Below are 72,089 nucleotides of genomic sequence, written 5' to 3' on the forward strand. Positions count from 1 at the left end.
CAACTTTATTCTACTTCTAAAAATTTGAGTTTGGCTTTTGCATTTTTTCTTCATTTTATATTTATGACATTAGGCACTATTAGATATACAGTGATTTGTCCTCATAATGTTACATTCTAGTGGAGGACACAGACTTTAAACAATAAAACACACATTTTACACATCAGTAAGTTCCATGAAGAAAATAAAACTGAGTAGCAAGACAGAGAATGCCTGGAGTGGTGCAACAGTTAGCTAAATAAGGTAGAGTGATTAGAGAAGGTCTTTGAGGAGGTGGCATTTGAGCAGGGAATGGATGAGGAGATGGAACCAACAGGTAAAGATCTGAGGGAAGAACATTTCTGTCAGAAGAAAGAATGCATGCAAAGGTCCTGAGGTAGGAGTGGGCTTGGTGATAGCAGAAGTAGAGTGATAAAGGGGAAGAGCAGTAGGAAATGAGATCACAGAAGAGGTCAGGAGCCAGGTCATGTGAGTAAGGTGGTAAGCTAATAGAGCAAGAGTAGACAGAGGGAGACAAGTTAAGAGATTATTGGAGTAGTGTAAATGAGAGACAATAATGGCAGACTAGGGAGTCTGGGGTGGAAATGGAGGTGATGAAAAGAGGCAGATCTGGAGTATATCTTAAAGGGTAGCTGATCGTGTCTGCTAAAGGACTGAGTATAGGAAAAAAATATGCAAATGTGGCAGACAGGCTTTTAGATGGCCCCCATAACCCACTGCCTCCTGGTGTTTGTGTCCTGTGTAATCCCCTCCCACCCTTGGGCACGGGTGGGACCTGCAGATAACTTCTAAGGAACAGAACATGGCAAAGGTAATGGGATGTTGTTACATTTGTGATTATTTTATGTAAGACTCCATCTTGCTGCCAGGCTCTTTCTTTCTCTGTTCTAGCTTTGAAAAAGCAAGCTGCCATTTTATCAGGGGCCCCATGGAGAGGACCATGTGACAAAGAGTTGTGGGTGGCTTCTAGTAGCTGACAGTGAGAGCTAGCAAGAAGCCTGCGCCCTCAGTTCTTCAACCACAGGAACTGAATGCTGCCAACAACCTCATGAGATTGGAAGTGGATCACCAGCCAGCTTTCAAGATAAGAACAAAATACTGGTCAACACCTTGATTGCAGCCTTGCAGAGCCTTGCAGAACTCCTGACCTGTGAAAACTATGAGATAATAAGTGTGTGTTGTTTTAAACTGCTGTGTGGTAATTTGTTATACACAACAGTAGACATGTGACACACATAGGATGTTTAATTGAACTATTCTAGTATTAGTGCCGCAAAGTGTTAAAACAGTAAGAAAGTCATGATTCTCACTGATTGCTTTACATATTGGGCCACAGAGAGTCAAGTGACTTGTCTGAGGCCTCATGGGTCACTAGCAGTTAGAACCCCTCCTCCTGCTTCCCCATCTGTAGCTCTTCCTGGACTATGCTGCATTCTAGGTGTTACACATGTTAAATTCTTTGTTTTTGTTTATTTTGTTGTTGCTTATTTGTTTTTTTTTTTTTCTGTTAGTCTGTTTTCTGTTAGCTGTGTGAAGCACTTTATTCTAGCTTATGGAGATTTAGTATTTTTCTCCTTTTGATCCATGAAGGTGTGAGTTAGAATCTGTATCTCAGATCAGAAAAAAGATGTCTTTATGTCATCTTGGGAGATCTGCCCCATGTGTGATTCACATGAATTCCTAACCTGTAACCTCTGGTAATTTCCACCATGAAAATGCACTGGCATGGGGTTAGGGAGAACTCTTTAGAGTCCCCCCCCCAGATGACTCATTTTAAAAATTCCCGTCCAATCACAGCAACTCTTCTCTATCCTGTAAGTCCTCTGGATCTCAGGAAACTCTTGTCCCTGTTTATGTGGCCTCTCCTGGGTAACATAATCACAGTACAGGTCACTGAGGATCCACTGGGTTGAAGTGATAGAAAGCAAGAAAAAAGAAAATATTTTAAAAACAGAAAGAAAGAAAGAAGGAAGGAAAATGAAAGAAAGAAAGAAAAGGAGAGGGAGGGAGGGAGGAAGGAAGAAAGGGAGAAAGAAAGAAAAAGAAAGAAAAGAAAAGAAAGAAAGAAAAGGGGAATAAGGGAGGAAGGAAGAGAAAGAGAAAAGAAAGAGAAAGAAAGAAAAGGGGAGTGAAGGATAAAGAGAGAGAGAAAGAGAGAAAGAGAGAAAGAGAGAAAGAAAGAAAGAAAGAAAGAAAGAAAGAAAGAAAGAAAGAAAGAAAGAAAGAAAGAAAGAAAAGAAAACCATGTGAAAACAACACAACCTAAAATGCCAGTAACCCTTGGTGCTCATGATTGAAAACATGGACCTTGAGTAGCCCTGAGATAAAAACATCTCTTACTAATTGCACAGCTGCTGTCATGGTGCATTCATCTTACACTGTTCCTGTGACCATTGTCAGAGGCAGAAACTGGAATTTTAGCTAATGTTACTTTGGAAGTTGTTCTTTATTCAGTTCATGGAGTATTGGAAGAATTTAGCAAGCAGCTTCATCATATTGGGACACTTTAATATGTTCATGGTAACTGTCTTCCTTTTTTCCTGCCCTTTTTTTCACATCATGTTCCTATAAAAATCACTATACTATAAATTACTATTTTCATTCTTTTAATATTGGGATGAGAAAGTTGAATTCTTTTCTTTTGTGTATGAACCAAGGAATAATCTGTGTCAAGGCTGATGGAGTGAAAGATGACAGATCAACATCCATGAGCAGTGGACAACCAAATATTTTTCTATAGAATAAAGTAACTCAGAGGTGACTCTGGATGAAATGAATCTTGTAAATAATTATGGCTTAAGTTATCAAACTGTAAGTTGGACTGCTATTCTGCTACTTGATACAAGCAAATACTAGCAGTCACATTTTATGTGGAAATGTTTCACCTGGTCTAAGTATATGTGAATATTTATAGCAATTCTGAAAATAATTTGAAGTTACTAAATTTCTCTCATCCCTTTTGCTTGGAACATTTCTGCTTCCCACTCCATTCCCTGCCATCCTGCAAGAAATACTATCTTTACTTGCCAAGATCCCGACATTAGAAAATTAAATACTTTATTCTTTGCTTGTTGTTTAGCTAAAATTTAAATAACTCAGGAATGATAATAAATGAAGTTTTGTCAGCTATTTATACATGGACGTGACTCTATCCCATCATTTCCTGGAGCAGGTTTAGCTAAGGGATGGGAGCGTTTGCTAGTGGGGGAAGTTAGTTATATAGGTCATATTTGGAGGGCATATTGGGGGAGATACACTTAAGGAAGGTCAGGCAGAGGGAAGAGGAGTTCTGAAGACCACCTGAGCCCAGCTGACAGTCAGCCTGGCCAGGCAGCAGACTGCCATAATCTCAGCCTGGCTTCTCTCCTGATCCTTATAAAAATGGCAGATGTCTGAATAAGCTGAAAAACCCAAATAACAATTATGGATGCCACTCAAGAGCGACACCTTCTTACACATCGTTTTGTAGCATAGATATTATTCTTCATAGTTCATGTATTCAAAGCTTTCAAAAGCACAGTATAGTTTTGGGTAACTCAAGCATGCCCTAAGGTACTACCTTCTTATCTGATGAAGGTTTTTACTGGTGATGTGTATATTTTGCTACATGTAGACAATGCATAAATGTAGTTATATTTTCTTAATTTCCATATTTCTGAGAAAATTTAATTTTCAATCTGGGCACTTTATGTTGTATTTGATAACATGGTCATGATTGAGTTGGTCAGTTGGTTCAATTAAACAAAAAATTTAGTAAAATATTATTTCAACTTGTGTACTTTTATTCCATTGCTTAAAAGAAAATATAGAGAAAATTAACCAAAACCAAAACAAAATCCCAAATACCAAGGCTGCCAGTTAACTGTCAAAAAAGTTGAGGCATTAAAAAGCAGATTATTGACAATAGCCATGTGAGTTTTTATGAATCTATGAAGAATTGAAGGAAACTTGATAATGATTAACTTGACTTTAAGAATTAGTTCCTCAGGGACTGGGTGGCTTAGTCAGTTAAGCATCCGATTTCAGCTCAGGTCATGATCTCACGGGTTCGTGTGTTTAAATCCCACATTGGTCTCTGTGCTGACAGCTCAGAGCCTGGAGCCTGCTTCGGATTCTGTGTGTGTGTCTCTCTCTGCCCCCTTCACGTTCTTTCTCCCTCTCAAAAATAAACATTAAAAAATTAAAAAAAGGGGCGCCTGGGTGGCGCAGTCGGTTAAGCGTCCGACTTCAGCCAGGTCACGATCTCGCGGTCCGTGAGTTCGAGCCCCGCGTCAGGCTCTGGGCTGATGGCTCGGAGCCTGGAGCCTGTTTCCGATTCTGTGTCTCCCTCTCTCTCTGCCCCTCCCCCGTTCATGCTCTGTCTCTCTCTGTCCCAAAAATAAAAAAAATAAAAAATAAAAAAAAAACGTTGAAAAAAAAAAATTAAAAAAAGAATTAGTTTCTCCAATATGTATTTATAAAGATTTCCCTCTGTGATAGGGAATAACTTGTACAGTTATGAAAGTTAAAATGTCACTTTATATTTTGTACAATACCAAGAATGAACCTTAATATAAACCATAGACTTTGGGTGATAATGATACATTAATGTAGGTTCAGTTTTAACGCACATGTACTACTCAGGTGGAGGATATTGATAATGGCAGAGACTAGCATGTGTGGTGCAGAGGGTATATGGAAAATCTCTACCTTCTGCTCAATTTTGCTGTGAACCTAAAACTGCTCTAAAAAGTAGTCTATTTAAAAAAGAAAGAAAGAAAATAAGCCTGGACTTAAGAATGTGGACTTTTCACTAAGGAGACAGTAATGATGAAAATGCCAAAAAAACAAAAAACAAACAAACAAAAAACACCCAAAAACCGGTATAGTGTATGAACGTAAACAGAAAAGTAATGATTCCAATTGACTAGGAAACCCTTAGAAATGTTTGGCTAAACTCTTTAGGTATCAAAGCTTAATTCATGAATTAAGTTCTCTTTCATTTACACAGAGATCAGTTTAATTCATGGACCAAATTGTTAGAGCCAGATGGCCACCCAAAAGAAAGAGAGGGGGATGTGTGTACATGGGTGTGTGCATGCATGGATATTTCAGATCCTACTTTTGACTATTTCTGCCTGGCCTCGCACATACCTATCAGCCAGGGGTGGGGAGAAAAGCCACTACTTCTATTATGGAGGCAGAAGACTCTGCCATTGGCTAACTTGTCAAGAGATGTGCCAGCTTTACTCCAGAACATGGGCCGTTTGTTTTTGTTTGCAAAGAAAGTTTGAAAACAACAAGCTATGATTTCTTGGTTTTGTAAAAATATGTGTGTGTGGTGGTGGTTAAGGTTGGGAGTCAGGGAGGCTTGAGAATGATATGTATGTATGGGACAGACCCTTGTTCTCAGGGGTGCAGTGTTTGCTGAATAGGATTCAACATGTAACACACAAAATAATACTGATAATCTTTGGAAGCTTAAAGATATTTTAACAAGTAAAATAAGTTAGTTTTTCACCCCAGGAGAGCCACGAATACTTACAGAACCCCAGAGCACTAGTGTGTTTTAGCCATAAGTAGATCAGCTTCTTAAAAAGCTATGAAGGGACAATACAACCAATATGTGTGTGTGTGTGTTTTTTGTGTGTATACACATATATATCTATCTATGTTCCATATATACATATTTACATGTACATTTGTATATATACACATTCTATGAGTTAAGTATTTTAAATAAATACTAGTTAAAAATGACAAAATCAAATGCATATTTGATTTTGTTTTAGATTTCCATTAGCTAACATAGTAAACATCTTTCAAGCAAGTACTCCTTTAGAGAGATAGTTTTGTTTATTAAAAATAACTTCACATATCACTGGGGTTCTTGCGTGGCTCAGTCGGTTAAGTGTCCAACTCTTGATTTCAGCTCAGGTCATGATCCCCAGTCGTGAGATGGAGCCCCACATCAGGCTCTGCGCTGGGCGTGGAGCCTGCTTTAGATTTTCTCTCTCTTCCTCTGCTTCCTCTGTACCTGTCTGCGCACATGCACACATGTGCATGCTCTCTCTCAAAAACACTTTTTACGTATCATTTTGTAAGTCTACTCTGCCCAAGGAATTTATGTTAAAATGTTTAATCTGTCATTCCTGTTTTGAACTATTCAGAATATTAAAAATACATAGTTATAGTAGAGACCTTTATGCATCAGTTTATTTTTCTTACATAACTTACCTTAGCGTTTAAGTCCATACTAAAATAACTTAAAACTATTTAATTCCCTTGGGAAAACTGAGATACATAATAGATTTTTTGGTCTTAATACTTTGGCACAGAGTACCCATAGTTATTATGACTGCAGAATTAAGCATACTTTCAGAAAACTGACAATGTATGATTGAAAAAATTCCAAAATTATCTGTTTAAGCATTGTTTGAGAGAATAAAACTAAAGCTCCCTCTAACACCAATTATCTAGTGTTCTTACTCTAAATAAATAACTAGGTTAATCACCCTCACCCTTAAATTAAATTTGGAGAGTTCTCATTTTTTACAAGAATATCTGGCTTTCATTAGCATCTTTTAATGAACTTACCTATGCTGAGCAAAAATATTTGAATCTAATAAACAGTTGGTCACAATGCATTCCCCTGCAATGGGATAGGATTCTTTTGTGTGTGGGTATTTAGTTTCATGTTTTAATCAGCAGCTTCGTCCTGGGCTGGTTAAGATCAGAGATCTGACCTACTGCTTTGACCTTAAGACTGCGCAATCCTATAATTATGATGCCCATATATATGCAGAAGCAAAGAGCTCATTATTGTATTTATTTTTAGAATATATATAATAATCAGGTTTATGAAGGTTGCAATGAATCACTGGCTACCTCTAGTTTCATTTATTAGTAAATAATAATTTATCATGATTAAATGGGATTGGATGTTTTTGTTTCCATTGTTTAAAAAAACAGTAAAGAAAGAAAAACAAAATAAAGATAAAATAAACTTTAATAAATATAAGTTACTCAAACAACATTTAAAATACAATTTTGTGTGGAGTTTAAAATTGCAAAATGCTTCATTATTTATACCTTTTGGGGGAATTTTCCCCAAAATAGCAAAATCATTTGTTGTATTTATTGTATCATTTATTGTATCATATGTATTATTGGAAATGTGTTACTATTTGGTAGTAATAAATATATAAATCAGATATTTGCCTTAAATGAAACTGTAATCAAAATGACTTTGTGAACAGATGGCTTAATAAAAGTAACAATAATTTGGACATTTTTCTCAGAGATTTTCCTGGTAGCATAATTATACCTAAAATTCACTCTACTTTCGTATCCCAACCTTTCATGACCATCACAGATGACAAATCTTCCTCAGGGCCTTTCCTAATTCTTTCTACTTCATGTAATTTCCTTCTTTGGACTTCCATTGGTTGTGTACTTAAAAAATACTTTTAGAGTCAGTTGGTTAAGCGTTTGGCTCTTGATTTTGTGTCAGAGCATGATCCCATGGTTTGTGAAATTGAGCCCCGCATCAGGCTCTGCACTGACAGCATGGAGTCTGCTTGGAATTCTCTCTTCCTCTCCCTCCCTCACTTGCTGTCTCTAAAAATAAATAAATAAACAGTAAAAACATTTAAAAATGTTTTTATTAATTCTTTGTCAGTTACAAAGGCTTTTCAGTTTTAAGCAACAGAGACTCTGACAGTGGCTTAAAAAGATAAAGTTTAACTTTTTTTCACATGACACAAAATCTGGGAGGAGGTAGCTCGTATATGTCAGCAGCTTAGTGTTATCAAGACCAGCATCATTGTGATTCTCTTGTTCTTTCCCATTTGATTTCAAGATGGCAGCTCTATCTGATCTTGCTAAGTTTCTCCTTATTGCTTCCCTCCTTTGGGAAGCCGGGAAAAAAGAAGCAATCATAAGAGGGGATGAAGCATCCATGTCTTTTTTTTTTTCCTGAGTAAGTGTATGTGTAACAAAAGTAAAATATTTTAATTCAGCAAAGTGCATTTTAATCCATTAATAATGAGCAGTATAAGAAAATATGCACTCCATTTGTAAATAAAAAATTTATTTTTTTATTTAAACCTATGAGGTGCACACTTATTAATTGGAAGTGCTTTCAAGTATTTGGATGATATGTGATATGTGAAGTTATTTTTAATAAACAAAACTATCTCTCTAAAGGAGTACTTGCTTGAAAGATGTTTACTATGTTAGCTAATGGAAATCTAAAACAAAATCAAAACCATACAAATGGTCTGTATTTTGGAATGATTTATCCTTTGGGGGGCTTTGTTAATTCTATTGTGTAAGATGAGAGAAAGAGGTTGATTTATAATTTTGTCAATTATACAATTTTCTACATTTTACAGCTGTTATGAAATGAAGATCTATATTTAGCCTTTTTAAAATTTCCAACAAAAGTCCCTTCCAACTTTTCCAACGCAAGTCTTCATGTTATATGCTTTAAATATCAGTGTTTTAGTTTCAAAATGATCATTGTTTTATGTTAAATACAGAGACTGGAAAACAATACTAATATACTTCTATGTAAAGGGACTTGTTAGACACAACCATTTCTTAAAACTATCATTGGCTCCTGCCTTCGTTGTTTTTGTCTTAGCATTTTTTTTCTCTTTTTGGCAGTGAAGATAGGTAGGTTTGCACCAGTTGTAGAACTGGACCACAGTGCACTAACAAATGGCCCTCAGAAGGATGTCTACAAATGCCTGAGGTCCTAGTAGCCAAGCCTGGCCTGGATTTAAGCAGCAGAAATGCAAGGGGTCCTTGAGGTGCCCTGTTGGTAGGCACCCCTGCCTTCTTTGGCGCTAGAAGAACTTAATGAGTGTCAGTGATTCCCGAGGACTCACGTTCCTTTCATGGAATGTGGCTGCTCCTTGGTGACTCTGGGCTACTTAAATCCCAGAGTTGACTTATGCCTCCAGCGCTGGTGATGATTCAGAGATTGTGGGTCTCTGGATAATGGCAAAAGATTTCTTCAGATTTATCTGAATCTGTCCACAGTGAACAGAGTAAAAGTCATATTGCCCTTGGGTGAAATAGTCTAAGGGCCTACTAAATTATTTCTTTTTAGCTGGTAGCCCATTCAATGTAAATATGTCATTAATTCTGAAAAATTTGAGAGACCAAAGAAAGCCTTTAAAAACTGTCATTACAGTGAAGCCATCTGGACTGAGTAAAAATAATAATTATAAATGAAAGCTATAGATATGTTTTCAGTCCTTAAAATGTGTTAAGGTTTTAGAAAAGTATTAGGAGTAATTTGCCATAATTGGAAGTGCTTTCAAGTATTTGGTTGAAAGGCACTTCGGTAAATATAAAGGATGAGCTCTTTAGTTAATAATAATGGTAATTACTTGGTACTTTTATATGAGGAGTTCAATGCACATAAGATACATTAAACATTCCACCAGGCAGCCTCTTTCCTAGATGACCAAATAGACAGGAACTGACTCATAAAAGTTCATAGGACAAGTTACCAACATAATTTGAATTTCAGTCTGTGACTTCTTCCCAATCCAGGTAGCTACCTATGGTTTAAACCTATGAGGTGCACACTTATTAATCAACATTTATCCAATAGAGACTATGTACCAAGCACTGTAATAAGTGCCATGTCTAAAGATGAATAATACCTAGTTCTGCTTACCAGAAGCTCATAGCCATTCTATGTTCACCTAATCATCCTGAAGCTTCCCACATGGTTATTCTGGAAGGGGCAGTAGCCTCTTGGGTTTTACCCTGCCTCCAGCCTGGGGATTTGTCATGAAATAAATATGAGAAATATGTTTTAGAAGTAGAGTTGCTTAAGCTGTTTTGTATCATACACTAAAAATACAATGTACATGGATATTTGGGGTGGGAACATGACTTTTTTGATGTGAATGTGTAGAAATGTCCTTTTTGGAAATTTTCAAATATTAAATTATTAACAAATAAAATATTATATCACTGTCCTTTTAAAGTTATCTTCTTCTTGAGGTGCCAGGTGGCTCCGTTGGTTAAGCATCTGACTTTGACTCAGGTCGTAATCTCACGGTTTGTGGGTTTGAGCCCCACATCGGGCTCTGTACTGACAGCTCAGAGCCTGAAGCCTGCTTCAGATTCTCTGTCTCCCTCTCTCTCTGCCCCTCCCCTACTCATGCTCTTTTTCTCTCTCTCTCTCTCAAAAATAAATAAATAAAGTTATTTTCTTCTTTTCAATGAAACAATAAATGTTACTCTGCTCTTGGGCCAGTTGGTTCTAAGCCAGTTGGTTCTTGCCACCTGGTATGCTCCCCACGTTGGTTTCCTGTCATAAATTTATTTTATGTTCATTTCTGACTTTGAAGATCAAAGGTTCTTAGAAAACTCTTCTTCCCTTCTCTATGTGATAGGTAATCCAGTGATCATCTGTTAACTTCCTTGTCTTTCAGACACAGATTCCTAAATGTTAGATAAGAAGAGACATATAAATGGATACTTCTCAACTTTCATATTCCTTCAGGCCCTAATTTATTCCTGGAGATGCATTATGACTCTTCAGTTTCCATCAACACTGGGCATAAACTCCTTGAAAGAATGAAATGGCTACCAACAGCAATCTGCTACCAACAACAATGGCTACCAACAAGAATTAAGTAATTCTTAATGTTCATCAACTTTTCATAATACATCTTGATACTATAGTATATCCATAGCCCAGTTAAATGGTTTTTAAAAAGATATTGGGAACAGACTGGTGGTTGCCAGAGGTGGGGCTTGGGCAGTGGGCAAAATTGATGAGAGGAGTCAAAAGGTACAAACTTCCAGTTATAAAATAAGTAAGTCACAGAGATGTAATATACAGCATGGTGACTATAGTTAATAATACTGTACTGCATATTTGAAAGTTGCTAAGAAAGTAGATGTTAAAAGTTCTCATCACAAGAAAGATAAATTCAGTAACTGTGTTTGGTGACAGGTTTTAACTAGACTTATGGTGGTGATCATTTCACAATATATATAAATATCAAAGCATTATGTTGTATGCCTAAAACTAAGGTATGTAAACTATACCTCAATAAAAAAATTTAAATGTGAAATGAAAAGGTGTCCAACCCCGCCCCCCCCCCCCCACACACACAGATATTTGGGGTTATTTTTACCACTGTTCCATTTTTTTTATTTTTTTTTTTTATTTTTTTTTTTTTCAAATTTTTTTTTTCAACGTTTTTTAATTTATTTTTGGGACAGAGAGAGACAGAGCATGAACGGGGGAGGGGCAGAGAGAGAAGGGAGAGACAGAATCGGAAACAGGCTCCAGGCTCCGAGCCATCAGCCCAGAGCCTGACGCGGGGCTCGAACTCATGGACCGCGAGATCGTGACCTGGCTGAAGTCGGACGCTCAACCGACTGCGCCATCCAGGCGCCCCTGTTCCATTTTTTTTTAATGTTTATTTATTTTTGACAGAGAGAGAGAGAGACAGAGCATGAGCGGGGGAGGGGCAGAGAGAGAGGGAGACACAGAATCCGAAGCAGGCTGCAGGCTCCGAGCTGTCAGCACAGAGCCTGATGTGGGCTCGAGCTCACAGACTGTGAGATCATGACCTGAGCCGAAGTTGGATGCTCAACCTCACCACTGTTCCCTTTTAACAGGGATAATTAAGAGACGATTGTATGGTTGCATGTGTCTCAGGAATGAGCGCAGATATCTTAATGTGGGTGTGTCATGCTAGAAATTTCCAATAATTCTCTTAAAACAATGAAGCTTTACCACAAAGCTGAGGCTCTAAAAGACAGAAGCTGCCCAACTTTCCATCTCCTGGGTTTGCTTATCTCTTTGCTCTCTAGCTCACGTTGGGAGTTGACCAGCATCTTCACTTGGTTTACAAAAACATCAGCCTAAGCGGAGAGGATTTCCTCCACTCTCATCCAGATGACTTGATATTGGTTTTTCCCTTCCATGTTTGTTAGGAAGGTTAATTAAAATTTTTACTCTAGGGGCGCCTGGGTGGTTCTGTCGGGTAAGCGTCTAACTCCTGGTTTTGGCTTGGGTCATGATCACACAGTTGTGGGTTCAAGCCTGGCATCAGGCTCTGCACTGATGGCATGGAACCCACTTGGGACTCTCTCTCTCCCTCTCTCTCTGCCCTTCCCTTGCTCATTTGCTCAAAATAAGTGAATAAACTTAAAAAAAATAAAATAAAGAGGTAAGCATTAATTTTTTTTTACTCTAAATAGAAGTAATAAAATCTTTTCCCTCTCACCTCTTGCTAGGCTCTAAGTGGACTGTTAAGGAAGCAGTTAAGCAGGAAGACAATATTGTAAGATACTGTACTGCTATCAATAATAGGAATGTACATTTATTCATATTCTTTAACTTGCCAAAAATTTGTTATATTTGAGTATTCTTCATATTTGACAGAGAATTATGCAATTACATTTTTTAAAAATATTTTTTATTGTTTATTCATTTTTGAGAGGTGGGGAAGGGCAGAGAGAGAGGGACACAGAATCCGAAGCAGGCTCCAGGCTCTGAGCTGTCAACACAGAGCCTGACATGGGGCTTGAACTCACGAACTGTGAGATCATGACCTGAGCTGAATGAAGTCGGACGTTTAACTGACTGAGCCACCCAGGGGCCCCTGCAATTGCATTTCTTTCCCTCAATATTGAATTTCTTCCAATGAAATTAGCCAATCAACAAATGGCATACTTAATCTGTTCAGAATGCAACTCCACTGGACGATTTCTCTTGTTTTCACTAAGCAAACTAAATGTTTCCCCTTTTTTTCTGCTCCTCAAAGTGTATGTCCTATGAGTTCAGAAAGGAGAACAATCTGCATTGTTTACTTTTCGGGTTCTCAACATCATTCGTTTTGAAGATAAGGGTCAGCCAGCCCCCCTGGAATGCATGCTATAATAATAGGTGCTGCTCAGGTGGAGGACCTTTTGTGACTTGAAGTTGTTGGCTTGTTTATAAAGAATTCTCATGGGTATAAGAAGTTGGAGTACTTGCCTAAAATAGCTCTTCATCCTTTCTTAAATTCTCTAAGCATTTTCTTTATTTAGGCAATGTTCAGGCTATTTATTTACACAATGTTCCCTTTAAGAGGTTAAGACAAACACTTTTATAGTGTCAAATAACTTCATGTCATGCAATAAATTCTTGGGGTGCCTGGATAGCTCAGTCGGTTAAGCCTCTGACTCTTGATTTTCGCTCAGGTCACACTCTCCCAGTTCATGAGATTGAGTCCTGCATCCAGGCTCTGTGCTGGCAGAATGGAGCCTGCTTGTGATTCTCTCTCTCCCTCTGTCTCTGCCCCTTCCCACCCCCAACACTCACTCTCTCTCTTTCTCTGTCTTTTTCAAAAATAAATAAGTAAACTCAAAAAAACACAATAAATTCTTAAATAATGAAACTGATTTTTGACAGTTTTAAAAATTATTAATCATGCATTCATTCTAAAAATATTTATTAAGTGTCTTCCACGTGCCCACACTGTCCCAATTTGCGGATTCTAAGTATTTCTATGATTGCAATTTTTATAGACCACTGATTATGTAGTCCATAATGTAGTCTGGTCTATTTAGGATCTGAAGCAGGGAGGACATCAGGATTTTTCAGCAGCTCTTCAAGTCTTATGTGTTAGATCCACAAGTCAGCAGGGTACAAGAAGATCCAGAGCCTTGTACAAAGTGAGCACTCAGTAGATGTCAGTTCTCTATCCACCCCTCCACAGCTTTTCTTCTCCTGTAGTATAAAGGAGTAATATGCCCAACCATGAGTTTGTCAAAGTGGATGTAAGCCTCACGGGGTGGACATCTTGTCTTTCTGTTCACTTGTGTGTTTCTGCTTTTTTGGCGAGTGCCTGCCACCTCGTAGGAGTGTCTAGAGGCAGCAAAGATGTGCCCTCTTCCAGCTCTGCTGAGACTCTGTGAAAGGCCCTTCTCTCCATACCCCCTTGGGGTAAGCACCACTTTCTCTCCTCTCTTCTCCCAGCCTCTCTGGTAATCTTGAAGTTAGTTAATGGGGGGCAGGAGGGAATTACTCTTTTTACAGAGATTGATAAGCCATACCTCATGTTTTTCCTCTGTTTACCTCTTATTTTGTTGCTCTCTAATTTGATTAATATATGTTCATTTCTTTAATATTGATAATATAACTGAATACTTGAGGCCTAATTCCATAGTCTTAACTCCTAAAAAGTCTTATTCTCAGCAGAATAAGAAAATTTAAATGTCTTGTTGGTCCAAGGTAAAAGGTAACCGTAGGGAATCGCCTGTGCCTATACTTTATTGGTGTTTATTTCAGTTCATCAATTGAAGATCTGGAGAATTATTAAAGAAAAGCAGACAACTCAAACTGAGGTTTTGGCCATACATTTTTAAGGATTATAGTGGTTCCAAGGAATGCATGAAGTCTCTTACCACACGGTGTGGGTAAGGTTTCATTACTTGCAGTCTGAATATCTAGTACTTGCAAAAGAAATTCACCCTTACAAAACTGCCAAATGGTTTTACAGTACAGCTTCTAGACCAGCAATGTAATAGTGTCCACACAAAATTGCAGCTAACCTGTACACCCAAAATATTCAAGCTGTTTCATACTATCTCTACAACTTGGAGAATCACTCAGCCATGATTGATCTGAGAAGATACAATAGATTTGTTTGGAATTCTTTACTGCTATCTTCATTCTCAAGAGGGAACTGAGCTGTGTACAGAGTTGCTGAGATAGTGCAGGTACTACCTTGTATGGTAACATGATTGATGAAGCTGTCTACCTTAAGCTGGGTATAAGAAGGTAGAGTACATTAGGGGATTACTACTGGTCGAGGTTTTTGTTTCTTAACTCTCAGATCTAGAGGCTCAGTAAAACACTTCCCCAGAGGTCTAATCCTTAATTTCTTTGTCTGTAAAATGGGCTTAATAGTTACACTTACTTCAAGGGTTTTCTGTGAGAATTAAATGAACACGTAAAGTGCTTAAAGCTATGTGAGGCACAGGGGTGCCTGGGTGGCTTAGTCGGTTGAGTGTCTGACTTTGGCTCAGGTCATGATCTCGCTGTTCGTGGGTTCAAGCCCCACATTGGGGTCTGTGCTGACAGCTCAGAGCCTGGAGCCTGTTTTGCATTCTGTGTCTCCCTCTCTCTCTGCCCCTCCCTCACTCTCTCTCTGTGTCTCAAAAATAAACTTTAAAAAAAATTAAAAAAAGGTATGTCAGGCACATAGCAAATACTCCATAAGTGTTAGCCATTATTTTTCTTTTAACTGTTACAGCTAGATTATATTTGCTAAAAGTAAAGGATCTGATTTATACTACTATTTTAATTTGCAGAGGGGCATATTCCTTTCTAGGGAAAAGAATACTCCCTAGCACTCCCTCTGTCCAGCACCATGTGGCCTGCAAAACTAAATGAATAAATACCAGATTACCTGGTGGAAATTAAATGGAAGAAAGTGAATTAGATGGCTTTAAAGGAGTTTTAAGTAAGTGTGGCAAAGCCAAATAAATGATCCTTCTGTTTACTATGAGTTTTCTAGGGCTACCTGTCAGGTAGTTCTGTTTTCCTTGGATGGTATTGACAACTTTCTCTCTGTCTCTGTTTCCCTCTTCCTTCCTCCCCTGGTTCCTCCCTCCTCAATAGGAACCATCTTTTTCCAAGGTTTAATCTTGCTAGAGAGGCTTAACATACCTTAAGACAGCCACAGGTATTTCTTGGCTCTGGGTCTAGATTTTAGAATATCACTACTTTGGGTCCTCTAGTTACCTGCCAAATGACCACATATTGTTCCATATTATATCCAAATCTTTAACTCAGAGGGCAGAAAAGAAAGTGTGAGATTGGCCCTTAATGACTTCATGAAAAGGGAAAGAAAAATACATAAATTACTTTTCAACCACTTCTTTTTTTTTTTTTTATTATTGAAGTTGAATCATACCTTTTTCATCTTAGATATAAGTCTCTAATGTTGTTTTTGCATATGAAAATGTTTAACTCTCTAATTGTAATGCTGAAATGTATTTACATTTTTGGATGTTATAAACTTTTCCTTACGTACACTCTGTATCAGTGTCACATAATGCTCTGCTTCTGCTATATCTGACATTAACATTAAGTATATATACCAGATAACCAAAATTTAATCGGTTTCCAAAGAATCTTTATTATAAAGTATTGCCTGTAAGGACAGTAGTGGAAATTAGAAGTTTGGTTTGCTTTAGCCATCACAACCACTTTGATTGTTTGATCCTGAAAAAAATCAATGCCTGGGAGGGGTCAAATGTTATTATTTTCTGATGAAAGAAGCTAAACTATGATTAATTATTAGTTTGTTAGGACTGCAGTAACAAAATACCACAAACTGGGTGGCTTAGAACAACAGCAATTCATTGTCCCACGGTTCTGGATGCTTGAAGTCCGAAATCAGTGTTGACCAGGTTGGTTCCTTCTGAAGGCTTTAAGGTCGAGTTTGTTCCAGGTTTTTCTCCTAGGTTCTGGTGTTTTGTTAGCAATATTTGGTGGTCCTTGACTTATAGGATCTCTACTTTCATCTTCACATGGCATTCTTCTTGGGTGTGTGTCCATGTCCATACTTACCTTTACCAGTCATATTGAAATAAAGGCCTATCCCGCTCCAACATTACCTCATCTTAATTAATTAATTAATTACGTCTCTAAGGATCCTATTGCAAATAAGGTCAGTTCTGTGGTCCTGGGGGTTAGGATTCAACATATGATTTTTAGGGCGGGGGGACACAATTCAGCCTATAGTAATTATAATCTTCAAATCCTATTTTTTAAATGCTCATGAGCCATGGGACCTATCCCTTGGGTTTGTATCTTACTTAAAATATATATAAATAGGGGCGCCTGGGTGGCTCGGTCGGTTAAGCGTCCGACTTCGGCTCAGGTCATGATCTCACAGTCGGTGAGTTCGAGCCCCGCGTGGGGCTCTGTGCTGACAGCTCAGAGCCTGGAGCCTGTTTCAGATTCTGTTTCTCCCTCTCTCTCTGCCCCTCCCCTGTTCATGCTCTGTCTCTCTCTGTCTCAAAAATAAATAAACGTTAAAAAAAATTAAAAAAAATATATATATATATATGAAATATTACAAAACAAAAACAAACAAATGAACCTCCCCCAGCCAACAACTCACTGCTGGCCAGAGATTTCATTGCTCAGTTGACCAGTTGATCAAGATAGGCTTCATTTCATAAGTACCCATTCAGAAATGATGTTCTCTTACATCCTCACAAGAATCTAACACCCAATAAATTATAATGTGGAAAATAAATTCTAAAAAATAAAAATAAAAAGTAAACAGATAAAATAGAAAATATCAAACTTGGAAATCTTCAGATTTTATATATAATCTACTTACTAAGAAACCGTAAGGCTGCCATCCCTTCTGCATTCTGTGGAATTGTTCCAATCTCACCAAGAAAATCTTATACCTCATTAACTTCACTTTCATATCTAATGCTTATTATTTACTAGAGTGATAAAACAAGTTATTGGTTGATGATGACTTATCACATTACCATCTCATTTTTGCCTGGAACATGCTGTAAAAAGTGTGGAAAACCTATCCATGGATAACTGAAGATATTTTTAGCAGTTACCTTTTACAGGATACAACATTTAAAAGGAAATAACTTTTATTTTTATTTTTATTTTTATTTTTTTAGAGAGAGAAAGAGAGAGAGGATCTTAAGCAGGGTTTGCACTGGGCACAGGGCTTGATCCCATGATCCTGGGATCATGATCTGACCTGAAATCAAAAGTCAGATATTCAACTGACTGAGCCACCGAGGCACCCCTAAAAGTAAACTTTTAATTTTACTGTATTAATTTTTAAAAGGTAGAGATGAGATAAGTGTTTTGGTTTGATAGCCAGGTTTACTCTGATAGGTCTTGTCTTTAGTAAAATATAAGTACAGATATGTTTGGAAGTTCATTTATAATGGGAAATGGAAAAATTGTGTTTTTATCTTTTTATCCAAATTATAGTCTTTAATAATCATTTAAAAATTACTGGAAATTGATGCTTTTTTTTGGAGGAGACATCTTACTATGATGTGGACAATTTTTAGTATTCTTGATATTTGGTGACTATCACCTAAAAAAGCATATCTAAAAAACTGTGCAAAGTTATTCTTACTAATAATAACAGTCTGGAGAATTTCCCAAAGCAGTGATACCCTATTAATTCATAGCCACCACACGAACTACTACTTCCTAAAACCTGTACTTCCTCATTTAAACTGAAAACAGTATTTTGAGACCAAGCTTGTGTTTTCATAAACAAGTAGTTTAACTAAATTAAATTTCAGAAGTTTGGTTTCAACTTTTTGGAAGGCTTCTGTGATATATAGACTAGATGTAGTATCTATGACTTCAATGACACTTGAAAGCAGTTTGAATTTTTCACTTTTTGATTCATGATTTTGTTCTTGTGAGTAGTAGGACAAACACAAACTCAAAGTATTCTTTCATTTTAATGTTTATTTATTTTTGAGAGAGGGAGAGAGAGAGAGAGAGAAAGTGAGTGGAGGCGGGGCAGAGAGAGAGGGAGACAGAGGGTCTGAAGCTGGCACCGTGCTGACAGCAAAGAGCCTGATGCGGAGCTCGAACCCATGAACTCTGAGAACATGATGTGAGCTTAAGTTGGACTCTTAACTGACTGAGCCATCCAGGTTCCCCAAACTCAAAATATACTTATAGCCACAATAAAATACATGTTTTCAAAAACAGTCCAGATCATAATCTATTTCTATTTGTTTGAATAGATTTTATTCTCTTTTTGAGGGTAAAACTTCATTCAAATACAGTTCTTCAAAAATTCTGGCAAAATCACAGGTACTAACACAAATTTAGAAGGATAATTAGTTCTTTTCCTTGAATTATATACCACATTTTTTAAAAGTTTATTTACTTTGAGAGAGAGAGAGAGAGAAAGGGGCAGAGAGAGAGAGAATCCTAAGCAGGCTCCACGAGCCTGACCTAGGACTCAGTCTCATGAACCATGAGATCATGACCTGGGCTGAAATCAAGAGTCTGATGCTTAACTAACTGAGCTACCCAGGCACACACCATTTTAATTAAACATTTCCTTAGTTCTGCATTCAACCTTAGCAGTGGTACCTAAGAGTACCAATGTTGTGTCTAGTTATAGTCAAGGAGTATCAACAGAACACTGACTTTTAGCAAGCTTCCATGCTATTCTAATAACATAATAAGTTTGAGGGTAGCAAAAACCATTCTTATCCTGTTCCTTCTTTCTTGCTAACAGAATCCCTATTTAGATATTCATTGGAGATATTATGATCTCAGGGAAAGTGGCTCCAGTTTTTGGCCTAAGAGCAAGCATGTGACCCAGTTCTGACCAATGAAGTGTAAGAGGAAATCCTCTTTGGATATCCTAGGGAATATTTTCCTTTCTGATAAGAGACAGGGTACTAAGAGCTCTTGGCCCTGTACCGCTAGCTATTTCTGTCTTTGAATACGGTTACAGAAGGGCATGGTGTGTGGGACTCCTGCAATGATCTTGAAACCCGGAAAAGTCCAAGAGACTTCTTTTTTTAATAAAGATTTTAATTCCAATGTAGTTAACATACATTGTTATATTACTTTCGGATATACAACATAGTGATTCAACAGTTCCATATATTACTCAGTGCTCATCAAGACAAGTGTATTCTTAATCCCTTTCACTTATTTCATCCATCTCCCACCTCGTAATCCTCCCCTCCTCTGGTAACCACCAGTTTGTTTTCTATAGTCTGTTTTAATTTGTCTGTTTCTTTTTTTCCTTTGTTTATTTCTTTTGTTTCTTAGATTCCACGAATGAGTGAAATCATATGGAATGATTTTCTCTGGCCTATTTCCCTTAGCATTCTACTCTCTAGATCCATCCATGTCGTTGCAAATGGCAAGATTTCATTCCTTGTTATGGGTGAATAATATTTCCATATATATCTGCCACTTTATCTGTTCATTTATTTATTTTTTATTTTATATATATATATATTTTTAATGTTTATTTATTTTTGAGACAGAGAGAGACAGGGCATGAACGGGGGAGGGTCAGAGAGAGAGGGAGACACAGAATCTGAAGCAGGCTCCAGGCTCTGAGCTGTCAGCACAGAGCCTGACGCAGGGCTCGAACTCACGGACTGTGAGATCATGACCTGAGCCGAAGTCGGATGCTTAACCGACTGAACCATCCAGGCGCCCCTATTTTTTAATATTTATTTATTTTTGAGAGAGGGAGAGAGAATGAGTGGGGGAGGGGCAGAGAGATAGGCAAGCAGAGGATCCAAAGCAAGCTCTGTGCTGACAGCAGAGAGCCTGATGAGGGGCTCAAACTCACAAACTGTGAGATCATGACCTGAGCCAAAGTTGGATGCTTAACCAAATGAGCCACCCAGGTGCCCCCCATTCATTTATTGATGACACTTGGGCTACTTCCATAATTTGGTTATTGTAAATAATGCTGCAATAAACATAGGGGTGCATATATCCCTTTGAATTAATGTTTTCATATTTTTGGGGTAAATACCTAGTAGTGCAATTACTGGATCACAGGTTAATTCTATTTTTAATTTTTTGAGGAGCCTCCATAGTGTCTTCCACAGTGGCTGTACTGGTTTGCATTCCCACCAACAGTACAAGAGGGTTCCTTTTTCTCCATGTCATCACCAACACTTCTTTCTTGTGTTTTTTATTTTAGCCATCTGACAGATATGAGGTAGTATCTCATTGTGGATTTGATTTACATTGCCCTGATGATGAATAATGTTGAAAATCTTTTCATGTGCCTGTTGACCATCTGTATGTCTTCCTTGGAGAATTGTCTGTTCGTGTCTTCTACCCATTTTTAATTGTATTATTTGTTTTTTTGGTGTCAAGTTATATATGTTCATTATAGATTTTGGATACTAACCTTTTATTGGATATGTTGCTTCCAAATATCTTCTCTCATTCAGTAGTTTGTCTTTTAGTTTTGTTTATTGTTTCCTTTGCTGTGCAGAAAGTTTTTATTTTGATGTAGTCCCAATAGTTTATTTTTTCTTTTGTTTCCCTTGACTTGGGGAACATATCTAGAAAGATGTTGCTATTGCCAATGTCAAGGAAATTACTGTCTGTGCTCTCTTCTAGGATTTTGTATGGTTTCAGGTCTCATATATATGTCCTTAATCCATTTTGAGTGTATTTTTGTGTATGGTGAGAGAAAGTGGTCCAGTTTCATTCTTTTGCATGTGGCTGCCCAGTTTTCCCAACACCATTTGTTGAAGAGACTTTTTCCCATTGCATATTTTTGCCTCCTTTCTGGAAGATTAATTGACCATATAATTATGGGTTTATTTATTTTATTTATTGTGGGCTTTCTATTCTGTTCTATTGATCTGTGTGTCTATTTTTGTGTTAGCGCCTTACTGTTTTGATTATTGCAGCTTTGTAATATAACTTGAAGCCTGGAATTGTGATGCCTCTGGTTTTGTTTATTTTTTCAAGATTGCTTTGGCTATCTGGGGTCTTTTGTGGTTCCATACAAATTTTAGGATTGCTGGTTCTAGTACTGTGAGAAATGCTGTTGGTATTTTGACAGGGATTGCATTAAATCTATAGATTTCTTTGGGTGTTATAAACATTTTAACAATATTTGTCCTTCTAATCCATTAGCATGGAATGTGTTTCCATTTCTTTGTGTCATCTTCAATTTATTTCATCATATTTTGTTTTATATTTTGTTTTATAGTTTTCAGAGTACGGGTCTTTCACCTTCTTGGTAAAGTTTATTCCTAAGTATTTAATTATTTTTAGTGCATTTGTAGATGGTATTGTTTTCTTAATTTCTCTTTCAGCCACTTAATTATTAGTGTATAGAAATGCAATGGACTTGTGTACATGATTTTGTATCCTGCGACTTACTGAATTCATGTATCATTTTCTAGTAGTTGTGTGTGTGTGTGTGTGTGTATGTGTGTGTGTGTGTGTGTGTGTGTGTTTAGTCTTTAGGGTTTTCTCTATATAGTATCATGTCATCTACAAATAGTGAAAATTTTACTTCTTCCTTACCAATTAGTAGGCCTTTTATTCCTTTTTGTTGTCTGATTGCTGTGGCCTAGACTTCCTGTACTATGTTGAATAAAAGTGGTGAGAATGGGCATCCTTATCTTATTCCTGATCTTAGGTAACAAAAAAAACTCAGTTTTTCATCATTGAATATGATGTTAGCTGTGGGTTTTTCATATAAGGCCTTTATTATTTAGAGGTATGTTCCCTGTAAACCTTCTTTGTTGAAGGCTTTTTATCATGAATGGATGTTGTCCTTTGTCAAATGCTTTTTCTGCATCCAAATGATCATGCAGTTGTTACCTTTTCTCTTATTGATGTGATGTATCATGATGATTGATTTATGAGCATTAAAGCACACTTGCATCATGGGAATAAAACCCACTCGTGGTGAATGTTTTTTTTAAATATATTGTTGGATTCAGTTTGCTAGTATTTTGTTGAGGATTTTTGCATTTATGATTTTCAGAGATATTGGCTTGTAGTTCTCCTTTTTTTGTTGTTGTTGTATCTTTATCTGGTTTTGGTATCAAAGCAATGCTGACCTTACAGAATGAATTTGGAACTTTTCCTCCCTCTTCTATTTTTTGGAAAAGTTTGAGAAGAATGGATATTAACTCTTCTTTAAATGTCTTCTTTAAGTAGGGGCATCTGGGTTAAGCGTCAGTCAGTTAAGCATCTGACTTCAGCTCAGGTCATGGTCTCATGGCTTGTGAGCCTGAGCCCTGTGTCAGGCTCTGTGCTGACAGCTCAGAGCCTGGAGCCTGCTTTGGATTCTGTGTCTCCCTCTCTCTCTCTGTCTCTGCCCCTCCCTTGCTCACACTTTGTCTCTCTCTCCCCAAAATAAATAAACATAAAAAAAAATGTCTTCTTTAAGTGATAGAATTCACCTATGAAGCCATCTGGTCCTGGACTTTTGTTTGTTGAGAGTTTTTTGGTTATTGATTCAATTTCATTGCTGGTAAATGCTGTTCAAATTTTCCTATTTCTTCCTGCTTCAGTTTTGCTATTTTATATGTTTCTAAGAATTTATCCATTTCTTCTAGGTTGTCCACTTTGTTGGCATATAGTTTTTCATGATATTCTCTGACAATCCTTTGCATTTCTGTGATGTCAATTGTTATTTATCCTCTTTCATTTCTGATTTTGTTTATTTGAGTCATCTCTCCTTTTTGTTTCATGAATATGCCTAGAAGTTTATCAATTTTGTTAACTTTTTCAGAGAACCAGCTCCTGGTTTCATTGATCGTTCTATTTTTTTTTTTTTGTTTCTATATCATTTATTTATGCTCTAATATTTATTATTTCTTTCCTTCTGCTGGTTTGGGTTTTGTTTGTTATGGGTTTTCTAGTTCTGATAGGTGTAAGGTTAGGTTGTTTATTTGAGATTTTTTTCTTGCTTCTTTCAGTATGCCTGTATTGCTATAAACTTCCCTCTTACAACAGATTTTGCTGCCTCTCAAAGATTTTGGACCACTGTGTTTTCATTTTCATTTGCCTCCATGCATTTTTTGATTTCTTCTTTGGTTTATTGGTTGCCCCATTCATCATGTAGTAGCATGTTATTTAACCTCCATGTATTTGTGCTCCTTCCAGGTTTTTTTCTTGTGGTTGATTTCTAGTTTCATAGTGTTATGGTCCGAAAAGATGCATGATATGATTTTGATCTTTTTTAATTTGTTGAGACTTGTTTTGTGACCTAATATGTGATCTGTTCTGGAGAATGTTACGTATGCACTTGAAAAGAATGTGCATTATGCTGTTTTAGGTTGGAATGTTCTGAATATATCTGTTAAATCCATCTGTTTAGTGTGTCATTCAAAGCTACTCTTTCCTTGTTGATTTTCTGTTTAGATTATCTGTCCATTCGTGTAAGTGAGGTGTTAAAGTTCCCTACTATTATTGTATTACTATATTATTTCCTTAATGTTGGTTATTAACTGTTTTGTGTATATAGGTATTGCCATGTTGGATGCATAAATACTTACAATTGTTAGATCTTCTTGTTGAATTGTCTTCTTCATGATTATATTGTGTCCTTTGTTGTCTCTTGTTACTACAAGAGACTAACTTCTTAACAGCAGAGCCAGCAAATAAAATTTAAGTTTAGAGAATCTAGACTAAATTGCAGGAGGATATTCTTCCACTTTTTAATTATAAAAAGGATTCCAGTAGATAAATTTTCTTTCCCTTGAAGAGGCAATTGTTATACGTGGATAATTTGAGTAATATTTACACAGTATTTACCTCCAGAGTTAACCTGGATATATATCAGAAAGATATTTTTACCAGTAGCCTTCTAAACACCTCAGAAATGCTTATCGACTCCTCTGTTGGTTGAGCCAACAGTTTATATACATGGATGGACTTTTAGGTTTAGTTGTGTAAGCTTAATCGTCTTTCTACAGACATGTTTGACAGAGAACTGAAAGCAGTTTGAACTGGAAATATCAAAACAACTGGAAGTTATTTTTTCTATATGATTTTTTCTACATTTTCTCTATTTTTTCTATAGTGTTGTTTGAGCTGGTCGACTGCTTTAAAAATAAGGCTTTTTTAGTAGACAGAAGAGATTCTTGTGACACAAATATGAATCTTTCCTAAACCATTTTATCATCAGCATTTGGCATTGGCTTCGAAGGCTCACCCTATGAAGAGCTGACACACAATCATTATTCTGCATCAGTCCACTTTACCTTAAAGGGCAACTGATTGCATATATAAAGAAAAACAAAATAGACCTGTCTAAAGTAATTGGTACTAAGAAGAAGCAACCAAACTCATTTAATGATACCCTACATCCACATAAACTGATAATTGTAGTCGAGGTGTTTTTCATTTGCAGTTTTAAATTAGTCAAAACATTTATGTTTTCTAATGTGACTTCCTAAGGATGGATTATTATTTTTTTCAAAGGATGGAACCATCTTAATGCTGACGAGAACACAAAGTAGATTATACAAAAAGTACACACCTTGTGACCACAAGAAACAGGAGGCTGTGCTTGCTACAGCACAGTAATTGGTTAGTACTCTAGCAGAAGGAAAGGGTGGGGATGGGCAAGGAAAGACTCACAGCCAGTACAGATGGAGGGTGAGGTAAATGTCAGGTAAACCTAAGTAAGCAACCCGAAGGCAGCCTAAGCTGGGCTTCCCAAATCAAATGAAACCTAGAAGTTGACGGACACATTCTCTGAGATTGGTAGCCTTGAAAATACTTTTGCCAATCAGTTCTAGCATCATAGCTTATGTATCTTTGGAAACTCTATAGAAATGTATTAAAAATCAATCTCACACGTAAAAAGGCAGTGTTCTTCAGGAAGCAAAGCTTCAAATATCCTTTGTTACATTTCGGATAACAGATGGACTGAACAATTCAATTCAAACAATTATTTAAGTACAGAAGCACCAAAATAGTTAGCAAACCAATGTCCTTTATTTGTTGATACTACTTTTTCAGGTTATGAATATTTGGATCCAGTAGACAGTCTAAAAATAAGCCAGGATTCTATGTTGCCTTAAAGAATAACTCAAAATTCCTTACAGGGGTAATAATGGAATAAATTCAAGTGCAAAATCAAGTATAGAACACAATCACCCATTCTCCTCTTAAAGGAAATAAAACCCATATATGTAGTAGAAATGTTTATTGAGATTTCTTTCAAAACTATTATTGCAACTCAAATTTTTAAAAAGTTTAGTTTACTTAGTATTTTAGGGATCCATGTTTTTTTAAGCTTATTTGTGGGGGCGGGACAGAGAGAGAGAGGGAGAGAGAGAATCTCTGGCAGGCTTTGCACTGTCTATGCACAGCCCTACATGGGGCTTGATTTCACAAACCATGTGATCATGACCTGAGCCGAAATCAAGAGTTGGCCACTTAACCAACTGAGCCACCCAGGTGCCCCTTAGGGATCCATGTTTTTGAAGAGAATTTGCAGTTAGCAAATACCAAGTCTCAGTCTTTTTATATGTACAATAGGCATAGTAACAGTATTATTTCACAGAGGTGTTGTGAAGATGAAATGAGATAATATCTTACAAGCACCTTGTGTAACATCTGCCACTTATATTGTGCTCCAAATATATAGTGCCACTTGTTACATACATGGCTCAATGCAGATAACAGTGTAACAAAACGTATCTGACAGACAGCCTTGGGAGGGACCTTCTTACTGTGTTTTTAACTATCCTTAAATGTTGAAACAATCACTCTAGTCAATAGTTTATAACTGCATCAGAGAGGAAGGCTTTGTCCAGGAAACATGATGAGGGGTCTTCTTTATTGTATTAGGATCTTCCTTATTACACTGTTAGTCTGTGTGAGTGCCAATTCAGGGACCCAGGATGAAGAATATCATCTAATCAGGATTTTATGGCTGTGAGACACAATTATCTTCCACTCTGCTGCACTTGTAATTGACATGTTAATTAGGCATTTTATAAGATATGAGGGACAAATCAGCAGTATGGAAATAATATTTCTAAAAACAAACAAAATAAAAGAGCAGACACAATGACCACATCACTAAGATGTTGGGGTCAGGAGGGAACTGGAAAACAGGGACTCTTGCACTGGACATGTGAACTGTGTCCCAAAGGGAACATTAAGGAACTCTGAAAGTTTTGCCAAGAGCCCAGAATGCAAACTTCATGCATAAGTGCATGTCCAACTTGGTGGGACTCAGCTTCAAGATGCTGCTTAGAAACAGGTATTCCGTGTGGGGTGTTTGAGACAGAAGATTGAGGCTATCAGAATGTATAACACAGGAGCTCTTTGCTTAGATGGGTGAGGCCCTCTGTGCTGTCTTCTGTGAGGGGTTCGCAGGCAAACGGTGCTACTGGAAAAAAGGGTGCCAAGAAGACCAACTAAAATAACTGAATGCTGAGAAAGCCATTCCTATTCATGTAGCCTGGGGAAGGTAAGGCCGAGAAAGCTGTTGAGAATGTGAATATTGTGATGATGTTGTGACCGTCTTCTGTTACTTTAGAATACAAGAGAGCGTATGTTACCTTGTAACATGAGAGAGTTAGGTTAGGCAGCAAAAGAAACTACCTGTGGCCAAAGTTGAGTGATTGAAACATTTATTAAATGAAATTTGTATGTGTTTTCTGGCTGCACATGGAGAAAACTAAGCAGTTAACTCAGTTCCATGTTTTATTTCCAGTATGATGGGCAAGGTGTCCATTTTCCTCCTTCCAAATTCTTTTTTAAGATCTTTTTTTTTTTTTTTTTTTTTTTTTCTCAACATTTTTTATTTATTTTTGGGACAGAGAGAGACAGAGCATGAACGGGGGAGGGGCAGAGAGAGAGGGAGACACAGAATCGGAAACAGGCTCCAGGCTCCGAGCCATCGGCCCAGAGCCTGACGCGGGGCTCGAACTCACAGACCGCGAGATCGTGACCTGGCTGAAGTCGGACGCTTAACCGACTGCGCCACCCAGGCGCCCCTCTTTTTTAAGATCTCTTAAGACAACATCTGGCTTACATTTATACCAATGGACACTATGACTGAAAAATGGCAAAATTCCCATATTAGAACAGATTTTGTGAGAGAGACAGAGAGAGAGAGCAAGTGAGTGAGGGGCAGAGAGAGAGGGGAGGAAGAGAGAGAGAGAGAGGGCAGCAGCAGCAGGGCTCACCCGATGTGGGGCTTGACCTCACCCAAAGTGGGGTCCTTGTTCACCTGATGCAGGGCACAAGCTCAGCAGCAGTGGGCACGAGCTCACCCGAGGTGGGGCTCAAACCACAAACCTTGAGATCACCTCCTGAGCCGAAATCAGATGCTTAACAACTGAGCCACTCAGATGCCCAAGAATAGATTTTTTTTTTTTTGAGGTAAACTTCACATAATGTACATTTCACCATTTTAACCATTTTAAAGTATACATTTCAGTGACTTTTAGTAAATTCACAATGTTGCACAACCATGATCATTGTCTTGTTTCAGAACATTTTCATCACCCCCAAAGGAAACCCTGTAACAGTAAGCAGTCCTTACCCATCCTTCCCTCCTCCCAGTCCCAGCCCGACAACATCTAACATGCTTTCTGTCTCTATGGATTTGCCTTAGTAGTGTATTTCTTTTGGGATCTTCTGAATTCTGCATTTACTTTTCCAACTAGAAACTGTAGACTACAGAGTGTATGTGTGTGTATGTGAGTGAGAGTGAGAGAGACAGAGAGAGAGAGAGGAACAAGAGTCAGCATTCATGAGAAGTTTTGCAAGGTCAAGTCTATTTAAAATAACTGAACAAAGTGAAAACCTGGGAGGATACTTATTTTTCATCTAGATGTCTGTAACTTAAATTACGTGTCTAAACTTAAATTTCCCAAGGGTTCAGGCAGTTCTAGGTTATAGAAACGTCAAACAGTTCTTGAAATATGTCTGTAACATTGAAAAAGCCTTTTGAATGGCAATGTGGCCTTAAAGCTCCTAAGTTAGGCTAAAAAGTTTCACACCCATCAGAAGCTCTGTTCTGGATCTGAGTTCTTCCTGTAATAGTTGATGATAACCCTATTACTTTTCTTTAGAGCAGTGTAGTGGTGACCATTCTTTATCCTGCATTTGTCTTGGGAAGCACATCAGATACAGCAGAGGAAACAGGATGCTGGCGGTAAGTGAAAAAGCAACTTAAAAATAATTAAACTCCTTTATTTACCCAAAATAAATACTTATCAATTTTAAATTAAAATGTACATTTTATTCTGGCTGGAATTGATTAGAAGTTAGTTAAACTATTCATAAGCTTAAAAACTTTGAAAATGAACTAGAAAATTGTTCTTAGGGCATCTTTTGTTTTGTAAACTGATTTAAAATTCGCATGACTTTCTTAGTTATGATTACTCATAAAGAAGTTATGTTTTCTGCGTTCTGGGGGAAAAAAGCCTATTTTTAAAAGAAATCTTAATTTTCAGCCAGTCAAATAATTCCTCGGAAGGAAGAATAGCCAGTTGGGTCTTGTGGTTTAAGCTGTGCCTTATAAACTCCAATGTCAATGTCAGGAGATCATTGTTATTTGCAGTTTGCACACATTTTGAGGATTTTCCTTCCATTTTTATTTTCAATTCCTTTTCATTTCATGAGCTCCAACTAATATATCTTGACTATTTCCATTAATAATTTCCTAATAATCCATTAGGATTCCCCTGCCAAAGCTCAAACACCTCACTGGTTTTGATGTTATGGATCTTACTTGTTTTCTTTCCAGAGGATCTTTCCTATGTGCTTCACTGTAGTCTCCCACCTTTTTGTTTTGTTTTGTTTTGTTCTCTCAGTTTTGGCTTCTGGGGACTCCTTGATGACAATGGGAAACAGTCTCCATGTCACATTTTGGGCTCTACACTGACTTACCTACTGTTCCCACAAACATTTTTCAGGCAATGTCAACCGGAAGTAATTTTTTTAAAAGCAACTGAACCGGGGCTGAGTGCCAACTTCGGCTCAGGCCGTGATCTCCCGGTTCCTGAGTTCCAGTCCCGTGTGGGGGGCTCTGTGCTGACAGCTCAGAGCCTGGAGCCTGCTTCGGATTCTGTCTCTCCCTCTCTCTCAAAAATAAGTAAACATAAAAAAAGAACAGAAACAATGTTTAAAAACAATAAAAGCAACTGAACCTCCTTTAAGCCACCTGGAAGTTGAAGACAAAACAGCACTTCTCATGGCATGTAAAAATTAACGTAATGCACTTGAAGGTCCTCGTTGCTGAGAAACCCTGTGGCAAAATGTGCAAAGTATCATTATCTTTTCTTTTCCTTGCTTGAGGATCTATCAACAAAATTCATCTCCAGTTAAGAGCTCTCCACAACGTGGAGGGTTTAATTGGCGAGTCCCCTTCTTCAGGTCCCTCATATTGTGTGTCTACATGAATTTACGCTCCAACTTAAGAAGATAAACGACTTCTCTTGAAGTTAAGTCAAAGGACTTGAAAGTACTGTGGGAAAGGGGCTTGAAAGGGGGAAAAAAGCAGTTAGCAGCAGTAGCTAAACTGCAAATCCCCTATCTCTGCCCTCCAGACCACATGCCAACGAATCCAGCTGTGCCCCACCCGCCAGTAGACCTGTGAGGCTCCTGATTGATAGTCCAGATACAGGGCATATATTTATCTGAGTCTCCCTTCACTGCTGGGTGTCAGTCTGGCCTGTGGTCAGGGTGTGGAATTTGGTTGGAGTTTCAGTATGTAGGATCCACTCCCGGGGTTTTGGCAAGATTGAGAAACGTAAGGTAACTCTCTGGCAGTAGGGGTTGGTATGCACCGGGGCTTCAGCCCAGAAGGGGAAAAAAGTGTAAAATTCATGGAAGCCTGGTGTTCTCTAGAGTCATTCATCTGCTACTTCAGGAGGCCACCGAATGGCTTTATCTGGACAGGTACAGACCCAGGGACGCAACTGGGATAACCGGTATTCCTGGTAACTGCTTGTCAGATACTGGGGCATTTGGAGGAGAGGTGGGGAAGGGACGGGGCGGGAGGGCGGGGGTTGGAGTGGGGGTTGGGAAGTGGTGATAAAGAAGAAGGAAGGATGGTGAAGGGAAACGGTTGGGCTGGTTCCTCCTTGCTGCATCTCCAGGAAGGATTTGGAGACCTAAGTTCTGGGCTGGGGATGGGTCCCTAACACGCTGCGGGTCTTGACCTTTACAAGCCTCCCTTTAGTCCTCTGGAGAGGGCTCAACTCTGGTCTTTGTGCCCTTTCCTGCCTTTTGATTCTTGTTCTTTGAGAGAAGCCCGGTTCCGTAGTCCCGGGAAGAAAAGGTACTCTCTGCCACAGGTGGGCCGGAATGGAAAGGCCAGGAAAGTGGCCTCCGTGGTATGAATTATGTTTATTTAGTTCCTATATTAAAAATGATTTTCTTTTTAAAAAGTAATGACCCCCCACTCCCAAGCCCGGGTTGGGGCTTTGCACAGGGAAGGTCCGGCGGCTTCCCTCTCCCCCAAACCACAGGCACCGGGTGCTTTCCTCCGGCACCGGCCGGCTCGCTTGGCGCTGGGCCGCTCTCCGTCGGCCCCGCGGGGTCCACGCTCCTCTTCCCTTTCGCCGCCGCCCTGCGGCCTTCCCGACCCCCTCCCGCGGCCTCCCGGACGGCGGACACCCCGGCCCGAGCAGTTCGCGGGGCGAGGGTCCTCGCAGGCCGCGCGGGTTGTTTGTGGCCAGGTGGCCACTCGCGCCCAGGGGTGGCGACTCCTCCTGGGAAGGGCGTGGAGGGCGGCACGGCGCGTGAGGGCGGCGGGCGCCTGGCCTCGCGCCGCGCCGCGCCGCGGGGACGCCCGGCTGGCCCTGAGCGAGAGGGGGCGGCCCCGAGCCTGCGGCCGAAGGGAGCTCCGCCCCGGCCCCGTATAAGTGTGCAGGGCTGCGCCGCGCGGGCTGTGGCGGCGGCGGCGGCGCGGGGTGCCGGATCCGGCTCGCACGGCCTGTGAAGCCTCCCACCCGCTTGCATAAGGCTTTGCCTTTCCAACTTCAGCTACAGTGTTAGCTAAGTTTGGAAAGAAGACTAAAAGAAGACCCCGGGGCCGTTTCTCTTTTGTTCTTTGCTCTAGTAGACGTCGGGGTCTTTTTGCGTAAGGCTGTGGTGTTTTTAGCGGTGCTCTCCTCGGTTCCTTGCACTCCTGTTAACAAGCACCTCATCGAGGGCAGCTGCAGCAGCAGAAGAGCAAGCGGGGGGCGCCTGGGGTCATGACCAAGGCAAGAGAGCAAAACCACCAGGGAGGATGCTGCGGTGAGTTGACCTAACGCGGGTGGTGGGCGGTGGAGGCCAGCAGCTCTGCGCAGTTTTGGAGGAATGTGGCTCAGCTGTTGATCGGAGTCCTCGGACTCCTTTTGGTGAGAGTCGAGGAAGAAGGGAATTGCAAGATGCGGGGAAAGGGCTTACACGCCGACAAGGAGGAGTAGACCTGGAAGTTTGGATTGTCTTGTTTAAAAAAAAAAAAAAAAAAGGCGGAGTTAAAGAATGTTGAAACAAGAGCTTTCTTAACCGTAGGTGAGGTTTTGCAGTTATTGACCAATAGGTCGTGGTGACTTGAAGCGAGTGGTATTAAGCAAACTGGACACATCGATTCCTCCGTGACTTGATAAAATGTATGTGGTTTGTCCCACAAATTAGTTTTTAATGATCGTGTTTATTAGGAGAAAACGGGCAAGTATTCCAACCTCAGCTCACTTAAGTGACCTAAATATGCTTTTTATCCACCGCCCCTCCTGTGTGTCTTTGCAGGATCCTTAGCAAACTACCTGACCTCGGCAAAATTCCTTCTCTACCTTGGTCATTCTCTGTCTACTTGGGTAAGTGACAATGTACAGTAATTCTTCGACATACTTGCATAATTTCTTGTTTCCTTTCATTTGGACCAATTTTATTAAGTCACCTTCCAGGTTTTCTGTGCAGCTAAATAAATCATCCGAACACACATGTTCTAACTAGAAAGTTATTTTCACCCAAGATATTTTCCCATAGGTGTTAGTAAAAGTTATTTAATTGTCATACTTTATGTAGATGAACAACTACCCAAAGATAGAAGGACAGGAATATTTATTTGCATTGCTTATAAATTGTATTTTGCGCTACTAGGCTTATGGTAATATTTGCTACTAAAAACGGATGAATGTCTCATGTATCTTCTATTTCACATTTAAGCTATTTCTCCCTTTTCCTCTTTTGTTAAAATGATAAATTCCAGCATACTGCACTATGAAAATACAGTAGAATAGTGGAGTGACTGATTCAGGCTAAAAATAGCATTCTGTGATTAATTTAAATATAAATTGGCATCCAAAACAAATATCTGAGTGATAAAAATTCTTGGCTTTAAAATGTTTTCTGCTGGGGGTACCTGGGTGGCTCAGTTGGTTAAGTGTCCAGTTTCGGCTCAGGTCGTGATCTCAGGGTTAGTAAGTTCAAGCCTCCCGTGGGACTTTCTGCTGTCAGCATAGAGCTTGCTTCAGATCCTCTGTCTTCCTCTCTCTCTGCCCCTCCCTCACTCTTGTGTGTGCACTCCCTCTCTCTGTCTCTCAAAAATAAATAAACTTAAAAAAAATGTTACCTGGGGTGCCCAGGTGGCTCAGTTGGTTGAGGTCAGGATCTCACAGTTTGTTGGGCTCTGTGCTGACAGCTCAGAGCCTGGAGCCTGTTTTGGATTCTGTGTCTCCCTCTCTCTGCCCCTTCCCTGCTCATGCTCTGTCTCTCCTTGTCTCTCAAAAATGAATAAATGTTAAAAAATTTTTAAAAAATGTTATCTGTTGGTAGATATTTGTTGAGCATCTCAGGCTGTCTTAAAAACCATCATCCATTGAAAATCAGCAAATGATTCATAATTCTCTCTCCAAATTCCTATGCGGTCCTAGAAGAGGGCCAGTGTTTCTGTTGGCTTGGCTAGCTTCATCAACATCCCAAAAAAGAATAATCCCAAAAGGATGCTGTATGTGTGTGTTTGATTAATGATTAGAATCTTTCGAATTAAACAATTCTTCTTACTGTTTAAAAGCAGTATTTGAGTAAATTCTATGTATGCCTCCTATGATTTTTAATTTTAAAAAATCAAAAGGAGAGAGAATTTTAAAGGTAAATTTTGTGAATAGCATTTTCTTTTTAAATTGGAAACTTCTGTTGGATCATCCTTAAGACATGAATGCAAACTATTGTATGAGGAAATCTGGACCCATGCCCTTGGGAAATTATTAAGCTAGGTTATCAGCTCTTTAAGAAATAGCAGTCCAAAGATGGCTTTTTAGAAAGGCTAGCTCCTATCTTCCCAGAGGCTTAGACAAGGATGACTCTGCAAATACATGTAAACAAAGTTGAATTGGTGTGAGTTTGTTTTGTTTTCAATAGCTGATGATTCTAAGTAGAAATCTAGTGAAACTACTCTTAATTATACCTAAACCTATAGTTTTCCTTCCATTTAATTCAGTACTTTTTAAAAATACTTTTAAGTATTTTAAATTTTTTTTAAATGTTTTCATTTTTGAGAGGACAGAGACAGAATGCGAGTGGGTTAGGGGCAGAGAGAGAGGGAGACACAGATACGAGGCAGGCTCTAGGCTCTGAGCTGTCAGCACAGAGCCCAACGCGGGGCTCAAACTCACCAGCTGTGAGATCATGACCTGAGCCGAAGTCGGACCCTGAACCGACTGAGCCACCCAGGTGCCCCTACTTTTAAGTATTTTAAAAACCAATAACAAGGAATAGAGGTAGCATCTGATAGTCCCATCCTGTGGTCTGGACCTGTCTCTTAGGAGAATGAGATATCTCACTTCTAAATACTCATTACCTTTAATGTTTATGTGACCTTTTGTTGTTAGGTTGTGAGGTCAGATTTGCCAAAAGGGTGTAACTATAGTTGTTCCAGGAGGATTTTTTTGTCATGTTAATTAAAAGTCCCATATGAAAAGTGGCAGACACTTACCCCAGTAAGTTGAGCTAAGGGAGTTCTTGTGGAAAGTTGGATTAAAACAAAACAAAAAAAATCCCCCCAAACCAGGATCTACAACCATATAAGGTTTAGTGGAGTTTTACTCCTTATTGCAAAAGAGTACAAAAGAGGAATGCTCAGTAACTCTAGTTAAGTCTGCCTTTGAGTTTTGTCTCCTGTTTGACACTGCCTAATTTTATTAGAACAAAATAAAAGTGTGTGTGTGTGTATACATTATATATGTATACACACACACACACACGCACACATCTATCCATTCCCCTGAAAACTCTGTGAAATCATGGTTTCCTGTACACTGTAAATAGAAGTATTAGGGTAGAAGGTTATATCTGTGTGGGGTTGGGTGCTTTTTATTTCTGGCTTTATTTCTATCTGCCAGTAGATCAGTACATTTTACTCTATGCTATCAGAATGCAAAGTACTGTAAGAAATGGGTCTTGTCAAGGAGCTTACAATTTGATTTAGTATGGGCTTTAAAAAATGTGTCTAGTCACAAAAAGGTAACCAACAGTGGAAAAGGGTGGCCAGTTGCTTATATCTTGTGTCATTATCCTCTGGATTGTCTTCATTCATATCCCAGATGTGTGTATGACTCCAGCCCTTACTTCCTTTAGGTCTCTGCTCAGAGAGGTCTCTGACTACTTAATGCAAAATGCCACCTTCCTGCTCATGCTGCTTTATTTTTCCTTGTAGCATTTATACCATTTGACCTGTTTTAGGTTTGTGTTTGGTCTCTGCTCACTGAGATGCAAGCTGTGGGAAAGTATGGACTTTGATTTTTGTGTACCGTGGAGTTTCTAGTGCCTGCCGTAGGATTGGGTTTATAGTAGCTTCCCAATAAGTAGTAAGTGGATTAATGACTGTGATCATTTATTCACAGATACTCAGTTGTCCCTCAGCTCTCAGCCCACTGGGGGTAGATGGACATGTAAACAAATCATCAAAGTACAGTGAGAGCACATGGGAGGGCAGGAAATGGATGTAAGGAAGGAATGGGTGGGCTCAAGATTGTACTACTTTGGGCTTCATGAGTGTGGAATCTGTTGCCGCTTAAAGCTTAAAGCCTTTAGAAATTGGGATAATCGGAGCAGTTTTATTCCTCTCCATCAGGGAGGCGTCATGGATACAAGGATAAGCAAGAAAGAAAATTTTCATTTGGTAGCACTTGTTTTGATGGCCTGCTGTAGAAGAGTCTAAAATTCTTTTGGGTAAAAAGTAGGAGTTTAAAAAAAAAAAAAAAAAGGAAAGAAAGAAGCCACAGTCATGGAGTATTATTTTTTATTCCTTATGGTAAGAAAAAGGAAATTCACTCCTGGAGGCCACCTATCATTTAGGGCATTTATGTATTTCTTGTCTTTTCCTTGGGAGCTATTCAGAGGGATGGAGAGGAAGATAAAGTGCCTCTCCTCACCCCCTCCCATTGTATGCTAATCCAATCTACACTTGCTTCTCCTGTTAAAGATTAAGGAAGCAGTTTGTTATTCTTATTGATCTCTTTATCTTAATATAAATTTGTCTTTTTATGGGTTTCAAACAAATTGTATGTGTATCATACAGTTTTAATCATTTAGTACATTGGTATTTGAAACTTAATTCCTACTTAATTTAAGTGGAAAAACTTTCCATTATCAATGCAAACAAAAGCTGTGTCAGACATGTGAATTATGGTACTGATTAATCCTCAAACTTTTGAACAGTCACGGAACAAATCTAATGTACCAGAACAATGTTATTGATAAATCAGTGTAGGTTTTTGCCACTTATTCTATATTGACTCATTCACAACTGGGATTCACTGCAGATCCACTCCTTTGTTGACTCCGTAGTTATTTGTTGTGTATGTAACCTGGGCCATGCAGTGGGCTGAGGTTTGAGAACACAGAATGTTCTAGAGCTCACATTCCAGACCATCAGGTTAGAATCAGTCTTGCAGACATAGTGCTTCCACTGTTTGTTTTAAGATTTACTTGACCATATTCACCCCATTCGACAAGGCCCTAATCTTATGTTAATTTTGAATTGCCTTCCTAAATTATGTTCACAGTCCTCTACTCCATGGTAGAGGTTTCTCTTAACTTGGCACTGGTGCCATCTTGGGCTGGATACTTTGTTGTAGGGGACGGCGCTATGCATTGTAGATGCCAGTAGTACTCCTACCCCTGCCCCAGAGTTGTGGCAATACAAAACAGTTCCAGACACTGCCAGGTGATCCCTGGAGGATAAAATCATTCCTGCAGAGAAATACTGGTCTACATGAAGTTTATTGTAAAGGATTGCTATTGTGTATGTGCATCAATTTAAAATTTTGTTTTTTTTGGGGGGGCGCCTGGGTGGCGCAGTCGGTTAAGCGTCCGACTTCAGCCAGGTCACGATCTCGAGGTCCGTGAGTTCGAGCCCCGCGTCAGGCTCTGGGCTGATGGCTCGGAGCCTGGAGCCTGTTTCCGATGCTGTGTCTCCCTCTCTCTCTGCCCCTCCCCCGTTCATGCTCTGTCTCTCTCTGTCCCAAAAATAAATAAAAAACGTTGAAAAAAAAATTAAAAAAAAATAAATAAATTTTTTTTTTTTTTAATTTTTTTTTTAACGTTTATTTATTTTTGAGACAGAGAGAGACAGAGCATGAACGGGGGAGGTTCAGAGAGAGGGAGACACAGAATCTGAAGCAGGCTCCAGGCTCTGAGCCGTCAGCACAGAGCCCAACGCGGGACTCGAACTCACGGACCGCGAGATCATGACCTGAGCCGAAGTCGGCCGCTCAACCGACTGAGCCACCCAGGCGCCCTGACTCAATTTAAAATTTTGAATGCATAGAATTGTTGTCTTGGCTTTATGAAATTAAAAAAAAATCATTTGATATACCAGGATAATACTTTGGTCCTAATACGTTGAATTTATCAAGCAGGTGTTAAGAAACTTTGGAAAGAATTAGGACTCTAGTACTTCCAGATAGTGTCAAATGCATAAGGAGCCTAGACTGGGAGTTTAGTTTCCTGTAGTGATTTCCAGGGATAGGTTATTATAAAACATTGTTGTCCTGTTTTATGTTAAGTCAGAGGTCAGAGGTCAGGGATGGAGCCAAAAATCTCATGATAAGGTCCATTATAGATTTCTTATGCATTAATTTACCTGACTCATTTAAAAAATTTTCATTATTCTATATTTTGCCATAATGAATTCATTTCCTGTATACTCTACAGTGAAAAAATAAGTAGTCTTTTCACCCTTTCCAAACCCATCCATATTAAAATGTTCAAATAAAAAGCTGCTTATGCATTTATTTCTGAAATTTTTGTAAATGTGGTACCAGAATTTGCCCATATTAATTTTTTCCCCATATTAATTTCATTTTTCTGAGCCTGCCTTTTTTTGACTTTGAAATTTATTGGTGAAATAGAGCATATATTTTAGAATGTTTAGGTGAAAGAAACTTTAAGGATCATATAGTTCATTCTTATCAGTTTACAAATTGGGAAACTGGCTTTTTCTTGACATTCAAAGCATATGAATGTTTGTAAACTGTACTGTAGTTTCATTCTGGTTCAGTAGCACACTACTTTGTGCATCTCAAATCACGATAGGTAAATTCTAGGCCCAGGTAGAAACTTGACACAAAGGGAAGAAGTTTTGTCTCAAAAAACCTTCTTTGGTGTTGAAACTACATTTTTTTTTTCTAGAATGATAAGGAGTATGTGTGTTTCATTAATATCATGCTTTTTTTGGGTTTACTTAGTAAATGGCCCAGAATATTTTCCATTGGACCGGGATGGATGATTTTAACACTTGACCAATATTCAATTCAAAGAGTAATTGTTGACTTGGAAAAATCTCATGGTGTAGCCAGAAAGTACATTTTGATAAGGGAGCAACTTCCTGAGTGTAATTGCCTGGGAAATAAAAATAATTTCATCAAAACATTTTCTCTTTTCTTATTCAAGGGAGATCGGATGTGGCACTTTGCAGTGTCTGTGTTTTTGGTAGAGCTCTATGGAAACAGCCTCCTCTTGACTGCAGTCTACGGGCTGGTGGTGGCAGGGTCTGTTCTGGTCCTAGGAGCCATCATTGGTGATTGGGTGGATAAGAATTCCAGACTTAAAGGTGAGAAGTGGTAAACTAAGGCTTTGTATTCATGGGACCTAGGCTTGAGCTAAAGAGAAACCACTGTGACTGACCCACTGTGTATCTGCTGACATACTTGAGCAATGGGATGATCAGTGTCAGCACTTCTACATGGAAGGTCCTGGGGCTTCTGCACAAAATTCGAATGCCAAGATATTAAGTTTATAGATTTTTTTGGATCTTTGGCTAGTCATAAATTCCAGATGTTAATAATTAACACCATAGTTCTTTTCTGGGAGCCATGTTAAACATTAAAAGTTTGCTTAACTCTGGCATTCTTTCTAACCATGACTCGCACTGGAGTCAGTCAGTGTGATGTTCCTGGGACAGCTTTAACATCTGTCCTCTGGGTTACAGTGTTTCTATATTGAAAACTATATTGAAGAGGGAATATCTGAGTCAGGATCATGGAGAGCTGAATTATAAATTTTTGAGGGGAAAAGAAGAAATGGTAATATATTGACATTTATTCTAGAGCATTAGTACTGAAATCATTGCAGTTTTATGTGTAGGAAAGAGAGAAAGTGATGGAACAGTTCAGCTATGCAGAATATAAGGGCAATCCAGATAATAAGCCAGGTCACAGTTTTCCTGGGTTGTGCAGTTGATGATGCCAAGACCTGGCCAAGTCTATTTTAGACATTGGAGAAAGATTGAAATATGTTTCTTTCAGTGAAGGATGACTGCCCCTGGATAGAGAGCAATTTGGATTATTAAATTCTAGGACTTGATTCTATTAGTGAAATGGTCAAGATGGACATTTGTCTGTTTTGAGAATGGATATACCAGAACACATATAGAACTAAGTTTTGTATACAAGAAAACAAAAAACATTCCTGGTTGTTCACATCGTTATTTGTAGGAACACAGGGATATTATATATCTTGGAGACCTTTTAACCTTATGATTGTTGAGCATTGGAATCCTAGGTTGGGAAAGAATGTTGAGTTAGATGAAAAAGTGTGTGGTAGGATAGCAATCTCCCATTTATCCCATGAAATCAGCTCACATGTCACTTTCTGTGAAAATGTCCGATGTCTCTGGGCTGATTTAATCATTTCTTCCTCTGCTCTCAGGAGTCTTTGTCAACACCTCTGCTATTGTACTTCTACTCTTACAATTATCTGTTCCCATATCTTTCCTTCCTCTGGTCGGTGGGGTTCTAAAAGTTAGAAACTTCATGCAGTTGGTATTTAATCCTTGTGCAATAGAAGAATGAGTTATATGTTGGGATTTTACTACAAACTAATTTCAGAAAGCAGTTTGTTTGAGGCTTTTATATGACCTTCTAAGCCAGAATGAGCTTTACTGCCCTTAAAGACCAGGGCTATAATTATGCCTTACGCATACAACTCCCTGTATTTTTCAGAGTACTTTTCATGAGTATTTTATTTGAGCATCATACTGACCTTGTAAAGAAGGCACATATGTATCATCATCCTCACCTTATAGACACAGACATAAGAGACATTACGTATCCTGTCCTAGATCACCTACCCTGGTGAGTGGCAGGGAAAAGATTACAAATAAGACTGTGGGTGTCCTTACTTGGTGTACTTAGTCCTTACTCCAATACATTATCTACATGGGTGCCGGACTCCAAGGAAACTGGCATTTTCTGTGAGGGAAGGTGTTACTTAGAATTTCATAGCAGCAGCATACAGCATTAGAATGCCCAGTGGAACACACTGCTGCTTTATTCTTGGTGAATTTTACATGTCTTTCCTATGTATTCATACTATCTTATCAGATTCAGCCTATTCTGTAGGGGCTTATGGATTCCATGACTTCTTAACCTCTTCTGTAACTTCCTGCATGTTATGATTTTAGCTTCAGCACAAAGAGCTGAAAGATGGATCTTGTCTATGTAATATAGTTCTGTTTATGACAGTAAACTTTCAAGAGAATAAGCTAAATGAAAATGTGGTCATTATGAATGGCTTTAATTAATAGGAAAATGGTGAATACTTCACTCTTCCTGTAAGTTTTACTGGTCTGGTGTTATCTGGTGGGTCCTACTGGAAATAGTTGATTCAGGATTTACTTCAGGAATTTTTTTTTTCATATAGTAATTTGCATATGCATTAATGTGTGGACAAAAATGAGGCCTTTGTGATATTTTGGTATAGTGAACACTTTGTTTCTCCCTCTGTACAGTGGCTCAGACTGCGCTGGTGGTACAGAATGTTTCAGTCATCTTGTGTGGAATCATTCTGATGATGGTTTTCTTACATAAAAACGAGCTTCTGACCATGTATCATGGATGGGTTCTTGTAAGTTCTCAGTGATATTCTTGATGGCAGAAAATAGAACATCTGGTAGTGGTAAAAAATGAAAACCCTTTGAGACTAGGGGGTATCTTTTCACAAAGACAACTGTTGACCCTCTGTGTCCATTTAATATCCTCTACCGTTTGTATTATATTTTGTTTTTGCTTGTTTGCCCATAGTGGGCACTCATTAAATATTGTTTGAATTTTAATTTTGTCCTATTTTTTTTCCTTATTTGTTTTTAGTGGTATTTCTAAAAGTTTATTGTATAATTCAGTTGTCAATTAGTTTTCAGCTACTAACCTGTAATTTGTTCACATTACATAAGAAATGTAATCCATATATTTATTAATTTGTCATAATTGTATTCCTCCAATAGTAATTGGTATGTATGGGGTCATGGACTACATAACTTCTCACACTATGGTCTCATGATAGCTTGATGGAAAAGGGGAAAGATGGGGTGGTGGCAAATAATGGATTTGATGTAACTATTGAATCTTCTTATATATTTAGACTGATACTGTAGGGTTTCAAAGCCAGGGAGAACATTAGAAATCTTCTGGTATATTCCCTTTATTTTGTTAATGAAAAAATTAGACAAAGTGATGTTATCTGATTGACCATTGTCGTGCAACTAGGAAATATCATAATTCTGACTTAAATGCAGGTCTTCTCACTTCCCCTTTATTGTTTTTTCCAAAAGAGGTATTTTGGGAAGAAATTAAAAACTACTGCTATGTTAACACTTTATGATAACTATGTCACATAAATGTGCACATGATTTTTATAATTTTTGTACTATGTGTATTACAGATGATGTGGATTAGGAAGATATTATGCCCTTTAGCTTGACTACTGGTATTTATGGTTTCATGTCTACAAAGTAAAATTATTTCTTACGATTTTATGAAATGAACTTAAAATTTTATTATTATGCCATCAAAGACCATTTCAAACTACACCGTACAGTGAGGTGTAGGTACTATGTGGTAAAACTGACATTTTTAACTCAACTTTTTCCTATAATTCCTTAGACTTCCTGTTACATCTTGATCATTACTATTGCAAATATCGCAAATTTGGCCAGTACTGCTACTGCAATCACGATCCAAAGGGACTGGATTGTCGTTGTTGCAGGAGGAGACAGAAGCAAATTAGCAGGTAATTTGGCTTTCTCTTTTAATGTAAGGGGTTACATGAGGATTCACTTTACGTCAGAGGTAGTAAATGAGGGTTAAACCTTTTCTTCTGGGTATTTAATTGAAAATTATTTTCCATAAATTGAAAATATAGTCTTTGTCTTATCACATTGTCAGTTTCAGTGCAATGATTTATCTCACTGTTATGAAATTAATTTATAGGATAGTGAACTTTTATTGTATGCAAACCTGGCAAATGGAAGAACGTTTCTTTTGAACTCTTTCTTTTAAATTCTGTTCATGGTCTCTGTATGTTTACTTAATACTTAGAGCAGTGAAAATCTGACATGAGATTGATTCATTCATACCATGGTAGTATGACTAGTATTTACTGGATTTTATTTTTCTCCAATCCAAGTGGAAACACTCTATTTCCAAAAGGGACTCTAGTAGTTAATTCCTTCAAGTTTAAAGTTATAATCTATAACTTTTATTATATTATCTGCAATGCAATAGAATTGCTGTTACAAATACTAGAGAAATTGAGGACAAATACTAGAGAAATATGGTTTTCAAGAAGCTCATAATCTTAGTTGTCCATTGGAAACATATATAAGAGGCCAGAGACAGACTAAAGAATGCTTACAAAGCAACATGTCCTATTACATCAGCATCACTTGTACTCAGAATAACTCACCTCACTCAATATTCCCTACCTGCCCCCTGACACAGACACACATCAGATTCATAGCTACACAGGGTTAAGGATGAAGGGTACACCTATCCATTGATTAGATCAGGTCAATCAGTTGTGCTGGTCATTGAGATAATGGGTATCACAAACCTATTGCCCAACCATCCTGACAGACCAGAAAACTATTGCTGATGATTTAAATGGCTTATTCTAGTTCACAGAAGGCAAGATTAGTGTTGGGGATAGCAGGCAACTTTGTTTGGGCCATGTGGCTAAAAAAAGGAAAGGAGGTGGTGAGAGAAAGAAAATGTGTGAAAGGTCTAAAGGAAGAAAGAGAAGAATTTGCTTAAATCATCACTTTGTTGTAGCAGTGTTATTTATAATTGAGACAAATACCACAGTGATTTTAGAGAATGGTGTCCATATAGGATGAATTTATAGCACATGTGAATATACCACAGGATATTCTTTCTAGAGGTAAAGTAGTGATTCTCGTTGATTTTTTTCTTCCTGTAATCATTTACCAATAGGAAATAATTCCATGTCTCTTCTTGTCACATTGAACTATATGATTAGGCTTTGTCCTTTTTTGTATGTTTTTTTCCTTATTTACTTTCTCTTTTTAATATGCTATTTTAAGTGTGTAATACATGTCCATGTTTTAAAATTCAGAAGGTACAAAAAGACCTGTTTTGAAAATAGAGCACATATGTATCTGGTAGAATATATTTGGGGGGAAAGTTGTCTTTTAAAATGATTTTCTTTCTCTTAATATGAATTTTATTTTATTTTATTTTATTTTTTTAACGTTTATTTATTTTTGAGACAGAGAGAGACAGAGCATGAACGGGGGAGGGTCAGAGAGAGAGAGAGAGACACAGAATCTGAAACAGGCTCCAGGCTCTGAGCTGTCAGCACAGAGCCTGACGCGGGCCTCGAACTCATGAACCGCGAGATCATCACCTGAGCTGAAGTCGGACGCTTAACCGACTGAGCCACCCAGGCGCCCCTCTTAATATGAATTTTAAACTCATTTTGACTCTTGTGAAGTCTGTACAGTCTGGGGGGAAAAAAGCCCTGTGTAAAGTGAAAATTCCTCAGAACTTATCATTTATTCTAAATACAAATATAAATAAATAAGAAAAACCAAAGATTCCATATAACTTTGTGGGCTTTTTGACGTCCCAGAACAACAAGAAGAATATGAATGACTGTTTCTCAGCTGCCTTTCTTTATTATCAGGAATAATTGCAGAGGAATAATTGCAGTCTCTTTTCTAACTTTCTGGAATTTCTCAAGTTTAGGAAAGGAAGTAAGCTGCCTATTGAAGTTTCATCCACTGTGAATTAGCTTTTAGCAAGTGGTGCTTTTTAGCAAGTGAAGTCAAATTTCTCAAGTTTAGGAAAGGAAGCAAGCTGCTTATTGAAGTTTCATCCACTGTGAATTAGCTTTTAGCAAGTGGTGCTTTTCTGCATTCAACTAGTATTGCAGGTTAGTAGCCTAGTGAGGGAAAACCTCCGTGTTGTCTTTCTTCAGCATTTGTTAAAAGATTAACTAAAACCATGCTTCAAAATAGGATAGAAACTCTCTTAGTTCAGAAGGTCAGCAAGGGTCTATCTAACCATTGATTTTTTGGTGCTATTTCTGCTATAAGGCAGAATTATAGAACAGGTAGAGAGGAGGAGAGAGGAAAATTGGAGAAGTGTATGTCAAGAAGTACACCTTAGTCACCTCTGAGGTTGAGTCTCTGCACACAGACGCACGTCCTCCAGTCAGGAATTGTGTGTGTTTGTGCAGGGCACATTTTGAAGTCGAAACGAAAACTTTAGAAACCCAGCGAAAATTGTTAGAAACCCGAGCAGGGGACTGGACAGGGATGCTGAACCTGTGTGTGCCTTGTGTGTGTGTGCCTGTGAAGGGCAAAAGCTGTGTGCACTAGGAGGAGAGGTGGTGAGCCAGATGCTAATTGCTCCCCTTCCCTTAATGCAGTGTTTCTTGATTTCAGAATAGGTTTAAAAACTGGAAGTTGTATCACTGAGGGTAAACAAATAGAGACATTTTCCCTGGAAGGTTAAAAAATTTTAGAATTTCCGTGGCATCAGACCAAAATACAGCTGTTACCATCTAGTTTGGAGATCACCAGAAAAGGAATTGTTTTTCTACATAAATACTGGTAATTAATCTGTCGGCTAATTTGCCTAGGTACTTAGTTTAGTGTTTTATTAAAGCAGTCTGTTGTGCTATGACCCTTAGCCTGTCAAACCTGTTTGAAGCTCACTTCCTTTTCCCAGACTTTTTATCCCTTCTGTTTTATTTCCTTCCCTATTTTCTTTGTTAACCACTCTATTTATAGCTTCTGAGGTGTTTTGTTTTGTTTCGTTTTGATCCTCCTTCCTAAAGACACATCTGCTGGTTACCGTGATCAAGATGACCGATAAATTTCTTATTTGAACTCTATTGACTAAAAATTGATTTCATATTTAAGGTAGACAAACCTGCTGCCTGCTATTTGCTCAGCAGGTCTGCTTATTATTATTATCCTATGAGATTTAATATACCCTTTTTAATAGCAAGTCTTTATTTAATGTCATGGTCTGTGCCTCAGCTGCAGCTGAAAATAGTTAAATTGGAATTAAATGAGCACATATATGTGTGTTTACATAAGAATAAATGGAAATTTGTGAAAAGGATGGGTTTGCATATTCAGAGGACAGATTCTTCTCTAGCCTGTTACCAGTGAAATGATGAGGTCTTTTCCCCAAATCATTATATAGTTCATTCTGCTTCCAAAACATAAAAGCTGGTTACTGATACTGCATCACACACAAACATTATTAGCTTCCTAAGTATAATAAAGATTGAAATTGGTGGCATTAGGAAGCTTCAGGAGCACTTAAAAACCGAGGAAGTGAAAATACAACAAATCATTTTCACTAAATTAATTTTTCTCTTGTTGTGGGGCTTTCAGAACATGGGTATATTTTCACTCGTACTCAATTTTGGGAATCAAAATATTGAGTTACCTGAATCTATTCTATACTTCTCTGTTAGCACCTGAGTTGGAAACTTTTTGAGGGTGGGATGAAAGTTAGCGAAGCCTCTGCAAAAAAGGGTCATGTGTGAGATCAATGAAAACTGCCTTTGCCTCTCAAGTGAAAGGTGAAACGTGTCAAAGTTCTTCTGTTATCATGTAAGCATTATACACTCATGGGACTAATTGGAAGGCAGTTGAGGACCAGGAAGAATTAGAGAAGGAATAAAGGCAATTTTCTGCTAATGCACTTATTAGTCACCTATTGCTTTTCTCTTAAGGTGCCCCACATGATTGATAAGGATTTGTCTCATTGGTTCCACTCTACTCTGTGAGATAGAGAATAAGAAAATTGGTCATTTTCTTGACTTCCTCTCTTTTATTCTGTTGTCCTCTGCTCTGATTTTGCTGTGTTCCCATGGTCATGTCCTAGACTTGGTCATCACCACTAAATCCTCCCCTTCCATAATCTTAATCTTAGGCATTCATGTCTTGAATTGGCACCTCCTGTCTTCCCAGCTCATTCCTTCTCATACCCTAGCCACAACAGTCTTCCAGTCTGGTTGTCACCCCATTTTCACTGTCTGTGACCCCTCTTGTCTCCCTTCCTTACTCAGCTGAAATTCCAGGTCAGACGTTCTGATCACATATGATCACCTCCTAGCTTATACTCTCAGCTCACTTGGCCTCCTCTCCTTCTGTCACTCTCCAGTAGAACATGGCTGGAGAAAAATGCACAGTTTTGCTCTCTGTTTTCACTGTTTTACAGTTCGTAACCATTGGGTTCATGTTCGCCCTTTTGTGCTGCCAGGTGATCATACTAATTTCTGTGGCCCTTTCCTCCTTCCTGTTTCCTTAGAGGAGTAGGTTTCACGTTCTCCTTTCTCCTCATACATTCCATACCTCCTCTCCCATCCTCACTTTCACTGATGACCTTGCTTTGTGCTTTACTGAGAGAGTAGAAGAAATGAGAAGTTACACATGCTGTCCCCATTACATCCACCTGCAGCTGCGTATGTGGTCTGCACTCTTGTGCATGTTGATGGTTTTGCTCCCGTCTAAGAGTAGCTCTCCCATTTGTGTGTTGGTTCAGATTCCATCCCTTCTCATCTATGGTGTCATCCCCAACAGCATATAAATGTGCAATAATATTTCTCTTAAACATTTTTACCTCTTTTTACCCTTCTACCACCTCATTTCTTTGTTTCTGTTTTCAGAAAATCTTAAAAAAAAAAGATGTCTATGCTGTTTCTAGTTCCTGTCCCTGGTCAGGGCTTTGCTTTTCATGATGCCAGGGGGGCAACATTTACATTGTGAATCCAGGGAGTGCCACTCACTTAGAAATATAATATAAATGGTATATCTCCTGGAGTTGACGCCAATCTCTTAAACCAGCTTCAGTCAAGCATTTGCCCTTTCTGTTCTACCAGAACTACTCTCTTTGAAGCCCCCAATACCTTCCGTGTGACCAATCTAGAGCTTCCTCTTAGTACTCATCTTCCTTGACCTATCGGCAGCACTTGCCAGTTGATTACCCTTCCTCTTAGAAACAGTGTTGCCCCATGGCTTCTAGGATGCCACACTCCTCTGGGTTTTCTCCTCTTTCACTAGTTCTTCTTTATCTTCCTGACCTCTAAACATTGACATGCCCAGGACTGGGTCCTCAGATCTTGCCTCTTCTGGATCTACACTCAGTCCCTTGGTTGACCTCATCCAGTCTCACTGCTTTAAAACTCAACTAGCTGATGACTACCAAATCTGGCACAGGCTTCTTTCCTAAACTGCAGACATATTTAACTGTCTACTTGATACACCCTTGTGCTTGTTGGTAGCCTATCAAAATCAGCATCTCTAAACTAAATACTCGTTCTTTTGCTGCAAATCTGATTCTTTTGAATTCTTTCCTTTCTCAGTAAATGGCCACTCTTTCCTTCTAATAGTTGCTTAGAAAACAGCAACAGTGAACTTCAGAGTCCTCCTTAATTCTTCTCTTTCTCTCACACCCCATATCTAATCTACTTGCACATCTTTCTGATTCTACCTTTGAAGTGTATCCAACATCTGTTTCCCCATTTCCATTATTACTGTCCTGGTTTATGCTACATCATCTTCTGCCTGTCTTCTTGCCTCTGCTTTTATCTACCAACTCCCTCACCCTCATGCTACAGTCTTCACAACACAGCAGCCAAAATGAACCTTTAAAAACATAAGTTAGACTGTGTCACCTCTCTGTTCAAAAGCTCCAAAAGGCTTCCTCACCCATTCATTGACAAAGTTGGCATCCATATAATGTTCACAAGACCCTAGGTGATTAGACCAGTCTACCCTCCCTCTCTGACCTCTTCCCTTCCTCCCTCTGCTCTAGCCCTGCCAGCCTCCTTGTTGTTCCTCTAGCACTGTAGGTGTGCTCCTCCTGCCCCAGGACATTTTTACATCCCTTGGTCTGGAATTCTCTTTTCACTGATATCTACAGGACTGACTCTTTTTCCTCCTACTCCTTTCTCTCTCTCTCTCTCTCTTTTTTTTTTTTTTTTCAGGGAGTCCTTTCCTGACCTTGCCATATTGAAAACTGAAATCTTTTGGGGCACCTGGGTGGCTCAGTCAGTTAAGCGTCTGACTTCAGCTCAGGTCATGATCTCACGGTTTGTGGGTTCAAGCCCCATGTCGGGCCCTGTGCTGACAGCTCAGAGCCTGGATCCTGCTTGGGATTCTGTGTCTCCCTCTCTCTCTGCCCCTCCCCTGCTTGTGCTATCTTTCAAAAATAAACAAACATAAAAAAAAAAAAGAAAACTGAAATTTCTCTTTTCCCTGCACCCTTTTTTTGCTTTATTTTTCACCGTAATATTTAATTGACATATGACATTCTGTGTGTGTGTGTGTATATATATATATATATATACATATACATACATATATATATATGTATGTATGTATGTATGTATATGTATATATATATTGATTGATTTACTCTTTCTTTTCCCATGGGAAGGTAAACTTCCTGAAGACAGGGCAGGATATTGTTTATTTATTTTTTTATAGTGATAGAATAATGCCTAGTCCATAATAGGCATTTAATAAATTTTTGTCGAAAACATGTTTGTAGGGTCACTCACTATTGTATTCATCTTAAAAGCTAATATTAGACTTATTTATACAACCCCAGGGAATCATGATTTTTGAGGCAAATTTAATATGACTTGTTCCAAATGACAAATTATTTCCTAACAAAATGGTTTGTTCACAGAGTGCTTTTAGAAATTTACATTCTAGGAATCTATACTCTTGGATTATGAGTTTGTATTATGTAAGTGGGCAGTCTCTCTTTGATAGATTTGCACACTTATCTTCCTCCTTTACCTACCTCTATAGATATGAATGCTACAGTACGAAGGATTGACCAGTTAACCAACATCTTGGCCCCTATGGCTGTTGGTCAGATTATGACATTTGGCTCTGCAGTCACTGGCTGTGGATTCATTTCGGGGTGGAATTTCATGTCCATGTGTGTGGAGTACTTTCTGCTCTGGAAGGTTTACCAAAAAACACCTGCTCTGGCTGTGAAAGCTCTTCCTAAAATAGAGGAAGCTGAATTGAAACAGCTGAATTTACATAAAGGTAAGCTCAATACAGTGATCAATCCTTTTATTCTGATGTTCAGACCTTAAAAGTTGGTGAAGACGAAAGTTCATCCAGTTTATTACTGCTGAAAGCGTGCATGAGGTTAAATATGTCACTTTGGTATGGATGAGTCAATACCCAGGCTTTTGACAGCCTGAGGAACAACTTGGGATTGGACCTCAGGGAGCTGGAATGAGGCCTCGGGCCCTTTTCCTTAACGTGAGCAGCAGACATGGAGGGGAAATCAACTGAGGGATGGCTGGGAAAAATTGAGCCATAAGAATGGGAAGAACAAGGGGGGAAAAAAAGAATAAGAGAATTCCTGCGTCTATGAAGAGAAGAGTTACATAGCCATTTGTACAACAGTAGAAGGGAATGAGGACTGAAGGTGGTCATTTCCCAAGAAGAGAGAGCAAGTTGGGCTTTTGGGCTAATGGAATCCTAACAGGGCCCCAGAAAAGGAGATGCTGTGTTTTTCCAGACAATTATTATATTTTTACTTGATGAGTTTTCCTGTTATTTACTTTTACTTTGGTGGGAGTATAATTTTCTTTCTTTCTTTCTTTCTTTCTTTCTTTCTTTCTTTCTTTCTTTCTTTCTTTCTTTCTTTCTTTCTTTCTTTCTTTCTTTCTTTCTTTCCTTCCTTCCTTCCTTCCTTCCTTCCTTCCTTCCTTCCTTCCTTCCTTCCTTCCTTCATTTCTGGAGTATAATTTCTAAGGGGGGCAATGGAGAGAGGGAGACAGACCATGTGAGAGACAGCGATATCCATAGTATTTTGTTTATTTAACATAAATGCTACTTGGAGATTGTTTCTTAGCTGAAATTCTTAGGTTAGTAAAAGAAAATACATATTATACTGATACATATAATAATGTCTTTTATTAACAGAAACTGAGCCAAAATCCTTGGAGGGAACTCATCTAATGGGTGCGAAAGACCCTAACATCCATGAGCTTGAACATGAGCAAGAGCCAAGCTGTGCCTCCCAGATGGCTGAGCCCTTCCGCACCTTCCGAGATGGATGGGTCTCCTATTACAACCAGCCAGTGTTTCTGGCGGGCATGGGTCTTGCCTTCCTCTATATGACTGTCCTGGGCTTTGACTGTATCACCACAGGGTACGCCTACACTCAGGGGCTGAGCGGGTCCATCCTCAGTATTCTGATGGGAACATCAGCCATAACTGGAATAATGGGAACCATGGCTTTTACTTGGCTACGTAGAAAATGTGGCCTGGTTCGGACTGGTCTGATCTCAGGATTTGCACAGCTTTCCTGTTTGATCTTGTGTGTGATCTCCGTGTTCATGCCTGGAAGCCCCTTGGACTTGTCTGTTTCTCCTTTTGAAGATATCCATTCTAGGTTGATTCAAGCAGAGCCGCTGTCCACAATTAGACCTACAGATATACCTGAAATCATTTTTACACCTGAAATGCACATGTCAAATGTGTCTGACCCTGCTACTATTGTCCCAGAGATGAGTCCTAAATCTGTGCCCATAGTGTCTGTCAGTCTGCTGTTTGCAGGCGTCATTGCTGCTAGAATTGGTAAGTCATCTCTCTGAATGTTAATGAGCTAAAGTGTCTTTTTTGCAGTGTGGGTTCAGAAGATTCAATGATAAATGATCTGAAATCTTCCCTTAATTTAAGCAAAACCCACTCTGTATCCTTACATACATATGAAATTTTTATTTTATAGTTTAAAATACAGTTTGTATATATGCACATATGCTTAAAATATGATTAGGGCTTGAAACTTAAAAAAAATTTTTTTTAATGTTTATTTATTTTTGAGACAGAGAGAGACAGAGCATGAACAGGGGAGGGGCAGAGAGAGAGGGAGACACAGAATCTGAAACAGGCTCCAGGCTCTGAGCTGTCAGAGCCCAACGCGGGGCTCGAACTCACAGATCGTGAGATCATGACCTGAGCCGAAGTCGGATGCTTAACCGACCAAGCCACCCAGGCACCCCTGAAACTTTTTAATAAATGAGTATCTTAAGTATTACTCTTGATGTAATTTATTATTTTTTTTAGTTAATTTATTTTTTTTTTAATTTGTAACATTTATTTATTTTTGAGAGACAAAGCACAGGCAGGCGAGGGGCAGAGAGAGAGAGAGGGAGACACAGAATCCAAAACAGGCTCCAGGCTCCAGGATCCAAGTTGTCAGCACAGAGCCCAATGCGGGGCTCGAACTCAGTCCATGAGATCATGACCTGAGCCGAAGTCAGATGCTCAACTGACTGAGCCACCCAGGCACCCTGATGCAACTTATTTTTTGAAAATATATTAGTTATAATGATGCCATTTAGTAATTTAGTGTCTTTATATTGCTATAACTCTACTAAAAGGACTATGAGTTAGAAAATATTTGTATAGGACAAGGTAAAAAAGGTAGTGTTTTTGTTTTCAAAAAAAAAAAAAATCCTTCAAAAGTCCTCTCTAGCTTATGTGTATTTATAGTATACTTTGCCAAACAAGTAGATTTTATAGCTCTGGAAGGAAACACAATGTAATGACTTCTTACAAAGCAAAATTTAAGTAATTATTAATAGAGTACTGATGAATTATCTCTGCTTGAATTTTTTTCTTTAAATGAAACCATATTTATCTTGTGATACAAAGCAGTTCATTAATTTATCAAAGACAATTAATATTCAAGCAAGACAGTTTTATTACAGGGGCTTTAGAAACCAAGCAGTAAATGTAATAATCACTTAAAGTCCTTAAACTTTAACCACAACAGTACATTAGTACATTCACTGTAGGCTTTAAAAACACTAGTACTTACAGTAAGATTTATTGTCTCTGATTTCAGAGTTTTGCTTTTGTAGTATAATAATCACAAAAAATGGAATTAAGAAGTTTGTAGATTAGACTTACTTTTGTATGGTGGCTATAAAAAATCATTTCTTGAAGCCACTAGCAACCCAGTATTTTATTTATTTTATTTTATTTTTATTTTATTTATTGTATTTTTATTTTTCAAGTTTTTATTTAAATTCCAGTTAATTAACATGCAGTGTAATATTAGTTTGAGGTCTAGAATTTATTGATTCAACACTTATATACAACACCAAGTATTTATTAATGAAAAAGAATTCTGAAAGGCAAGGCTCTGATGAATATATGCATGGCGACTTCAAGATAATAGGGATGAATATATATTTTGTACATGTCAACAGATTTTTAAAATGTAAATGTGAAATGTAAAGCTATAAATTAAAATTCAGTGTTTAACAGATATCTTCTATTAATAGGTCTTTGGTCCTTTGATTTAACTGTGACACAATTGCTGCAAGAAAATGTAATTGAATCTGAAAGAGGCGTTATAAATGGTGTTCAGAACTCCATGAACTATCTTCTTGATCTTCTGCATTTCATCATGGTTATCCTGGCTCCGAATCCTGAAGCTTTTGGCTTGCTTGTACTGATTTCAGTCTCCTTTGTGGCAATGGGCCACATCATGTATTTTCGATTTGCCCAGAAAACTCTGGGCAGCAAGATGTTTGCCTGTTGTCCTGAGGAAAAAGAAGTTACGAATGAAAATCAAACTAATATATCTGTTGTGTGAGACCATTTAACTGTTGCTATCCCTGTTACTAGATTACACAGAGCACATATGCTTATTTTGTACTTTAGAATTCCAATAAACAGCTAGGTGTTTCTCTCTGGTTTTACCCCAGTTGTACCCTGAGGGCTAGAAGCTATTTACAAGACTTAAATCAGAGGAAATGAACTGGTTAATTTCCCTTACACTTAAGGATGGGGAAAAAAATCAAAAAAGGAAGAGAAAAACTCAGTTTAAATGTGGAGAAAGGTAACACTGATTTTTCCCTATTTCTCAGGAGTAGATAAAATTTTACACGAAGAGCAGTTAGTCACATGATTTAAGTTATTCTTTGGGAGATATTTATTATCTGTGCAAGCATTCAGATATGTCATTTTTCCTTAAAACTCATTCTTGTCCAAGTCTAGCTAATTTATTTTCTTTTAGCATGTTCTTCACATTATAAAAAAAACAAATTCTGCTTCAAGTATGAAGAGGAGAGTCTGATAACCAGTGTTATTCTTATTGATCCTGTTGATCATAAGGGATTTACATATATGTGGAAAATGAAATACTTAACTAGAATTCTCAAATAGGATTTACGGTATAACTTTAGAGAGCACCTTTGTATCTTTATTATCATGGTGAAATACTGTAGTAAGCATATATAACACTTCAGAAAATGGCTCTCCTGTAAGCTGCAGATAGAAACAAAGCTGTAGATTTATAACAGTAAATGCATAAGGACTTCAAATACGCTGATAGTTTGGCCATAGAAACTAGAAGCTCAAAGTCACCCAGGAGAGCAAGATCTGAATTCAACTCCGCTATCGTTAATGATCTCTGTCTTGGAACAGGAGGGAGCACGCTTTTAGCCTGGTAGATTAAATGTAGAAAGCAAGCTCACACTTGGAAAGGTTTTATTTTAAAATCATCAGATTGACTTTTGAATGTGCTCAGGTAGAGCATTTTTACTTTCACTGTTTTGTACCCAAGGAGTTATTTTTACACAGTTGTAGAGCAAGACCGTTTATAAATGTATCCCGTTCAAATGTCTTTGAGAAGAATGGAAGAAAAGAAATACTTTTGTATGTATTTTAAAAAACTGTTTTCCGAGTCATTTTGCAACATGTCAGTACCAACATGGTACTTTGCCTTAACTGTTTATGCACTTTCATGGAGACTGCAATCCGTTACTATGAGCACTTTCTTCTTTTTTCTTAAGGTTTCATCTTCTTTCTATGGTATGACATAATGATTTACTATGTTGTAAAATCTTTGTAACATATTTCTATATAAAAAACGTTTTTAAAATCTTGAGTCCTTTTTCCTGAGTTGCGTTCCCCAGTTATTTAATACTAGTTTTGTTATAGAACATCTGTTTTGGATAAGGTATTTTCTTCCTCTGCAGTTTCATAATAATTCATAATTTTTAGTGTTATCCCACTGTTCATATGTACAGTTTATGGTGGTTTGGATACAAATATAGTAAACATGAACTCAGTACTCCTTCCTTGACCTTGAAGAAGTCACATGAAGCCCTCTGAATTCTGTCTCATCTTCTGTAAATTGGAGATGATACTATAAAGCCAACTCCACCCACCTCACAGCTTTTCCTGACCAAGTCAAATAAGAGAAGTCATGTGGAAGTGCTTTGTGGACTATCAGATGAGGTGGTATCAGTACTAGGAACTGGGCCTAACAGAGTTCTAGGTTCCTGCTGTAGTCCAAAAAAAAAAAGCCGCATTCTGTACTTGACGAATGTTAATGAAGACTTGATCTGTACCCCAGACAGCTTCTTCCTGGGATGCAGATTTGACTCTGACATGGTTAATCAGAGGCTCCTTTTCTTTCCCCTAAAATTGGGGCCTTGAGAACCTTTGCCTGCACCCCGAAGCTCCAGACCTGCTTGTGGCCTTTGGACAGACGGGAGATGCCTCCTTAAGGTTTGGCTGCTGTCTTGAACAGGCCCTCTGCTCCCTCCCACAGGGGTCAGCTGTGGTCTGAATTCTGCCCTGAGTTTGGCACCCTTAATGGAAGGCCTGTGACCTTGTAAGATGAATAGAACCATATTAGCAAAGGAAGTTCGCAGCTCTTCATGTGGGCATTTTGACAAATTCAGGGTCTGGAGAGAGAGGGGCCTGTGTAGGAGGAAGGAGCATGGAGCTGGAGAGCCGAAAGGAATTTTTACAGCCGCCTTGCTTATCTTTGCAGAGTGCTGTGGAGAGCAGGAAGAGGAGGGGAGGGGAGGGGTGTCACCGCTGGCCTGGCAGCCTTTGCTGTTTACAGCCCCAGGCATAGAAGTAGGGCAGGGGCAGATGAACTGAGCCTGTGTCTGGGTGTATTTCTAAATAGGGGGACAAACTCAAATATCTACAGGGACAGTCAGGTGATACCAATGAGTGAAGCGGATTAGAGACAGGAGAATTGTCCTTCGCTTAGCTTGTAATTACATTTCATAAAAGAGTCACTTATATTGCTCCCAGTTAAAAACAAATTATTACATTTTTTTAATGCTTTATTCCATGCAGGTTTCCTACCATGGTTTTTAAGTTCCTTTTTTCAACATAGGCATTCTTTGCTTACTAAATGCAGAAAGCCATCTTCATTACCCTAAAGAACTATGCATTTCCCCATTTTTTTTTCTTGAAACAGGTGGCTTGCTTGATATACCTTTCATTGCTCCCCACCTCCAACCCCCCAAAAAGAAAGATAAGGTATAAGAAATTTTTTTCCTGTTTATAATAAGACAGAAAAACAGTGCAGGAGGCGTGCTAAATGGAGCATTGGCCCTGGAAGGACTATTGGGAAGTAATGGTGTGGTCGGGCTATGGTGGGCTGGGGAAGAGGGGCAGCTGGAAGCAATCCCGTTGCCATGCAGGTATGTGGGCCCTGTGTTATGTCTTTTGATCTTTCAAGAGAAGCTGGGAATCTGAAATTTTGTGTGGACTCTCCAAATTCTTAAATACCGGCAACTAATTTGAAAATGCTAGAACATCTTTCTAGTCAAACAATATACCTACGAGCTACCTCTGAGCCCCTTTGGGAGATTTTCTCTAAGAGGATAGCTTGCAAACAGGAGAATGGTACTTGAATAAAGTCATAAAGAGGAGAGGAGCTGCATATAAAAAAAAAACATGTAGAGTACAGGGAGCAAGAAAACTGGGCAAACATGTATTTATGATGAAAAATATTAAGCTTTTAGACATCCTTTTTTGGAGATCATTTAAGGTCAAGTCATCTATGCATTTATTTCCTGACATATTGATGTCAATGAGCATTCTGCCCCAAAGCTCTTTATTCCATGTGTTGTTTACACTGTTGGGTTAAAGGATAAGGATGATTAAAAAAAAAAAAAGCTTTTAAAGTTTTTCTGAATTATAAATATAGTGTGCTTCTGTTTTGAAAAAGAAACAGCAAGCACAGAATTTTATATTGACAAAGTCCTCTTTTCCCATCACACTCCATAAATCCTCAAGAGTGCCGGCTGAAAAGAATTCAGGGTGTATCCTTTCAATGTCTTTGTAATGAAGTTTAAAAAATAACTCTTCATATCATCAGTTGGTTTGTTCACCAAGATTATGTCGATATCTATATCTGTTCATTTTTAAGTGTATATTCCCCCCCCCCCCAAATTCTGAGTTAAAGTCATGTCTGCATTAAGATTGTTGATAGAGTAATTAAAAAATTTCAACACATAGAACAGAGTAATTAAAAACTTCAATAACATAGAAGTAGTCTAATACCTAGTCTAATATATTTATTATGATTGAGAAATAAATTTACTCTCAGATTCCTTTCAGCCAAGACAAAAGGCCACTGAATTTTACCTTTTATCCCTAAATGATACTTACTTGAAACTCTTCATTAACTTCAGTTAAACATTGCTGCTTCTTTTATGTCTCCTTTTTTCTCCTCTTAATCCACCTTTCAGAATAATCTTTGCTATCGGAACATTTTTGTTTTACAACATAGCAATTCAAGAGTAGAGTTGAAATGTTGGAATAACCTTCTGACAACACGTACACATTTGTCACAAACAAGTCTGAACCGGCTACATGTAAGTCACACTTTAGAACTTAAGTGACTATTTTCCTTATATGGATACTTGTTTACATTTTCCAAGTCCAAATGGGAGCAAATATTTTATCTAAAGGATGGACAAATGAGAGATCAAAGTACAAGTAAGTGCTTTCTTCCACGTTCTTCACTCTGGCCTTTATGTGAATTGGTATATATTTTTCCATTTGAACATTTTCCTTATTGCATTTTACTGGGAGAAAAGTGCACCACAAAGTTCCTGGTTATGTTCCAAGTGTCTTAGAAAAGGGTTGTCTTTAGTTATAGTGACCATAATACAAATGTTAATCTAATTAAATTGACCGAAGATGTAGGAGGATAAATATGTTAAATTAAAACACTTCAGGAGAAATATATATTTTGAAGAACTGATTTTCAAAGACCTTACAATAAATGATCCTATTAAGCAGTATACAGTCACATAGTAAATCATACCTAAAGGAGTATTTGAACTTAACATATACATATATATTCTAGAAAGAATGCTTATTCAATGATAGGGTTTTTATTTACTACTATGTATATGACCAAATATCTTACCTGTAAATTATAAGGTATTTAAATAAAAGACACTACAGTGGAAAGGAACTACCATTTAAACATCTATTATTTGCCAGCACTTTGTTCATTTAATCTTCACCATAACTCAGTGAAGAAGATATTATCATCTCCGTTTTAGAGATGAGAGCACTGAGTCTTGGAAATAAATGTCATGCACTTATGCAGCTAGGAAGTGGCAAAAGAATCGAAAACCATTTCTGTCTGTCTCCCAAGGCCATTTCTGTCTGTTCTTCCAAGAACTCTCAAGGTTCTTCTCTCCACACCACACACCTCTAGCTTGAGTTTTTTCTATGGGAAGTGCTGGAAAATCCTTACCATCCTTAAGGGGTCTATTTGTTTATGGCAAACACATTTTAACTTACACAGTGAAAATGGGTGTAACTTAATTAACTGACTCATTGAACACAAGGATTTCGAATTGCATTTCCAGGGAGCTGAAGTTTTTCTAATTCATAGCTGCCACACCCATTTTAAATGTCTTGGTTGGTCCTCGGGCAGCATTTACAATACTGTGGGATATATGAATAAGGTATATAAGGGTATATTTCTTAATACCTCTGAGGTATAATAGGAAAATGATTAGGAACAGCACAGAGATCTGGGTTTAAATTTTGGCTTTGTCATTTACTAGCTTCTGTGTTCCTGGGTAAATTGTTTAACTTCCCTGAATTTTTATTTGCACAATAGGAATATTAATACCTATCTCATAGGGGATTAGCATTTCTAGCCCAATATCTGATATATCACTCAGTAAAGTATTTCTTAAATTCATGTGAGAAAGAATTAAGGATATTCTTTGTTTAAATATAATTTTTATCTGAATTATTCTTATGCCAGTGTGGCATGTTCAATGAACTATTCAGTTAAATATACCAATTAATTGTACCTGTCCATTTTTTTCTTCAAATATACATATTCATGTTCACAGTAGAAATCTACAAACAGATTTGTCTAGAAGAAAAGTACACTGAATTTACATTTAGTTTTAGGTCTCTGGAAAACAAATAGCTGATATTTCTTTTGTGGACATTATAAAGAACCTCTATTTTTTAAAAAAGGAAAATTCTCATCACTGTTTTTAATTCTAATGTTTCCTTAACTTCTAGGCACTTCTCTGTAAATGAAAAGGAGAGAGGAACAGAAGAATAGAAGGATGAAGAGAGGAAGGGTGAAAGGAAAGAAGGTAAGATATTGAGCAGAGGGGGGAGGGAATTCACAACGCAAGTTTTTAGACAAGGATAGTCGGGGCACCAGGGTGGCTCAGTCAGTTAAGCGTCTGACCCTTTATTTCCACTCATGATCTCACAGTTGTGAGATTGAGCCCCACATCCAGTTCTGTGCTGAGTGTGGAGACTGCTTGGGATTCTCTCTCCCTCTCTCTGCCCCTCCCCTCTTCTCTCTCTCTCTCTCTCTCTCTCTCTCTCTCTCTCTCTCAATAAAAAGATAGTTGGGCTCTGTGCTGACAGCTCAGAGCCTGGAGCCTGCTTCAGAGTCTGTATCTCCCTCTGTCTCTGCACCTCCCCAGCTTGCAGTCTGTCTCTCTCTGCCTCATAAAAAAATTAAAAATTAAATTAAATTAACCACTAAGTGAAGATCAGAAGCTTTTAAATAAAGCTATAAGACACGGACAACATGGCTGTAAATGTAAATGTTACAAATACTTACAAATTAAAAGTCCTGGTGTAGTTGACAAAAGCTGGGAGTTGGGGATAGAAAAGAGGTGAAGGACCATGTAGGGTTGTTATGTCCTCATTTTATAGAGAGGGAATTAATAGTATCTAAAAATGATGAACCAATAAAGGGAATTTAAGCATTTTATATGAAATTATATAAATTATATCATTTGAAAGCAGGAGACAGCAAGATGTAATGTGACATGAAGTGTCTGTCACAGTATGTCACTGAGAGAGTGTCTCAGGTTGCTAAATCAAGAAATAGTTATCAGTAGTATTGAAAATTAGATGTAGCTGGCTTACTGTGAGCTACTCTAATAGATTCTAATAGTCACATAAGTCTTTTATCTATATATTTTTATTCTATACCTAAGTCTTTTATCTATATCTTTTTATTCTATATATTTATTAACAGCTCATTCTTCTCCAATACAATTCTTAATGAGTCCAGTGATTGAATTATCAAAAGAACAACTTGTCCTGCTTATTTGGAAATTCAAGTTTAGGGAGGCATGAACAGACTTTTTCAAAAAAGAAGTCTAAATGGTCACTGACTTGATTGAATATATAACAGATTGCCTTACTTTGAAAGTGAATACTATATTTGTGTAAAGTGGGAAAAAAAAGACCGTGTGGTCCTAGAACTGTATCTAAATTAATTACAGTGTTTATCATATAAAAATGTTATAATGTTCTATGTTATACGATTTATGTGCAGTTGTTTTGATGACAGCTTGTAGGTTATTTGCATCTGGTTCTAATTTTTTTTTAAGTTTTTAAATTTATTTTGGGAAAGAATAAGCACGATTGGGGGAGGGGCAGAGGAGAGGGAAAGAGAAAATCCCAAGCAGGCTCTGCACTGACAGCGAGGAGCCTGATGTGGGGCTTGACCTCACAAATGGTGAGATCATGACCTGAGCAGCTGAAATGAAGAGTCAGATGCTGACTTAACTGACTGAGCCACCCAGGTGCCCATCACTCTTCTAGTTTCTAATCATCCTTTAATTCTTCCTCTATCCTTCTTTTTCCTGGCAGTATTTCATTCATATACTCCAACATTTTACATTTCTTAAAAATTTTGGTCCATTGATTTTAAATAAACAAATGCTTAGCCACGCATTACAGGTCTTGCAAACAGTCTTATGTAATATGGCAAGTTCACAATGATGACACGTGCTTAAAGTAACATGTTGTGGAAATGCTAAACTTCACTGACAAAAGATTAAGTAAATAAACACTCAGAAAGACACTGACTGACCTAGCAGTGTCAATATTTATAAAATAAGAGTTACAGCTTTCACATGATCACTAAAGGCTGGTGCTTTCACTGGCTGGAGGAGCGTGTGAAAATCACACCCGCCTAAACATAGGCAGACAAGCATAATGATGAAGTAACTACCTGAAAAACCCAAGAATAATAAGAAGGCATTCTCTCTAGTTGGTGTAATGAGGGGTAAAGCTGTAACTTTTCATTTACTGCCATTGTATCATGTTTGAATTTAAGCAGTAATAGCACCATTAACATCACAAAACCAACACTGTCTTCGGGCAGATGTTTATACATACATTAATAGTTTGGATATTGGGTACAGGTCTTTAGGTTTTTAACTAATTTCACTCAGAGGGCTCCTTTTTACTCTTGGGGTATCTGATATGTTACCTACTCCCCTTTTCATGTATTGTATATTTCATGTGACTCTAATAATAGCTACTAATTAGAGACCATTTCTCTTATTTTTAATTTTTTTTAATATTCATTTATTCTTGAGAGAGAGAGAGAGCACGAGTGGGAGTGGACAGAGGGAGAGGGAGACACAGAATGTGAAGCAGGCCCCAGGCTCTGAGCTGTCAGTACAGAGCCTGACATGGGGCTTGAACCCATGAACCATGAGATCATGATCTGAGTCATGGTCGGACGCTTAACTGACTGAGCCACCCAGACACTCCTTTTAGAGACCATTTCTACCTGCAATTCGTATCTGTTTTTATAATTCAAAAGCACTATCCCTGGAATATAATTTGTAATCTGGCTAAAGGCAAACCTCACATGATGAAGTCAACAAACAGATAAGAGGAGTTTATTGTGAAACATTTTTGAGTGTCCCTCAGTGCTGAAACATTGTTTTCAATGTCAAAATAGAGACAGAGTTCACTGGAAAATTTGGAGCTGAAATAAAGCATGCCAAAAGCAGGGCCCTAGAGCAAATACTCTTAGCTATTCCTCATCACCAGTCATTGAAGGTTAAATGGCTGTTGCTGGGTGAAACATTCCATTTCCAGTCTGCAGATCCAGAAAGTGAGAGTTCCAGAAAAAGTAGACATGTTCCCCGTAATAAGACAGTGTCCGTCACTGTCAAGATTTAAACAGTAGTACTCAAAAGATTTTGAAGAATGTTAATTCGTTGAGACCCTGTATCTTGCTTGAAGGCAGACAGAGCCATAAAAAGAAAAAGGCCATTACTTTGCCTTTTCCCATGTTTTATTTATCTCATTGAAACTCTTGAAAAAAAATCACATCCTAATCTCATAAAACTTGACACCTATGATCTCTTAGAATATATCACTTTATAGGATGTTGTTTGAGTTCCCAGACAGTTTGAGTCATGGACTGCCTGCTACGTGCCTGTCTCTGAGCTTCGCACAGGAAAAACAAAATAAATAGGATAGTAGGGTATTCAAAGCTTGTGAGTTAATGGCAAGTGATGTCTTTACATTATAATATGGTTTTGCTGTGGTTGAGATGTGCACAGGGTGCTATGGGAGGTCAGAGAGCAACACTTAGACCAGCCTAGAGTTAGGGAAGGCTTCCTGAAAAGGCAATGCTTCAGCTGGATCTCTTATGTTTCTTTGTTTAGTTGTATTTATTTGCTTATTTAAAAATTCCAAATAATACATGAAAATATAAACAGAGTAAAATTCACCCCAAGTCTCTTCACCCAGAGATGATCACAGGTTGATATTTTGGTGACAAAAGATTAAGTAAATCTTCTGGGCGCGCGCGCACGCGCGCGCGTGTGTGTGTGTGTAGCTATAATTTTATATAAATGTGGCTGTGCTCCACGTGTTCTTCTGTATCTTGATTTTCTTCATTCAACAATATATCCTGGATTATTCCATATCAATAAATTTGAAATTATATCACTTTTCACAGGTATATAGTTTCCTCCTATATTTTGGGCCTTTATTTAGCTAGTCTCTTATCAAACTACAGTTAGGTTGTTTCCCCTATCAAGTGATAGGGGAAATTTAAATAATTTTAAATAATTCTATACTTAATATTATTGTATATATATCTGTGGATACTCAGGCAGTGATCTTTACAAGTAAGTCTCTGGATGAATTGCTAGACCATAAGTTACACACATAAGAAATTTGATTTACAAATGCGAATTGCTCTCCAGAAAGTTGAACAAATTCAAGTTTCCATGTTTTCCTGTGCCTTTGTCAACATTGAATTTTATCTATCAAATCTTTCCCAATCTGATAAATGAAAATTCTTTTTATTCTAATGTGCATTTCTTTAATAATTAATAAATTTAAGCATCTTTTCACATTTTTTGTATTTTTAAAATTTTTATGAGTTATTTATGTATGTATTCATTGGCATGCTTATCACCACCTGGTTGATTTGTAAAAGATCTTTTGATGCTAGGAATGTTAATGTTTGCCTGTCATATGTACTGCGATTATTATTTCACTTATTCGTTTGACTTTATGTTTTTAAAATGTTTGAGTCAGATCTATCAGTGTTTTCTATTTTGATTTTGACTTTTGTATGGGCTGTAAAAAGCCCTCTCTACATCAAGATTTCTAAAAGCCCATATTTTCTTCAGTTACATTTATTCTATAAGTTTATTTATTTATTTTGAGAGAGAGAGAGAGAGAGAGAGCATGTGCATGAGTCAGGAAGGGGCAGAGAGAGAGAGGGAGAGAGAGAGAATCCCAAGCAGGCTCCGCACTGTCAGCACAGAGCCCAATGCAGTGCTCGATCCCATGAACCATGAGATCATGACCTGAGCTGAATCCAGGAGACAGACACTTAACCCACTGAACCACCCGGGTGACCCTTCAGTTACTTTTATAGTTTTATTTTTATATTTAAATATTTAAGCCATCTAGAATAAGCTGTGATATAAAAAGTGAGGTAGGGTTTCAGTGAGCCACCTATCTGGAGTGATATTTTCTCCTTGTTGATTTAAAATACTATATAGAATAGTGATTAAGAGAGTGGGTCTTGGAGGTAGGCTGTGTGGGTCCAACTTCTGGCTCCACTGCTTACACACTGGACCTGGTTTCTTACATATAAAACGGAGATGCATATCTACCTCTTGGAGTTGTCAGGACTGCATACATGACTGTATGTAAAGGGCTTAGAAGATTACAGGGCACATTATCAGGGCTCACAAAATCGTAACTATTATTAAGTGCCGATTTCATGTATCGTGGGATTATTTATAGGCCCTATTCTGTTGCACTCACTGGAATCTAGGAGTTCATGGGTCAGTACAGATTCTAGCTTTATAACATGTGTAGACAAGTTCTCTCATTGTTTTTCAGAATTTTCCTAATTTTCTAGCATTAAAAAAAACTGCTTATTTATTTATTTTTGAGAGAGAGAGAAACATAGAGACAGAGACAGAGAGAGAGAAGAGAGAGAATCTTTAGCAGGCTCTGCACTGACAGTGAAGAGCCCAATGCAGGGCTCTAACTCACAAACCTGTGAGATCATGACCTGCACTGATATCAAGAGTTAGACACTTGAGAAACTGAACCACCCAGCCTCCCCCTAGCATTTAAATTTTTCTAGATAAACTTTAGAGTCATGTTGTCAACTCCTAACAAGCTCATTGAGATTTTGACTGTTATTATAGAGAATAAATACTATTAGGAAAAATTGATTTCTTCGTAATTTTGAATTTTTCTTTCCATTAAATAGATATATCTTCCCATTTATTTGAGTGTTTCTTTCTGTTACTTACTAAAGGTTTAGAGTTTTATTGTTTGATCCTTATCATTACTTGATACTGAATGTTCTAAGCTAAGTCTTGAAGGATGAATAGGAATAAACCAGACGGAGAAAGAGAAAAATTGGTAGTGTCTGTTTAGCTTCCAGTAGTTATGCCTGGAACACTCCTAGTTTTAGAAATAATGTTCTTCAAGTCAATCTGCACAAGATACAAGTAGTAAACTGAACTGCCAAAAAAAAAAATCTTTCTGCAAAGCTCTTTCCTACAAAGAAGTGGAGTAAGGCAGGCAGCCAATGTAAGAAATATTTATGCAGCTGTTGCCTGAACTAATCCAGGAAACTTCTGGGACTGGCAGCAATAGACATGCTTGGCTTTTTCTGAACCTACTGCCTTGTTTGCAAAAACCAATCTGTGTGTCTGAACCAAGAGATTTCAGTGCAGATTGATGTGTGTTGGGTGTTTTGAACACAGCTGGACAAGGCGAGTTTGTGAAGTGGTTCCAGTTTTTCTTCATTGGTTATTTGACCTCATTTTCAGCCCATCCCACCTCAACTTCAGAACCATGGCTCTGGAATACCATCGTTAGGGTTTAATTTCCTGCGCAGTACTTACATTCTATGCCCTGTTCAAGCTGACACTGAACAGGCCCTGTCCTTCAGATGCCCAGTCATATATTGCTGGTCCTAGTCCATCTGGGCTTAGCCAAGTGATGAAATAAGCAATATACTCCTCTTCCCCCTCAGAATGTACCTATCCAGCCCATGATATAACGTTTTATTACTACTCTCTATACCACTTAGAGGTATAGGATTGCATTTTCCCCTTCCCCAGACCCTTAAAAATTACAATGTATACTTGGATAAGGGAATTCATTTCATTCTCAGGGCATGAGTTCAACCTCCAATCCCACTGTTGAAAAAAATAATTAGGCCATTGGTTTTTTTCCTCTGTCCTACCAGCCTAATTTTAGGAACTTAGACCTTTTGTGAGACAGCCAGGAAAATAGAGTTCATCCAGTACTATCCTCACGTGAATTAAAATTTGTGTCCCTCCCCAACTTAAAAAACTTAATTTGTGTACCTCCTCCATTAATACAAAAGTTTCTTCTGTTATTCAACATAGCCTGTACAGGGACTGTAGGAAGAATTCTAAAAAGGCAATTAGAATACAGCAAATGAAAAAAAAAAAAAGAGTTGGTAATTTATTATGCAAAAACACAGATCAAAAATGTCCTAAAATTAGATTATGGTGATGGTTGCACCATTCTGTGACTATACTAAAAACTATTTTATTGTATACTTTAAATGGGTGAAATGTATGGTATATGAATTACATCTCAATAAAGCCATTTTTAAAAAGCCATAGATATCCAAATGCCTTAGAGCCAAAAGGGAGGGAGGGAGGGAAGGAGGAAGGAAAGAAGGAAGGAAGGAAGGAAGGAAGGAAGGAAGGAAGGAAGGAAGGAAGGAAGAGAAAGAAAGAAAGAAAGAAAGAAAGAAAGAAAGAAAGAAAGAAAGAAAGAAAGAAAGAAAGAAAGTTATCAGCTTAATTTGATATAGTAACTGACTAGTGTAAATAATAATCATAGCATAAGAGATGCAGTCAGTAGGATGGAGACCAGGCATCTTTCTCCGGAGCTCAGCCTCTGAAACGCTAACCTCACCCAAACACCTCAGACTAGCTTGCTTTTCACTGTCCTTTGCTGGAAACAGCAATTTTCCTGAATGCTAATACCATCTCCACAAGACTTGGACAAGTTTTTTCATCTAAGTGGTTCTAGTGACTTGATTTTATGCAATAGACTGTATAAAATTTATTTACGTATAGTAAATTCTCTATAACCTTTAATAGACATTTTCTGAAAAAAAATTCTATTATATTTTTCAATTTGAATTATATTTTAAGGTATTCAGGACTAGACTAACTTTCTGTGGAGAGGGATCTGTATTTGTCTTATATAAACAAAAATAGCAAATAGTTTCCGTATCTGTAAACCCGTAGTTTTAGACTGCATTTGTTTCATCATGGTGTCAAATTTCTCTGCGTTTTCAGAAATTCCAGCATCACTATCACTCAATATGTATCCACAAGCTCAGGGAAACCAAGGTTATTGTGTTAGAGGAGAAAGCAGACTCTCATTCTTCTTTTGGAGAACTCAGCCTCCAAGATAAATCAAAAATAGACTTGGATAGTTTACTGTGCGCTTGTGAGAAAGTACAGGGAAGAACAACTATTATTATTATTATTATTATTATTGAATGTTCAGTGTAAGTAATTAGGAGGCAAAACTAAAGTTCTGTCTTTTGCAGGAAATCTTACACTAAAGCACAATAGGAAGAGCTGCATATGAAAATGTTGTCACGGGGACACTCTTGAGATTAAGATTTGGGGTCATTTCTTTCCCATCACTTTCACTAGCGCTCATGGGTGCATGAAGTTTCCTTCTGCTGTTCCTCACCCCACTCCTTCAAGTATCCAACCATTAGCAGCCCATGGGATATTCATAAGAGGGTTGTTATGATGTTTCAAAGATAAGGTTACATAATCTAGTGAATGATGTACATTTAACAAAATGTTTAGATCAAATAATAATTTTGACCTTCTTGTCCATTGGCTGGGAAGTTTATAACATTTTTTTTGGTGTGTCATGTTGATTGTCTAATATCATTTTGGCTTCAATCAGTAGTTTTGATTAGTTGTCTATCAAAGGCCCAGAATAAAATGATTGGAAGAGCATTTAGGGGTATAAAGAAATAAATGAAATAGAATCCTTCCTTTCTGGGATCCTTCCTAGAATCCTTACTTTCTTTGCAATCTAGTAGACAAGGTAAGACAAGAATGTCAGTAACTCTAAAGCAAGGCATCCTGGGAAAGGTAGTCAGTTAAGACATTTGTTGAGCATATACCATGGGCCTATCATTCTGTTAAGGCTTGTGTTAAGTGGAATGAAACACAAACAAAATGCTAAACATCAGAGATATTGTTTGGTTATCAGAAATGACTTAATGGAGAACATGGAATAAATAAGTCTCTAGCCTTAAAGAATACACTGTTTGGAAAAATCCATTTCTTTCAAATCCATTGGAAGAAAAAAAGCAAGCAGTCTACTCTGGCCAAAGAGGGGGTACCTGTATAGAACTGGAAGGAGATAAGGAAAACCAGAAGAGTATATCCATATCATAGAGGTCAGAAATGCCAGTTTAAAACTGATGTCTCAGTTTAAAATTTACAGAAAATGGAGAATCAGTTATGTTTTCCAGCTGAACTCTTGGAAGTGGGAGAAGCAGGGTATAATTTAGAATGGAGCAGAGAGAGGCTGAGATAACAAGAAACAATTTAGACTCTGGTGAAAAATAATAAGGGCTTTGGACTAAGACAACCTAAAGACAGATCACATACATATCAGAGACAGAGACAACAGAATTTCTAGAATGACTGAATAATGGAAACAATAAGAAACACATATGTGATGATTGCAAGGTTCTGAGCCTGGTGGAGTGGAAGAATAATAAATTAACAGAAACAACATAATAAAGAGGAGAAAATAGCAGAGGGAGTGGAGGATATGATGCTCTCAGTTTTAGTTTTATTGAGTTTCAGGTGCAAACAACTGGAAATATGAGTCTGTAGCTAGAGAAGTAAAGGATAGAATATCAACTTAGGAATCAGGTGCCTAAAAATGATAATTGGATCCAGGAAGTAACTACAATCACAGGATAGAGCAGGGAAAGAGGATAGGATTGGAGTATAATTTGGAGGAAATTCTACATTTAGCAGTTGGAAGGAGAGGTGTGATACCCTGAAGTGGCAAAGAGTGAGAATAAGGCAGGAAAAGAATAAAAAATGAAGAGCTAGGCATAAGAGCCAACATAGTTTAAGGAAGAAGGCCAACAATGGCAAAGTTTGCATGGTGATGAGGGGAAGTTCTCTTGGTTTCTTGTAAAAACAAACAAACAAACAAACAAACACAAAAACAAACCTACCCCGAGCCAAGTGATTTCCAACTTAAGAAATAAATTTAGCTATCATACTTAAAATGCTCCCATTATTTTACTTTTAGCTCTTAAAATTTTTAAATGTTTTATTTATTTTTGAGAGAGAGCACGCACACAAGTGGGAGAAGGGCAGAGAGAGAGGGAGACACAGCATCTGAAGCAGGCTCCAAGCTGTCAGCACAGAGCCTGACACAGGGCTCGAACTCACAAACTATGAGATCATGTCCTGAGCCAAAGTCAGCTGCTTAACTGACTGAGCCACCCAGGCACCCCTACTTCTAGCTCTTAAAATAAAGCCTAACAATATTACTTTACTCATTTCCAGTCTTGGAAATTAGTCTCTGGTAAAATTTAATTCTAATGTCTAAGTATGGATCAAAACTTTCCACAGCTTTTACCCTGATAAAAGCCTATCATTCATAAATATGCATCCCTCCTTCAAAAGCCAAGAACAGAGAGGTGGCATATAAGAGAAAAGTGAAAGGAAAGCATTAGTTTACAACTGAATTCTTTTTCTTTTAGGATGATTTTCTGGAAGTTGGTCCAATAGATACCGAACATGGATTTGGTTCTGTTATGAGTTGAATTGTACCCCCTTGAAATTCATATGTTGAAGTCTTAACCCCAGTAGCTCAGAATGCGAGCTTATTTGGAAACAGAGTTGTTGCAGATGTAATTAGTTAAGATGCGGTCCCATTGAAACAGAGTGGGATCCTAATCCAATATGACTGGGGTCCTTATAAAAAGGGGAGATTGGGACACAGATACACAGAGGAAGAATACCATGTGAAGATAAAGGCAGAGATTGGGGTGATGTAGCCGAACCTAAGGAATGACAAAAATTGCCAGCAAACCACCAGAAGCTAAGAGAGAGGCATGGAATGGATTGTCTTTCACAGCCTTTGGAAGGAACTAACCATGTCAACAACTTGATGTTGAACTTCTTGCTTCTAGAACTGTGAGATAATAAGTTTCTTTTTAAGTCACCCAGGTTTTGGTACTTTGTCACCGTAGGCCTAGTAAACTACAGGTCCATAAACAAGTAAGCCAACAATGTGTTTCCTCAGTGGTACAGACTGAACTCTCTTGTACTATGGAGAGAACAGTGACTTAGTCAACTCTTAAAAAATGTATTCACATAAGCAGTTTAAAACCACCTTATTTTCCAAATCCGCTTCATTTCCCAGAGACAGAAGTTCTTTGACTAGAGTTTATATTGTGAGGGAACAGCCAGTTTTGGAGAATAAATCTCTTCACTCTTTGGGATTATAGACTCTTCTAAACCAATCTAATAATAGAACTGGCCTGTTCACAATGGCTGGCCCATTGCACAGTTGAACCATTAGAAGTGTTATAAAAATAAAGCCAGATGAAGTTGCTCGTCACAAGGGAAGGCTCTGAGTAGATGTTTTTAATGGAGGAAGTGATTATGATTTCTGGAAATGTACTGTTGGTGCTGTCTTTTGATATTCAGTGTTATTGGAAAAATATCCAACCACTATTTTATAAAGAGGCTTTTTGTACAACTTTAGACATTTACAGTTTGTCATGGTTGCACCTGGCTTGGCACAAGATTCTCTCTGTACAGTGGAAATATTTTTTGATAGTCAAATTGCTGAGTGGGTGGCTTCCATGGCAGAGATACTTTACTTTGGGTACCCTTTAAGAAAATTCAGCATTATATATTTCTATTTATGAGACCCTTTAGCAGCTGTTCTGTGCCCGAAGTTTTTCTTCCCAGATTCTGGCTGACATTTACTGGATTTAAAACATGATTTTGTAAAACATGATATAAATCCATCCATCCAAATATTGTTATAATCTAATTTAGGCTCTTCTTCTCTCAACCTAAAAATAAGCCAGACCTTTCAAGTGATCATAATTTGAAGAATTGATGTGTGTATGTGATTACTACAAATCACCCAGGGAATAGCATTATCAAAACAAACCTGTCTGAACTCAAGAGGATATGGTGCATCACTGGTGACACTTACCATACTGATCCTGTCCCTCCTTTCAACTTGCCTGTGGACACATTACCCTATTTCCTTAGTTCATTCCAATTCTCTGTCCAGTGCTTTCTACAGATGAAGATAAGAGTGGTAGCTTTCCATTGGAGGTCTTTAAAATTAGAATGACTGTCCATTTAGGGAGTTGTTCAAGTCAATAAAAGGGTAGAGGAACAATGATATGGCCACTGTGCTGCCTGAGCATTGATTGAAGAACCCAGCCATAAATCACAAAGGCCAACTTGCTTGTAATAATCCACATGTGGCTCTTAGCCTCAGCATTTGGGAACACAGGGAAGGTAGGGATGGTAGAGAACCGTACTGTTCTCCTTCTAAAAGAGACAACTGTTGGGGCGCCTGGGTGGCTCAGTCGGTTAAGCGTCCGACTTCAGCTAAGGCCACGATCTCGCAGTCCGTGAGTTTGAGCCCCGCGTCGGGCTCTGGGCTGATGGCTCAGAGCCTGGAGCCTGCTTCCGATTCTGTGTCTCCCTCTCTCTCTGCCCCTCCCCCGTTCATGCTGTGTCTCTCTCTGTCTCAAAAATAAATAAACGTTAAAAAAAAAAAATTAAAAGAGACAACTGCTCCCCAGCTGATTTCTGCCATGGAAAGAGAGCCAAGTGTAGACAGATTTCCTGATTCTCCAAGAGAAGCCCAAAATATTTTCTTTTTAATGTCAAATCTTCCGGTTTTTAAATGTTGGAAACTGTGTTAGCTTCCTATTTGCTGCTATAACAAATTACTATATACTTAGTGGCTTAAACAATATGAATTTACGATCTTACAGTTCGGAAAGTCTGAAGTGTGAAATGGATTTCACTGGGTGAAAATCAGGGTGTTGGCAAGGCTCTGCTCCCTCTAGGAGCTCTAGAGGCAAATCCATTTCCTACCTTTTCTAGTTTCTAGATGCTGCCTACATTCCTTGGCTTATGGCTTCCTCCATCTTCAAAGCCAGCTGCATAGCATCTTCTAATCTCTCTCTGACCTGACCTTCTGCTTCCTTCATCACATCTCCTTTTCTGACTCTGACTCTCCTGCCTTCCTCTTTCTCTTATAAAGACTATTGTGATTATGCTGGGCCTACCTGAGTAATCCAAGATACCCTTCCCATCTCAAGGTCCAGATCTTTAACTTGATCACATCTGCAAAGTCCCTTTGCCTTGAACGGTAACATACTCACAGGTTCTGGGGATTATGACATGGACATCTTCAGAGGGGAACATTATTCTGTCCACCTCAGAAACAGATTCATTTCTTTTTTATTTTATTTTTTAAATTTATTTATTTTTGAGAGAGAGAGAGAGCGCGCGTGCACGCACAAGTCAGGGAGGGGCAATGAGAAAGGGAGAGAGAATCCCAAGCAGGCTCCACACTGTCAGCACAGAGCCTGACACTGGGCTCAATCTAACAAACTGCAAGATCATGACCTGAGCCGAAATCAAGAATTGGATGACTAACCCTCTGAGCCACCCAGGTACCTCTCATTTCTTTTTTAAAGTGGAAGCCCAAATAAAACATGTCTATTTTGTGATTTCTGGTTACACTCTAGCTGTACCATCTCTGAGAGTGAATGTTTGTCCTTTAGAAATGTATGTATCCAAGTCAATTGTTATTCTCTGGATAGCTGAAGAAAGAGGAATGTTTGCAGCTCACACCGATGTGAAGTTCTCAGAAGGCAACTGGACATGATAGCCCATATCCACCCTGGACTGCTTTGCATGAGACAAAATTCTGCAAACCACCACTGAGCAGAATTTATTCCAGATGGAATGACTTGGGGGTAATAATCAGCAAGGAAAGGGCAACCACTGCTGTTAAGAATGAGGTTTCTCAAACGTCAAGATTTGTGTGGCAGAGATCACATACTATGCAGAGATCACCACAAGAAAGGTGGAGACGGCAACG

The 72,089-nt window shown here is 38.2% G+C and overlaps 1 protein-coding gene across 1 annotated transcript; it reads left to right on the plus strand.

The window, feature by feature from the left end:
• The first annotated feature begins 31,433 nt into the window (after nt 1–31,433).
• On the plus strand, nt 31,434–54,216 carry SLC40A1 (solute carrier family 40 member 1). Its single transcript, XM_058711556.1, has 8 exons — nt 31,434–31,774; nt 32,270–32,337; nt 38,417–38,576; nt 40,755–40,870; nt 41,905–42,031; nt 49,104–49,349; nt 50,241–50,897; nt 52,613–54,216. Exons 1-8 carry the CDS (start codon nt 31,732–31,734, stop codon nt 52,924–52,926), a joined length of 1,731 nt encoding a protein of 576 aa, XP_058567539.1. The 5' UTR covers nt 31,434–31,731; the 3' UTR covers nt 52,927–54,216.
• The last annotated feature ends 17,873 nt before the right edge of the window (nt 54,217–72,089 follow it).

Source organism: Neofelis nebulosa, chromosome 2 (assembly GCF_028018385.1).
Source record: "Neofelis nebulosa isolate mNeoNeb1 chromosome 2, mNeoNeb1.pri, whole genome shotgun sequence".
Lineage (NCBI taxonomy): Eukaryota > Metazoa > Chordata > Mammalia > Carnivora > Felidae > Neofelis > Neofelis nebulosa.

What these genes read in the sequence shown, in the direction of transcription:
- SLC40A1 (XM_058711556.1), top strand. Translation starts at nt 31,732, where the DNA reads ATGACCAAGGCAAGAGAGCAAAACCACCAGGGAGGATGCTGCG. An exon ending in TGTATCATGGATGGGTTCTT is followed by an intron (nt 40,871 to 41,904) that starts GTAAGTTCTCAG and finishes ATAATTCCTTAG; the next exon opens with ACTTCCTGTTACATCTTGAT. An exon ending in CGTCATTGCTGCTAGAATTG is followed by an intron (nt 50,898 to 52,612) that starts GTAAGTCATCTC and finishes TTCTATTAATAG; the next exon opens with GTCTTTGGTCCTTTGATTTA.